This window comes from Rutidosis leptorrhynchoides, chromosome 2, assembly GCF_046630445.1.
Source record: "Rutidosis leptorrhynchoides isolate AG116_Rl617_1_P2 chromosome 2, CSIRO_AGI_Rlap_v1, whole genome shotgun sequence".
Classification (NCBI taxonomy): Eukaryota; Viridiplantae; Streptophyta; class Magnoliopsida; order Asterales; family Asteraceae; genus Rutidosis; species Rutidosis leptorrhynchoides.
Genome location: NC_092334.1, coordinates 486,422,268 through 486,494,356, shown reverse-complemented (window position 1 = coordinate 486,494,356; position 72,089 = coordinate 486,422,268). Strand labels below are relative to the sequence as shown.

At 32.7% G+C, this 72,089-nt stretch overlaps 2 protein-coding genes across 2 annotated transcripts; both read left to right on the top strand.

The window, feature by feature from the left end:
* Positions 1-60,215: 60,215 nt before the first annotated feature.
* Positions 60,216-63,796, top strand: LOC139892662 (V-type proton ATPase subunit c''2). The gene is made up of 4 exons (XM_071875777.1): positions 60,216-60,417; positions 60,529-60,606; positions 63,160-63,330; positions 63,458-63,796. The coding sequence occupies exons 1-4, from the start codon at positions 60,287-60,289 to the stop codon at positions 63,624-63,626; spliced, it is 549 nt and encodes a 182-aa protein (XP_071731878.1). The 5' UTR covers positions 60,216-60,286; the 3' UTR covers positions 63,627-63,796.
* A 550-nt stretch (positions 63,797-64,346) lies between these two features.
* Positions 64,347-69,450, top strand: LOC139892661 (uncharacterized). The gene is made up of 8 exons (XM_071875776.1): positions 64,347-64,442; positions 64,731-64,852; positions 65,238-65,373; positions 65,543-65,624; positions 68,382-68,557; positions 68,642-68,779; positions 68,876-69,015; positions 69,102-69,450. The coding sequence occupies exons 2-8, from the start codon at positions 64,735-64,737 to the stop codon at positions 69,332-69,334; spliced, it is 1,023 nt and encodes a 340-aa protein (XP_071731877.1). The 5' UTR covers positions 64,347-64,442; positions 64,731-64,734; the 3' UTR covers positions 69,335-69,450.
* The last annotated feature ends 2,639 nt before the right edge of the window (positions 69,451-72,089 follow it).

Sequence of the window (72,089 nt, the reverse complement as noted above, 5' to 3'; positions counted from 1 at the left end):
TCATTACTGCATATAGAGTGTCTATGGTGATTCCAAATAATATATATAGATGCGTCGATATGATATGTCAAAACAATGTATACGTGTCCCGATATTTAAAGTGCGTAAAATAATTACAGAAATTAAATGACGATAAATATAAGTGCGATAATTAAATTGCGATAAATAAACTGCAATAAGTAAAATGTAATCAGTTAGCTAGGAACAGTTAGCTGGAACAGTTAGCGTGGATTCTTAACAAAATTTTTCATAGTTAATTTGTTTGTTTCTAATAGATTTTATTTTGTCATATGTTTTCTTCTTATGCCACTTGTTGGATTCTGGGAAGTCAAAATCCAAATATGAAATTGAATAAAAATGGTTATTCTGCGGTGAACGGATACGTATATCAGTGGTTGTAAGTAGGATAGTAAATGACTGTTGAATCAGCTTCGACGAATGTACAATGTAACTTATTAAGATGAAATCTAATTTATTCCTCGGGTATTACCTACCCGTTAAAAAAAAAATTTCACCATTAATATTTTGTACAAAAGAACTTTTAATTACAATATTTATGAAAACATATATACTTATATATTTTCTTCAGATGAAATCATGAATTTAATGAGTTAATATGATATTAATCTCATTTGCTTTTCGGTTTGAGCTAGAATAAGAAATCTCTAAAACTTTTTGAAACCACATATTCTTCGCAGAATATCAATGAAGTTATGGATCAATACTTCATCGTTCATTATTGTTGGTACTCCTTGGTATCTATGGTGCGTATGATGTTGATATTTGTGGGATAGATTATGATGTCGAGACGTGTGATGCGGATGTTGTTTGTTAGTGGTGATGATGGTATTATTGATGTTATTGATGGTGGTGCTGATTATGCTGCTGGTGCTGCTGCTGGTGTTTGCAACCTTCGCACCATGTTCTCCAAAGCCGTCACGCGAGCGCGAAGTTCGTTAACTTCTGCTAGTACACCGGGATGATTGGCGGTTGGAGCGAGCGAATGAACAAGATTTGTAATATGGGATAGTATATAATCATGACGAGATACTCTAGAAATGAGAGAGAAAATGATGTTTCGAATAGGTTCGCCGGTAAATGCTTCAGTTTCATCGCCAAGAGGGCAATTTGGTGGATGGAATGGATCACCTTCTTCTTGTCTCCAGTGATTTAGTATATTACGAACCCATCCCCAATTCATCCAGAATAAATGATGGAAAATTGGTTGATCCATTCCGGTGACGCTGCTTTCGGAGCCCGAATGAAAATCCATATCGGCATAACTGTCGGAATCAGAAGAATTCGAACTAGATGCGGAATACATCTTGTATAATGGGGAAAATGAATTTTTGGTATGGAATAGATTATTGGAGTTAGATTTGGTACTCTTCAATACATAATTTACATATGTATATATAATACCAAAATCCCGTAAATTACGGAGAATCTTTGAAAAGATATCAGTCAAAGTTCGCAATAACAGATATGCTAAGATAAGAATTCGCCTACACACTATCAATGCAGTTAAACGTGTCTAGACTTATGAATGATAAGCAGGTAATTTCCTAAGGATGATAAGCAGATGATTTCCGACTAGAAATGATAAGCAAAACTTTTGACATGTAGACACGGTCGAAGTCCAGACTCATTAATGCATCCTAACAACTACTAGTTAGACACACTAATGCAAGACCTGGTTCGCTACAACCACCGCTCTGATACCAACTGAAACGACCCGTCCTAATCCACCTGGACGAAGTCATCAACATTTGGTTCCATTGCGATGATCGGCTCCAAGTAATGTCCTTATATTGAGCAAATGCACAGCGAAAGACTTAATTCGTACCTGAGAATAAACATGCTTTAAAGTGTCAACCAAAAGGTTGGTGAGTTCATAGGTTTATCATAACAATCATTTCAATATGTTAATAGACCACAAGATTTCATAATCATAAACATAATACACCCGCAAGTGTATGTAAAGCATTCTAAGTGGTTGAGCACTTGGTAACCATACTTAACATTTAATCAACGTCGGATATTCCCTTTATTATGAAATCTTACTACACCGTACCATGTGTAGTCACCAAAATGAAGTACTGTGCAACCGTTGAATACTGGTCGTCCAGTCCGGTTGGGGTTGTCAGGCCCGATAGATCTATCAACAGGATTCGCGTTTACAATACCCATGTAAATAGTAGTTACCAAGCTACAGGGAAATATGCCAGTGGTACAACTCAACGTAGAATATATTTTTAAGTACTTGTGTCTATTTTGTAAACATTTATAAAAGCAGCGCATGTATTCTCAGCCCAAAAATATATATTGCAAAAGCAATTAAAAAGGGAGCAAATGAAACTCACTTTTGCCTTGAAGGTATTTAATTCGACTTGGTCTCCGATAGATATCACGAACCTAACCATATATATAATATATCAACATATTTTCTTTTTAAGTAATCGTTACATATATATATATATACTTTTAATACTTTTAATATTTTTTTAGTCCGTAGTTAGCAGTCCGATGTTAGTGGTCCACAATTAGTTGCTTAAATAAAATAAATAAAGACCCCATCGTATTCGTATTGATAAGAATTAATCTCGACCCGTGGTACCATGTTGTCAAATGACGTGTTGCGTACATAAAGTACCGTGTTGTCAAATGACGTGTTGCGTACAATCATGAGGTCTTATGATTAATCTTCTCGTGTTGTTTACGGGTGGTCCTGAAATATATAAAATCAAATCATAAGTAATTATATATAAAATATCATATTAATTAGAAAAGATATGATTAATTTACTTTTTCTCCAAATATTTTCGTAGCTAAACTAGCTTCGGATACCCAATCTTGTTTTAGTTGTAGTTTCTTCATTACAACTCCGTTTTTGTTGGTTCAACTTGCCACTTCCTTGGATCGAGTCAAATTTTAAGAATATGAACTGAAAATACCTTAGTTTATATTCGAAATCATAGGTTATAGGTCAAACTTTGGTGAAACTTATGAAAGTGATCATTTTCCATCATAAAAACAACATTTAATGATCATTTTTCTAAAAATAGTTACACTTTGAGTTAAACCATGAAATTTTTATGTGTTAACATATTCATAAGAAATATCATTTTTCCAGAACATGAACTTCCAATTCAAAGTTCAAGATGTTTTTTAATTATCCAACCCAAAACAGCCCCCGGTTGCACTCCGACGACGTAGATTCAGTTTTTAAGATGTTCTTTGTAAAACCAAGTTATATCCTGTTAGGTTAGCATATCATTATGATATATTACAAGTCTTGAAGTGTTTTAAAAGTCAAGTTAAAAGGATCTATTTAGTTTGCGAACAAGTTTGAAATCATTCAAACTATGTTCTTGTTGTTAAAATTTTATACCACAAAATAAGATAGCTATATGAATATGAATTGAATAAGATTATGAACAAGGTTACTACCTCAAGTTACTTGAACAAAGTTACTGTAAAAGATAAGAAATAATCTTGGAATCAAAGAGTGGTGGAGTTAGATCAAAAGGTTGGAAGTAAACTTCTTCAAATGGGTGGTTATTTTGATATGTTCTTGAAAGAGTTTTCTTATGATGTTTAAGGCTTGTAATTGAAGCTAAATGATGGAGAAAATGCTTGGAGATGATCAAGTATGAAGTTAGGAGTATTTTGATAGAGAAATGAGGGTGTAGGTATGAGAAAATGGAGTGAAGAAATGGTGTTCATTTATAAAAACGTTTTTAGTTTATAAAGAAAGAAAAGGATTTCTAATTTTGTTTTCTTACTAATAATTCATACTACTTGAAAAATCCTAGTTATCTCATATCTAGGGCAGTAATAATGTTGATTAGGATGTTGATTTGATGTGTATATGCCAATAGTAAATACGTATAGAAGCTGGGTATGATACGGGTACATATACCCTAGATATACGTATAGAAATCTCGAGGAAACGGAACGAGAATTCAAATATAGCTATCTTTTGTGAATATACTTATATTGTTTTATGTATTTAAGTCCTTCAAAAGTGATTAAATACATTATATATACGATACATGTATAAGCATTATAGATTATAAGTATATATATCAAAGAATGTTACGTATAGTTATCGTTTTGAAAACTTAAGTTAGTAGTTTCAAAATATACTTATAACTCATTGTCATTAGTACACAATGAGATGTTAAACTATCCTTAGATCATGTTAAATATATATAAATACATATATATACACAAACGTATAATTATCGTATGTTATATAGTCCGTGATATCATCGGTCATATTGGACGGTCAAACGTTGTGTAAGACTCTTTTCAAAAATACAAGTCTCAACAATTTGGATTGCTTATCATGTTGGTATGGTTTAATTTATGTAAATATTAATCTCATAAGTATAATTTGGTCAGAAAATTGTGGGTCATTACAATTTTTGCTTATTATTGCTAGTGAATGACTAAATTTACTTACTAAAACGGCCTGTAATCAGATATAGTAAGTGGGCAGAAATTGGTACGAATAAAGTTTTGCTCTCGCACCTCCAATACGCGGACGACGTCATATTCATGGATGAATGTGGTAGAAGAAATATAAAAATGTGCTAAAATTACTTGAAAGCTTTGAACTCGAGTCGGGTCTTAAAATTAATATGTCAAAAAGTACTATTTATGGTATTGGTGTAAATGTACAGGAAGTTGAAACAGTGGCTACCTCAGTGGGGTGTATGGTCGGATCGTTACCTATTTCATATCTTGGGATCCTGGTGGGTTTGAAAATGAATAAAATAAATGACTGGAAACCGGTAATTGATAAGTTCCATACTAGATTCGCGGAGTGGAAGTCTAGGACATTGTCATTCGAGGGTAGATTAACTCTCGTCAAATCGGTTCTCTCGAGCTTACCGTCGTACTACTTCTCTCTTTTTCGAGCTCCTAAAGGTGTCATCAATCTCCTCGAGGATTTGCGTCGTAAGTTTTTTTGGCGGGTCGGATGACAACTCTAAAATGGCTTGGTTTGATGGGATGATATTCTTGTCCCATATGAATCGGGCGGGTTAAATATTGGTTCGTTGAAAGAAAAATTTTTTTAGCTTTAACTAGTAAATGGTGGTGGCACTTTCGGGTCGAAAATGGGGCTCTTTGAGTAAATATTATCAAAAGTATTTATGGCTGGAGGTGGAGGAGGTGTTGGGTGTCAACTCGAGTCATAATTATAGTTTTGTTTGGTCATCGATAATGCAGTTAGATAGTGATCTTTCTAATTATGGCGTGACTCTTAACTCACCTTGTTTTGGGAGGATTTTTGGCATGGCGAAATTCGACTTAGAAATCGATTTCTAAGATTATATCAACTCAAAACTTTCAAGAATGCGCGCGTTTGTGACAGGGTAAAAAACAGTAACTAATGTACATTTTTTACATGGCAATGGTATCGAAGTCCATATGGTAGAACTGCTTCTGAATGCTTACTGCTAAAATCGAATCTTACAAATATTTTTGTTGGTAATGAGTCGGGTGATAGGTGGTCTTGGACACTAAACGGTTGTGTTACTTTCAAAACTAGTATAATGTCTTTTACAATTGATGATAAACTTCTACACAATTCATTCCAACCGCTCGAAAATGTTCGTCATAAAATAGCTCATAAAGAATTGAACTTTTAGCTTGGAGAGTTCTTCGTAGAAGGATTCCTACCCATGTCGAGTTAGATAAAAAAAAGGTATCGATCTCGCCTCGGTGAGGTGTCCTATGTGTGATGACCCGCTCGAGATGGTTGATGATTCAATCATCTTTTGTAAATTTGCAATGGATGTTTGGGTTCGTGTGTTTAATTGGTGGGGTCTTGGGAACATTTGCACCTTTACCATCGATGAAATCTTCAGAATTCATTCCCCACTTGCTAAGATAAAAGGAAAGATCGTTGACATGTCGTTAAGTGGGTTAGCGGATACTTAATTTGGAAGAATCAAAACCAGTTGTATTCTGTAATATAGTTTCCCCTAGCCCCAACGTGCTCAATGAAATTCAATCTAAAAGCTTCGAGTGGATCACCAGAAGATCAAAAAAGTTAAAGTTCGATTCGCATCAGTGGTATACTGATGTGCGTAGGGGTGTATACAAAATAGTTATATTTTTACAAGGAAATACTATTAAATATGATACAATTTTACACAAGTTATTTATTTATTTATAGAGTGGATATACCTAAACCTTGCTACAACACTTATAGGCAGTGTACCTAATCGTATAGTAGTGTAGTTTTTAGTAAGTTCGGTTCGTTCCACAGGGAGACTTAAACTATTTCAACGCTATATTAGTTTTAATTGTAAAAATACAAATATATTTATATAAGTAATATAATTAGTATAAAAGGGAGTTTTTACCGTTTAATGACCGGTTTGTCGATCTTAAAACTTTAGTCGCAGTTAAAACCTAATGTAAAATATTAAAAATAATTATAACTTAATTTAAAGCGTAAAGTAAATAACGATAATGAAATTGCGATAAATAAAAGTGCGATAAAATAAAATTGCGATAATTAAAAGTACGATAAATAAAATGACAATAAATTAAAGTGAGATAATTAAAATGAAATGTCCCGTTCTTATTGATTAAAAACGTTCCATATTAATTGATTTCGTTGCGAGGTTTTGACCTCTATATGAGACGTTTTTCAAAGACTGCATTCATTTTTAAACAAACCATAACCTTTATTTCATCAATAAAGGTTTAAAAAAAACTTTACGTAGATTATCAAATAATGATAATCTAAAATATCCTGTTTACACACGACCATTACATAATGGTTTACAATACAAATATGTTACAACAAAATAAGTTTCTTGAATGCAGTTTTTACACAATATCATACAAGCATGGACTCCAAATCTTGTCCTTATTTAAGTATGCGACAGCGGAAGTTCTTAATAATCACCTGAGAATAAACATGCTTAAAACGTCAACAAAAATGTTGGTGAGTTATAGGTTTAACCTATATATATCAAATCGTAACAATAGACCACAAGATTTCATATTTCAATACACATCCCATACATAGAGATAAAAATCATTCATATGGTGAACACCTGGTAACCGACAATAACAAGATGCATATATAAGAATATCCCCATCATTCCGGGACACCCTTCGGATATGATATAAATTTCGAAGTACTAAAGCATCCGGTACTTTGGATGGGGTTTGTTAGGCCCAATAGATCTATCTTTAGGATTCGCGTCAATTAGGGTGTCTGTTCCCTAATTCTTAGATTACCAGACTTAATAAAAAGGGGCATATTCGATTTCGATAATTCAACCATAGAATGTAGTTTCACGTACTTGTGTCTATTTTGTAAATCATTTATAAAACCTGCATGTATTCTCATCCCAAAAATATTAGATTTTAAAAGTGGGACTATAACTCACTTTCACAGATTTTTACTTCGTCGGGAAGTAAGACTTGGCCACTGGTTGATTCACGAACCTATAACAATATATACATATATATCAAAGTATGTTCAAAATATATTTACAACACTTTTAATATATTTTGATGTTTTAAGTTTATTAAGTCAGCTGTCCTCGTTAGTAACCTACAACTAGTTGTCCACAGTTAGATGTACAGAAATAAATCGATAAATATTATCTTGAATCAATCCACGACCCAGTGTATACGTATCTCAGTATTGATCACAACTCAAACTATATATATTTTGGAATCAACCTCAACCCTGTATAGCTAACTCCAACATTCACATATAGAGTGTCTATGGTTGTTCCGAAATATATATAGATGTGTCGACATGATAGGTCGAAACATTGTATACGTGTCTATGGTATCTCAAGATTACATAATATATAATACAAGTTGATTAAGTTATGGTTGGAATAGATTTGTTACCAATTTTCACGTAGCTAAAATGAGAAAAATTATCCAATCTTGTTTTACCCATAACTTCTTCATTTTAAATCCGTTTTGAGTGAATCAAATTGCTATGGTTTCATATTGAACTCTATTTTATGAATCTAAACAAAAAAAGTATAGGTTTCTAGTCGGAAAAATAAGTTACAAGTCGTTTTTGTAAAGGTAGTCATTTCAGTCGAAAGAACGACGTCTAGATGACCATTTTAGAAAACATACTTCCACTTTGAGTTTAACCATAATTTTTGGATATAGTTTCATGTTCATAATAAAAATCATTTTCTCAGAATAACAACTTTTAAATCAAAGTTTATCATAGTTTTTAATTAACTAACCCAAAACAGCCCGCGGTGTTACTACGACGGCGTAAATCCGGTTTTACGATGTTTTTCGTGTTTCCAGGTTTTAAATCATTAAGTTAGCATATCATATAGATATAGAACATGTGTTTAGTTGATTTTAAAAGTCAAGTTAGAAGGATTAACTTTTGTTTGCGAACAAGTTTAGAATTAACTAAACTATGTTCCAGTGATTACGAGTTTAAACCTTCGAATAAGATAGCTTTATATGTATGAATCGAATGATGTTATGAACATCATTACTACCTTAAGTTCCTTGGATGAACCTACTGGAAAAGAGAAAAATGGATCTAGCTTCAATGGATCCTTGGATGGCTCAAAGTTCTTGAAGCAAAATCATGACACGAAAACAAGTTCAAGTAAGATCATCACTTGAAATAAGATTGTTATAGTTATAGAAATTGAACCAAAGTTTGAATATGATTATTACCTTGTATTAGAATGATAACCTACTGTAAGAAACAAAGATTTCTTGAGGTTGGATGATCACCTTACAAGATTGGAAGTGAGCTAGCAAACTTGAAAGTATTCTTGATTTTATGAAACTAGAACTTTTGGAATTTATGAAGAACACTTAGAACTTGAAGATAGAACTTGAGAGAGTTCAATTAGATGAAGAAAATTGAAGAATGAAAGTGTTTGTAGGTGTTTTTGGTCGTTGGTGTATGGATTAGATATAAAGGATATGTAATTTTGTTTTCATGTAAATAAGTCATGAATGATTACTCATATTTTTGTAATCTTATGAGATATTTCATGCTAGTTGCCAAATGATGGTTCCCACATATGTTAGGTGACTCACATGGGCTGCTAAGAGCTGATCATTGGAGTGTATATACCAATAGTACATACATCTAAAAGCTGTGTATTGTACGAGTACGAATACGGGTGCATACGAGTAGAATTGTTGATGAAACTGAACGAGAATGTAATTGTAAGCATTTTTGTTAAGTAGAAGTATTTTGATAAGTGTATTGAAGTCTTTCAAAAGTGTATAAATACATATTAAAACACTACATGTATATACATTTTAACTGAGTCGTTAAGTCATCGTTAGTCGTTACATGTAAGTGTTGTTTTGAAACCTTTAGGTTAACGATCTTGTTAAATGTTGTTAACCCAATGTTTATAATATCAAAAGAGATTTTAAATTATTATATTATCATGATATTATGATGTACGAATATCTCTTAATATGATATATATACATTAAATGTCGTTACAACGATAAACGTTACATATATGTCTCGTTTCAAAATCATTAAGTTAGTAGTCTTGTTTTTACATATGTAGTTCATTGTTAATATAATTAATGATATGTTTACTTATCATAATATCATGTTAACTATATATATAACCATATATATGTCATCATATAGTTTTTTTACAAGTTTTAACGTTCGTGAATCACCGGTCAACTTGGGTGGTCAATTGTCTATATGAAACCTATTTCAATTAATCAAGTCTTAACAAGTTTGATTGTTTAACATGTTGGAAACATTTAATCATGTAAATATCAATCTCAATTAATATATATAAACATGGAAAAGTTCGGGTCACTACAGTACCTACCCGTTAAATAAATTTCGTCCCGAAATTTTAAGCTGTTGAAGGTGTTGACGAATCTTCTGGAAATAGATGCGGGTATTTCTTTTTCATCTGATCTTCACGCTCCCAGGTGAACTCGGGTCCTCTACGAGCATTCCATCGAACCTTAACAATTGGTATCTTGTTTTGCTTAAGTCTTTTAACCTCACGATCCATTATTTCGACGGGTTCTTCGATGAATTGGAGTTTTTCGTTGATTTGGATTTCATCTAACGGAATAGTGAGATCTTCTTTAGCAAAACATTTCTTCAAATTCGAGACGTGGAAAGTGTTATGTACAGCCGCGAGTTGTTGAGGTAACTCAAGTCGGTAAGCTACTGGTCCGACACGATCAATAATCTTGAATGGTCCAATATACCTTGGATTTAATTTCCCTCGTTTACCAAATCGAACAACGCCTTTCCAAGGTGAAACTTTAAGCATGACCATCTCTCCAATTTCAAATTCTATATCTTTTCTTTTAATGTCAGCGTAGCTCTTTTGTCGACTTTGGGCGGTTTTCAACCGTTGTTGAATTTGGATGATCTTCTCGGTAGTTTCTTGTATAATCTCCGGACCCGTAATCTGTCTATCCCCCACCTCACTCCAACAAATCGGAGACCTGCACTTTCTACCATAAAGTGCTTCGAACGGCGCCATCTCAATGCTTGAATGGTAGCTGTTGTTGTAGGAAAATTCTGCTAACGGTAGATGTCGATCCCAACTGTTTCCGAAATCAATAACACATGCTCGTAGCATGTCTTCAAGCGTTTGTATCGTCCTTTCGCTCTGCCCATCAGTTTGTGGATGATAGGCAGTACTCATGTCTAGACGAGTTCCTAATGCTTGCTGTAATGTCTGCCAGAATCTTGAAATAAATCTGCCATCCCTATCAGAGATAATAGAGATTGGTATTCCATGTCTGGAGACGACTTCCTTCAAATACAGTCGTGCTAACTTCTCCATCTTGTCATCTTCTCTTATTGGTAGGAAGTGTGCTGATTTGGTGAGACGATCAACTATTACCCAAATAGTATCAAAACCACTTGCAGTCCTTGGCAATTTAGTGATGAAATCCATGGTAATGTTTTCCCATTTCCATTCCGGGATTTCGGGTTGTTGAAGTAGACCTGATGGTTTCTGATGCTCAGCTTTGACCTTAGAACACGTCAAACATTCTCCTACGTATTTAGCAACATCGGCTTTCATACCCGGCCACCAAAAATGTTTCTTGAGATCCTTGTACATCTTCCCCGTTCCAGGATGTATTGAGTATCTGGTTTTATGAGCTTCTCTAAGTACCATTTCTCTCATATCTCCAAATTTTGGTACCCAAATCCTTTCAGCCCTATACCGGGTTCCGTCTTCCCGAATATTAAGATGCTTCTCCGATCCTTTGGGTATTTCATCCTTTAAATTTCCCTCTTTTAAAACTCCTTGTTGCGCCTCCTTTATTTGAGTAGTAATGTTATTATGAATCATTATATTCATAGATTTTACTCGAATGGGTTCTCTATCCTTCCTGCTCAAGGCATCGGCTACCACATTTGCCTTCCCCGGGTGGTAACGAATATCAAAATCGTAATCATTCAATAATTCAATCCACCTACGCTGCCTCATATTCAGTTGTTTCTGATTAAATATGTGTTGAAGACTTTTGTGGTCGGTATATATAATACTTTTGACCCCATATAAGTAGTGCCTCCAAGTCTTTAATGCAAAAACAACCGCGCCTAATTCCAAATCATGCGTCGTATAATTTTGTTCGTGAATCTTCAATTGTCTAGACGCATAAGCAATCACCTTCGTTCGTTGCATTAATACACAACCGAGACCTTGCTTTGATGCGTCACAATAAATCACAAAATCATCATTCCCTTCAGGCAATGACAATATAGGTGCCGTAGTTAGCTTTTTCTTCAATAACTGAAACGCTTTCTCTTGTTCATCATTCCATTCAAATTTCTTCCCTTTATGCGTTAATGCAGTCAAGGGTTTTGCTATTCTGGAAAAGTCTTGGATGAACCTTCTGTAGTAACCAGCTAGTCCTAAAAACTGGCGTATGTGTTTCGGAGTTTTCGGGGTTTCCCACTTTTCAACAGTTTCTATCTTTGCCGGATCCACCTTAATACCTTCTTTGTTCACTATGTGACCGAGGAATTGAACTTCTTCCAACCAAAATGCACACTTTGAAAACTTAGCGTACAATTCTTCCTTCCTCAATACTTCTAACACCTTTCTCAAATGTTCACCGTGTTCCTGGTCATTCTTTGAGTAAATAAGTATGTCATCAATGAAAACAATGACAAACTTGTCAAGGTATGGTCCACACACTCGGTTCATAAGGTCCATGAACACAGCTGGTGCATTAGTTAAACCAAACGGCATGACCATAAACTCGTAATGACCGTAACGTGTTCTGAAAGCAGTCTTTGGAATATCATCTTCTTTCACCCGCATTTGATGATACCCGGAACGTAAGTCAATCTTTGAATAAACAGACGAGCCTTGTAGTTGATCAAATAAGTCGTCGATTCTCGGTAGTGGGTAGCGGTTCTTGATGGTAAGTTTGTTCAACTCTCGGTAGTCGATACACAACCTGAATGTACCATCTTTCTTCTTGACAAACAAAACAGGAGCTCCCCACGGTGATGTGCTTGGTCGAATGAAACCACGCTCTAAAAGTTCTTGTAATTGGCTTTGCAGTTCTTTCATCTCGCTGGGTGCGAGTCTGTAAGGAGCACGAGCTATTGGTGCAGCTCCTGGTACAAGATCTATTTGAAATTCAACGGATCGATGTGGGGGTAATCCCGGTAATTCTTTCGGAAATACATCGGGAAATTCTTTTGCAATGGGAACATCATTGATGCTCTTTTCTTCAGTTTGTACTTTCTCGACGTGTGCTAGAACAGCATAGCAACCTTTTCTTATTAGTTTTTGTGCCTTCAAATTACTAATAAGATGTAGCTTCGTGTTGCCCTTTTCTCCGTACACCATTAAGGGTTTTCCTTTTTCTCGTATAATGCGAATTGCATTTTTGTAACAAACGATCTCCGCTTTCACTTCTTTCAACCAGTCCATACCGATTATCACATCAAAACTCCCTAACTCTACTGGTATCAAATCAATCTTAAATGTTTCGCTAACCAGTTTAATTTCTCGATTCCGACATATATTATCTGCTGAAATTAATTTACCATTTGCTAATTCGAGTAAAAATTTACTATCCAAAGGCGTCAATGGACAACTTAATTTAGCACAAAAATCTCTACTCATATAGCTTCTATCCGCACCCGAATCAAATAAAACGTAAGCAGATTTATTGTCAATAAGAAACGTACCCGTAACAAGCTCCGGGTCTTCCTGTGCCTCTACCGCATTAATATTGAAAACTCTTCCACGGCCTTGTCCATTCGTGTTCTCCTGGTTCGGGCAATTTCTAATAATGTGGCCTGGTTTTCCACATTTATAACAAACTACATTGGCATAACTTGCTCCGACACTACTTGCTCCGCCATTACTCGTTCCGACACCATTTGTTCCTTTTGTTCTATTAACCCCTGGTCCGTAGACCTCACACTTCGCCGCGCTATGACCATTTCGTTTACACTTGTTGCAAAATTTGGTGCAGAACCCCGAGTGATTCTTTTCACACCTTTGGCATAGTTGCTTCTGATTGTTGTTGTTGTTGCGGTTATTATTGTTGTTGGGATGATTGTTGTAGTTGCTGTTGTTGTTGTTGTTGTTGTTGTTGTTGTTGTTGGGCCGTTTGTTGTAGTTGCGATTGATGTTGCGATTGTTGGGATAATTGTTGCGATTATTGTTGTAATTGCTGTTGTTGTTGTATTGGTGATTCTTATCACCGTTTTCCTCCCACTTTCTTTTGACTTGCTTCACATTGGCCTCTTCAGCAGTCTGTTCTTTAATTCTTTCTTCAATCTGGTTCACTAGTTTGTGAGCCATTCGACATGCCTGTTGTATGGAGGCGGGCTCGTGTGAACTTATATCTTCTTGGATTCTTTCCGGTAATCCTTTCACAAACGCGTCGATCTTCTCTTCCTCATCTTCGAATGCTCCCGGACACAATAGGCACAATTCTGTGAATCGTCTTTCGTACGTGGTAATATCAAATCCTTGGGTTCGTAACCCTCTAAGTTCTGTCTTGAGCTTATTGACCTCGGTTCTGGGACGGTACTTCTCGTTCATCAAGTGCTTGAATGCTGACCACGGTAGTGCGTACGCATCATCTTGTCCCACTTGCTCTAGATAGGTATTCCACCATGTTAACGCAGAACCTGTGAAGGTATGCGTAGCGTACTTCACTTTGTCCTCTTCAGTACACTTACTTATGGCAAACACCGATTCAACCTTCTCGGTCCACCGTTTCAATCCGATCGGTCCTTCGGTTCCATCAAATTCCAAAGGTTTGCAGGCAGTGAATTCTTTGTAGGTGCATCCTACACGATTTCCTGTACTGCTAGATCCAAGGTTATTGTTGGTATGTAGCGCAGCCTGTACTGCGGCTATGTTTGAAGCTAGAAAAGTACGGAATTCCTCTTCATTCATATTCACGGTGTGTCGAGTAGTCGGTGCCATTTCCTTCAAAATAGTTAAATGGAACAAGTTAATCATACAGAATATTAAGAGTAGTTAATAGTATTTCGTAGCATAATATGAACTCATTTATAAAAGCTTTTTCTTCATATTAGCGTTTTATAAGTTTAAATTCGGGTAGTACCTACCCGTTAAGTTCATACTTAGTAGCTAATATACAATTCAACTACTACAATTCTATATGAAAAACTGATTATAATAATATTTCGCGTTCAAACTTTTATACAATATTTTACAAACTTACAATACCTCTTATTTTACATAAAGCATGAAATATAGCACACAATAACTTTGATACAAGATAGTTGTGAAGACAATTCTAGCTAGTACACAAGTCGTTCAGCAAAGGCAATAAAGACACGTAATTCATACGTCCAGAAACAAGTCATGCATTCTGGTTTTACTAGGACTACTTCCCATCCTTGGTCTTGTGCAACATAACCGTTATGGCCGTTGATAAGACAGCGTGTTGTAACGTCATCAAAGGGACGAGGGTTACGTAATGTCCAACAGTCCCGTAATAATCTAAAAACCTCATTTCTTACCCCAATTACCGACTCCGTCACTTGTGGAAACGTTTTGTTTAATAGTTGTAGCCCGATGTTCTTGTTCTCACTTTGGTGAGAAGCGAACATTACTAATCCGTAAGCATAACATGCTTCTTTATGTTGCATGTTAGCCGCTTTTTCTAAATCACGAAGTCCAATATTCGGATATATTGAGTCAAAATAATTTCTTAACCCATTGCGTAAAATAGCATTTGGGTTCCCCGCAATATATGCGTCAAAGTAAACACATCGTAACTTATGGGTTTCCCAATGTGATATCCCCCATCTTTCAAACGAAAGTCTCTTATAAACCAAGACATTCTTGGAACGTTCTTCGAATGTCTTACAAACTGATCTCGCCTTAAATAGTTGTGCCGAAGAATTCTGGCCGACTCTAGACAAGATTTCATCAATCATGTCTCCGGGTAGGTCTCTTAAAATATTGGGTTGTCTATCCATTTTGTGTTTTTAAACTGTAAAATAGACAAGAGTTAGATTCATAAAAAAATACTTATTAATACAAGCAATTTTTACATATATCATAAAGCATAAGAACACTATATTACATATATTACACCACACGAATACAACTATCTTATTCCGACTCGCTCGTTTCTTCTTCTTCGGTTTTGGTTCATTTTGCCAAGTTTCTAGGGATATATGATGTTCCCCTAATACGAGCCGTCGTTGTCCACATTGGTTTAGAAAAACCTGGTGGTTTAGAGGTTCCCGGGTCATTGTTACAACTTAAGGACTTCGGGGGTTGACGATACATATAAAGTTCATCGGGGTTGGAATTAGATTTCTCTATTTTTATGCCCTTTCCCTTATTATTTTCTTTTGCCTTTTTAAATTCAGTTGGGGTAATTTCTATAACATCATCGGAATTCTCGTCGGAATCCGATTCATCGGAGAATTGGTAATCCTCCCAATATTTTGCTTCCTTGGCGGAAACACCATTGACCATAATTAACTTTGGTCGGTTGGTTGAGGATTTTCTTTTACTTAACCGTTTTATTATTTCCCCCACCGGTTCTATTTCTTCATCCGGTTCCGATTCTTCTTCCGGTTCCGATTCTTCTTCCGGTTCCGACTCTTCTTCCGGTTCCTCTTCGGGAACTTGTGAATCAGCCCACAAATCATTCCAATTTACATTTGACTCTTCATTATTATTAGGTGAGTCAATGGGACTTGTTCTAGAGGTAGACATCTATCACATAATATCAAACACGTTAAGAGATTAATATATCACATAATATTCATATGTTAAAAATATATAGTTTCCAACAAAAATGTTAAGCAATCATTTTTAAAGAAACACGGTCGAAGTCCAGACTCACTAATGCATCCTAACAAACTCGATAAGACACACTAATGCAAATTTTCTGGTTCTCTAAGACCAACGCTCGGATACCAACTGAAATGTCCCGTTCTTATTGATTAAAAACGTTCCATATTAATTGATTTCGTTGCGAGGTTTTGACCTCTATATGAGACGTTTTTCAAAGACTGCATTCATTTTTAAACAAACCATAACCTTTATTTCATCAATAAAGGTTTAAAAAAAACTTTACGTAGATTATCAAATAATGATAATCTAAAATATCCTGTTTACACACGACCATTACATAATGGTTTACAATACAAATATGTTACAACAAAATAAGTTTCTTGAATGCAGTTTTTACACAATATCATACAAGCATGGACTCCAAATCTTGTCCTTATTTAAGTATGCGACAGCGGAAGTTCTTAATAATCACCTGAGAATAAACATGCTTAAAACGTCAACAAAAATGTTGGTGAGTTATAGGTTTAACCTATATATATCAAATCGTAACAATAGACCACAAGATTTCATATTTCAATACACATCCCATACATAGAGATAAAAATCATTCATATGGTGAACACCTGGTAACCGACAATAACAAGATGCATATATAAGAATATCCCCATCATTCCGGGACACCCTTCGGATATGATATAAATTTCGAAGTACTAAAGCATCCGGTACTTTGGATGGGGTTTGTTAGGCCCAATAGATCTATCTTTAGGATTCGCGTCAATTAGGGTGTCTGTTCCCTAATTCTTAGATTACCAGACTTAATAAAAAGGGGCATATTCGATTTCGATAATTCAACCATAGAATGTAGTTTCACGTACTTGTGTCTATTTTGTAAATCATTTATAAAACCTGCATGTATTCTCATCCCAAAAATATTAGATTTTAAAAGTGGGACTATAACTCACTTTCACAGATTTTTACTTCGTCGGGAAGTAAGACTTGGCCACTGGTTGATTCACGAACCTATAACAATATATACATATATATCAAAGTATGTTCAAAATATATTTACAACACTTTTAATATATTTTGATGTTTTAAGTTTATTAAGTCAGCTGTCCTCGTTAGTAACCTACAACTAGTTGTCCACAGTTAGATGTACAGAAATAAATCGATAAATATTATCTTGAATCAATCCACGACCCAGTGTATACGTATCTCAGTATTGATCACAACTCAAACTATATATATTTTGGAATCAACCTCAACCCTGTATAGCTAACTCCAACATTCACATATAGAGTGTCTATGGTTGTTCCGAAATATATATAGATGTGTCGACATGATAGGTCGAAACATTGTATACGTGTCTATGGTATCTCAAGATTACATAATATATAATACAAGTTGATTAAGTTATGGTTGGAATAGATTTGTTACCAATTTTCACGTAGCTAAAATGAGAAAAATTATCCAATCTTGTTTTACCCATAACTTCTTCATTTTAAATCCGTTTTGAGTGAATCAAATTGCTATGGTTTCATATTGAACTCTATTTTATGAATCTAAACAAAAAAAGTATAGGTTTCTAGTCGGAAAAATAAGTTACAAGTCGTTTTTGTAAAGGTAGTCATTTCAGTCGAAAGAACGACGTCTAGATGACCATTTTAGAAAACATACTTCCACTTTGAGTTTAACCATAATTTTTGGATATAGTTTCATGTTCATAATAAAAATCATTTTCTCAGAATAACAACTTTTAAATCAAAGTTTATCATAGTTTTTAATTAACTAACCCAAAACAGCCCGCGGTGTTACTACGACGGCGTAAATCCGGTTTTACGATGTTTTTCGTGTTTCCAGGTTTTAAATCATTAAGTTAGCATATCATATAGATATAGAACATGTGTTTAGTTGATTTTAAAAGTCAAGTTAGAAGGATTAACTTTTGTTTGCGAACAAGTTTAGAATTAACTAAACTATGTTCCAGTGATTACGAGTTTAAACCTTCGAATAAGATAGCTTTATATGTATGAATCGAATGATGTTATGAACATCATTACTACCTTAAGTTCCTTGGATGAACCTACTGGAAAAGAGAAAAATGGATCTAGCTTCAATGGATCCTTGGATGGCTCAAAGTTCTTGAAGCAAAATCATGACACGAAAACAAGTTCAAGTAAGATCATCACTTGAAATAAGATTGTTATAGTTATAGAAATTGAACCAAAGTTTGAATATGATTATTACCTTGTATTAGAATGATAACCTACTGTAAGAAACAAAGATTTCTTGAGGTTGGATGATCACCTTACAAGATTGGAAGTGAGCTAGCAAACTTGAAAGTATTCTTGATTTTATGAAACTAGAACTTTTGGAATTTATGAAGAACACTTAGAACTTGAAGATAGAACTTGAGAGAGTTCAATTAGATGAAGAAAATTGAAGAATGAAAGTGTTTGTAGGTGTTTTTGGTCGTTGGTGTATGGATTAGATATAAAGGATATGTAATTTTGTTTTCATGTAAATAAGTCATGAATGATTACTCATATTTTTGTAATCTTATGAGATATTTCATGCTAGTTGCCAAATGATGGTTCCCACATGTGTTAGGTGACTCACATGGGCTGCTAAGAGCTGATCATTGGAGTGTATATACCAATAGTACATACATCTAAAAGCTGTGTATTGTACGAGTACGAATACGGGTGCATACGAGTAGAATTGTTGATGAAACTGAACGAGAATGTAATTGTAAGCATTTTTGTTAAGTAGAAGTATTTTGATAAGTGTATTGAAGTCTTTCAAAAGTGTATAAATACATATTAAAACACTACATGTATATACATTTTAACTGAGTCGTTAAGTCATCGTTAGTCGTTACATGTAAGTGTTGTTTTGAAACCTTTAGGTTAACGATCTTGTTAAATGTTGTTAACCCAATGTTTATAATATCAAAAGAGATTTTAAATTATTATATTATCATGATATTATGATGTACGAATATCTCTTAATATGATATATATACATTAAATGTCGTTACAACGATAAACGTTACATATATGTCTCGTTTCAAAATCATTAAGTTAGTAGTCTTGTTTTTACATATGTAGTTCATTGTTAATATAATTAATGATATGTTTACTTATCATAATATCATGTTAACTATATATATAACCATATATATGTCATCATATAGTTTTTTTACAAGTTTTAACGTTCGTGAATCACCGGTCAACTTGGGTGGTCAATTGTCTATATGAAACCTATTTCAATTAATCAAGTCTTAACAAGTTTGATTGTTTAACATGTTGGAAACATTTAATCATGTAAATATCAATCTCAATTAATATATATAAACATGGAAAAGTTCGGGTCACTACATAAAAGTGCAATTAAATATGAAATATATAAATTATGCTTATTTAAACTTCCGTAATCATGATGTTTGACGTGTTGATTTTAGTTTTATTACCATGGGTTAATTGTCCTTTGTCCTGGATTATTTAATATGTCCGTCTGGTTTTTGTCCATAACAGTCCATCAGTCATAAATATAAAGTGCGAGTGTCCTCGTCAAATTATCCTTATATCCGAAGTCAAATATTCCAACTAATTGGGGACTTAAACTGTAACAAGGTCTTAATACTTTGTTTAATAATTACATCAGGATATCGACTGCGTGTAACCCAAGGTTTTAATACTTTGTTAACAATTACGCCAAGTGTCCTTGTACATAATTCACCCCTGTTTTAATAAGTCTATTAACTATTAATCCATTCCCGTGTCCGGTTAAATGAACGATTATTCGTACATATAAATATCCCGCCCATCGTGTCCGATCGAGTGTATATGGTTATTTATAGGTACGTCCAATTATAAATCTTTATATTAAATTAACAAACTATCATTTAGTTAAATAAATATAAAGTCCATTAATAGCCCATAGTCTAATTTCCACAAGTGTCGTTCTTTTGTCCAAACCCCAATTATGGTACAAAGTCCAATTACCCAATCTTTAATATTTTAGCCCAACATCATGATTACTTCGATTTAAATAAGCATAATAATAACTTAGCTACGAGACATTAATGAAAATAATATAAACATAACTTACAGTGGGTATTAATAGCGTAGTGTTACACGGACAGAGTTCCGACTTACAAAACCTTAAAACATTCGACTAACCCAACCTTATTATTATCACTAACTTAAAATTAAAATTACAAATTGAGATTACGACTTGGATTGATAATTGATACATATATTATGTATATAGAGTAAAAAATAGAAAAATGTGTAAAAAATTCGATCAGAATGCGCGACTTTTATAGCCCCACAATTCACTGTAGACCTCCGCGAGTGCGGATATTTTGTTCACAAAAGTTCCGCGAGTGCGGAGGTATGGAATACAGCTCATCTCTTGATTTAAACGTGGGTTGCTGTATTTTTTAATATATATATATAATATATATATAATTTATATAATTATATATATATATTATATTATATTCTTGTGCATAGTTGACTTGTAATTTTTGGTTCGTTGCGTCGCGCACTGAAAGTTGGTTCATGTCTCGGTTCCGGATTTTCGAACGTCCTAGCTGAAAGGACCCGTTCATATACATTATAAACGATTCACAATAGTTGATTACATTGCGAGGTATTTGACCTCTATATGATACATTTTACAAACATTGCATTCGTTTTTAAAAGACAATCTTTCTTTACATCGAAAATTGACAGGCATGTATACCATTTCATAATATCCACTATCCAACTATAAATTGATTTAATAATAATCTTTGATGAACTCAATGACTCGAATGCAACGTTCTTCGAAATATGCTATGAAAGACTCCAAGTAATATCTTTAAAATGAGCAAATGCACAGCGGAAGATTTCTTTAACACCTGAGAATAAACATGCTTTAAAGTGTCAACCAAAAGGTTGGTGAGTTCATTAGTTTATCATAATCATTTATTTCCATCATTTTAATAGACCACAAGAATTTCATTTCCAGTTCTCATAAATATACGTCCCATGCATAGAGACAAAAATAATCATTCATATGGTGAACACTTGGTAACCGACATTAACAATATGCATATAAGAATATCCCCTATCATTCCGGGATCCTCCTTCGGACATGATATAAATTTCGAAGTACTAAAGCATCCGGTACTTTGGATGGGGTTTGTTAGGCCCAATAGATCTATCTTTAGGATTCGCGTCAATTAGGGTGTCTGTTCCCTAATTCTTAGATTACCAGACTTTAATAAAAAGGGGCATATTCGATTTTGATAATTCAACCATAGAATGTAGTTTCAATTACTTGTGTCTATTTCGTCAAACATTTATAAAAGCGCATGTATTCTCAGTCCCAAAAATATAAAGGGTAAAAAGGCAAATGAAACTCACCATACTGTATTTCGTAGTAAAAGTACATATAACGTCATTGAACAAGTGCAAGGTTGGCCTCGGATTCACGAACCTAAATTAATTATATATATTTATGTGTTGGTCAATATTTGTCTAACAAATTAGGTCAAGTCATAGTGTACCACAATCCTAATGCTCGAGACTAATATGCAAAAGTCAACAAAAGTAAATTTGACTCAAAATAATTTCCAAAAATCTATACATGATTAATATATAGTTTAAATATCGTTGTTTTATATTTTTAAATATTTTTTAAAAGATTTATTAGAGTAAATAATATAATTTATTTATTAATAAATAAAATTTTATATTAAATTTATATAATAAAATATACTTTTATATATATTAAGTAATAAAATTTATAGGGTTCATTTAATATCATAAAGATAATATGATAGGTATTATTAAAGTAAGTTATTACACATAGTAAAATATGTTTGTATCACATATTTATTTGATAAAATAATATCTATAATGATAGTAAGTAAAAGTTGTATTATTTTGTAATAATAATTATTATTATAAACATTTCAATATTTATAATTACTAAGATGACATTAGATAAAACGATAATTCTAATTATGATAACTTTAATATTTACGATAATTTTTAATATTATTTTTAAAATAATAATTCTATTTAAAATAATATTAATAATGATATTTTATAGTAACAATGACATTTCTATTAAAATGATAATTTTTGTTAAAATGATAGTTTTAATACTAACGATACTTTTAATAATAATAGCAATGATAAAAATAATAAGAACGATAATTTTATCTAAATCAATATCTTATAATATTTTAATTTCATCATGATACTCTTACCCATTATTTCCTAATCGTTTCATTTAATAGCTTTTAATCGTCTTTTATATCGTGTTTATAATATGATAATAATAGTAATCAAAATAATTAGGTGTTACAAATATTTGTTTTAATTACACTAATATTAATAATGATAGTTACTATAACATTATTAATGATAATACTAATAATTATCTTAATGATAATATAGTAATAATAATAATAACAATAATAATAACCATTTTTAAATAATGATATATATATTAATAATGATAATAATAATAATAATAATAATAATAATAATAATAATAATAATAATACCAATAATAATAATAATAATAACTGGATAATAATAATAATACTAATTATAACTTTAACGATAATAACGATAGTAATAATAAAAAAATAACAATTTTTAATGATAAATCCCTTTTATTGATAAAGATAATAAGAATGATAATAATAAGATAAAACTAGAACGACGATAAAAACGACGATAATAATAATCATTTTTAATAAAAATATCAAAAATTCAATTGATTATAACTTCTAATCCGTTCATCGAAACCATTCGATATCTAAAGGAAAAGTTCTTAATTTTTCGCTACCTTTCCAAGGACATGCATATCTTATACCTTATCTCAACCGCAAGTGTAACTAATTCAACATTCAACCTAACCTGTCTAAGGGCAATATCAAAAGTACAAGCATGCATAATCCTAAATACTCGAGCACTAGTCAGGGATACACTATTAGTATGTAAAAGTTAAATTATGAGTACTCACGTATCAATATTGAGATTCAATATTGCAGGAAAGGTACGTAGATGCAACGGAAATGATAAACACTATATTGACCTCACGAGCATACCCATGAACCATACTCAATCACCTCCATAGCTATAACCCATAATTTCCTTAATCCTATCCCACTCGAAAAACAATTTCGAAATCACTCGGACAGCACTCCGTCGTAATATTTTATGTATACTAATAATATCTTGAAATAATACGGAGTAAATATATATATGTAAATCGATTGAGAGAGTTTAGAGAAAAATATTTTCAAGTTTCTATGAAATAATGAAACCTATTGAATTCTATTTATAATAGATTTTTGAATTATTAAAGTGAATTATTAAAGTATGAATTATTAAAGTGAATTATTAAAGTATGAATTATTAAAGTGAATTATTAAAGTATGAATTATTAAAGTGAATTATTAAAGTATGAATTATTAAAGTGAATTATTAAAGTATGAATTATTAAAGTGAATTATTAAAGTTAAAGTAAAGTAAAAATAAAGTAAAGGTAAAGTTTAAGTATAGTAAAAGTATAAAACTATGTATGTATAATACTCGTATAAATATATATAATATTAATTTAAATCGTTATATATATAAAATAAAATATAAATATCGTTATCTTTATCATACTAGTTAAGTAATGAGTTGTCAAAAGTGGTTCTAGATATTTATAAAAGTTATATACGTTTTAATAATAAAGTTCTTTTTAAACTGAAAACATTTTTGTACGTTTGAAACTAAATAGATCAATCGAGTCTTTATGAGATTCAATCTTCCACTATCCTTTGTATAGTTCTCAATGATTGACAATTTGTTCTTATTTATAAATCACTTTACTATTTTCCGAATATTGTTAAAATGGAAAGATTTCTCAAATCAACGTGGGCCTTTCAACAGAGACTTGTAATCATAATTCAATATATCTGATAATTCAATCATTTGATCTTATCTTCTAATTCCATTGATAAACATTTTGAAACAGATACAATCATATAAAGTATTTAATTTAATATTTTGTTTACGTTTCAAGTTATAATATATATACACATATACATATATAATCATATTCGTTTAATGGTTCGTGAATCGTTAGAACTTGGTCGAGGTTGAATGAATGTATGAACATAGTTTAAAATTCTTGAAATTTAACTTAACAAATATTGCTTATCGTGTCGGAAACATATAAAGATTAAAGTTTAAATTTGGTTGGAAATTTCCGGGTTGTCACAGTACCTACCCGTTAAAGAAATTTCGTCCCGAAATTTGAGTGGAAAGGTCGTGAATGATAATAAGTATGTTTTCATGATGCATACGGGCTAAAAATTAGAGTTTTATCATCAGCGAATAATTTAGATAAACAATCCATTTATATGAAGAGTACGAATGAAGCTAACATAGAAGAGTGAAATGAGTAAGTGTAGATTCATCTTATCATTTGACGTAGATATGATTGATTCCCAGATTTCAAGGGATTTGAAGAAAATCTTCTTAATAAGATTTGACTCTCCGGTAATCAAGGGAATTAGGATCCGCTTTAAATGCGATCGTCCATTTTAATTGTTCTGTCGGAGATTTTCTTATAAATTCACCTCCTTCGTTTCCTTACAACTCACACCTTCTGTTGATGCATTTTATGCAAGTCCCTAGACATCTACCCACGTCCATTGCAGGTACAACAGTTTACAGGCCACCATAATTGCTCGTTATTATCCTATCCGTGTTTGTATATGGTTACAGGAACTGCAGGAACGAGATTTAGATGTTTGACTATGTTAGACTTAGTTAGACGTACGAGTGAAGCCTCACTAGTACGGCTGACAGGCTCATACGTACGGTTGATGCTGAGCTAAGTCACAATTACAACCTAAATGAGAAGACACGAGTGAGTGATCACCAGTACGGCTGATGAAGCCAACTCGTACGTGTGATGAATGAATCGTATGGGTGAGTCAACATCAGGGGTATATAAAGTCTTATGTTCTTCATTTTAGGCTAAGCCTCTCATTTGTTACACACACTCAGATCTAGTAAGCTCCTCCAATTTTCTCTTAGTCCAAATCACCCAGGTGGTGAATAATAGCTCTAGGTGTTGATCTAATCACACTTGATTTAGTTGTGGTTTGACTAAATTAATAAAAAAAAAAAATTAACCTATTCACTAGAGGGTTTGATTCACTTATTCCGCCATTGTGTGAGTTAAATCTTTTGATTTCTAAGTTCCTAGTCATGTTTCATTACCTTCTATTCTTTCCCCCTCAACTCATATTTTAAAGTATTCATCAATATGCTCCATCCAGTTCTGATTCTCAATATACTTCTAACTTTCATATCGGTCATTCTTCTTTTTCATCTACCGCCGGAAGAATCTATTTACTTCTACTATACTCTTGGGTTTATAGTGTTTCTAGTTCTCCCGTGTCTTTATATTGCTATATGCATCGATATATATGGTTTATAATTTCTGGTTTATCGTTGGGCTTTATATGTTCCCTTATATTTCAAATTCTCTGCTTCTGTCTTCTATAATCATTATCATTAACAGTTAATGCTCTCTTTTATTTGCTGCAATTTATACCCCAATTTTTATTTCGGAGTTTTGTCCTTTTGTTTCTTCTTCTTGCGATTAAACACCGCTTGTAATGGTCCAGAATTCACAGATATGAATTTCAGAATGAACATTGTTAATGTTCTAGGAAGGAAATTGTGATGGCACGATCTTGACTTGTCAAATTAATAGAATACCTTGGAAAAGGCCGAATCATCAAGAAATATTTTCTTGATATTTTAGAGGTTAAATAGAATACAAGAGTCGTATAACATGGCACATGATGATATTATGATCTGTGAATCATCACGTTCCATTTAGAAACTCAGCATGACTTACTGTAATATAATCATGTTGATCAAGTGTCATTATATTATACTAATTCATGCTTCAGTTTCCAACACTACTTCAAAATATTCCTATTTTAAACTTGAATGTTTCAGAATTTAGAAACTAAAATAGTTTCTTTTATGATGTAATACAGATAGTGCGAAGAGGTAAATGATTTCAAATAAGAAAAATTAAGAAAATATCTTCAGAAATATGGAGGATATTTATAATGAAAGATATGATGATATTTTAGAATTTCTAATATCAGAGGATGATGAAGAATATTGTCCGCAGGGGTTTAGAGTCAGGAGCAAGGTATTCGTTAATGACTTCAGCAGGTACTGAATCATTTAGATCCTTTGAAACCAGGTTCAGTCTTTGTAATTTGTCCAAAGCCTCCTTCCTACTTTGCTCAATCCGTTTTCCAGTTCCAAAACTTCTCTTTTTCTGCGCTTTGCCAGCACACTTCATCATTATCATTCAGCTTTTACCGTTTAAAGTCGTTTTTAGTTTTTGCTGCTTCATCAGCATTTTTTCCATTTTCGGAGAACCAATTCTTAGTTCGGAGTGTTTTTCAGAAACTTTACATTCAAATTAAGTCCAGAAGATAGACGTTATATATACACATATAACTGTTGGCGTAGACATGCTGCGAGATTTCAAAATACTGATTGCTAATTCCCAATGATTCGTATGGCAATTCTCATTACAAGATGCGAATGAGTAAATGATGGGGTTTCAATAAATAATTATAATGACTTTTTGGAGAGGCTAAAGTCAAAGGGTAATGAAGTTGTTGGTGCATCTACTAATAATGTGGTGGAATGTAAAAGGTTCTCTGGTAACGATGGTGTATATCTCAAGGTTATAATAAGGTTAGTCTGACTGAAAAGTCGAAGTTTACTTGCTGGAGCTGTGATAAAACTGGCTACTTTGAATAGGAGTCGCAAAGTTATTTTTGCTAATAAATGCCAAAGAATCTGACGCGGATACGTTGTTTAAACTTTTACTTTGGTTTCAAGAGTTTTTCGGGTACATAACTGTGGGTAACATGTGGTTGGATCATCATCTCGATTGCTCATCATTTGAAGTGTCTTCAGAAATTTTCGAAGGGTTTGAACACAGATTGTAATCGTTAACATACATTTGATGTTCTAACACAGTTTTGAAGTTAAAATATAGCTTGTGAAAGATGTAAGGATCTAAGAGTGATGATTTTGGTCATATCTCGAGTTGAATTTTGAGATTTCAAAATCAGAATATGTAATTAAATTTTGAATGAGTATGGTTGTTTTGATTTCTATAAAAGAATGTATATTGTTGTGAAAGTAGGGAGTATAATGGATAATTTGCTGAATCAGATTCGAAGAATGTAATATATTATTTGTGAATTTATATATCTCTCGGGTATTACCTACCCGTTAAAAAAAAAATTCACAATTAATATTTTGTACAAAAGAATTTTATTACAGTCTTTATGAAAATATATATATATGTATATTTTCTTCAGATGTAACATAGATTTAATGAGTTAATATTAAATTAAACTCATTTGATTTACGGTTGAAACTAGAATTTAATAATCCCTAAAGTCTTTAAAAAGTACATAACTTTTACGCAGTATTTCTTTAATGACATTGAAATTATGAATCAATACTTCGTTATTTGTTGATGGATGATGTTCGGTTCGTAGAATTCTTGTGAATTTCGCAAAGTACGAATGATGTTATCTGAAAAGTTCCGGGTACATCGATGATGAATGTCTAAAATCAAATATATACTTGATTTATTATGAATTGGAATTTGTTGAATTGCGACAGAGATTGTAGTTAACGCTGGTTAAGTTGCGGCCGAAGGACGTACATTATTGCATATTTGTAATATGAATTAACCGAGTAGTTAAGATTCACACACAATAGTTTAGCACGGAAAGATTTATTTCAATATATATATATATATATATATATATATATATATATATATACATATAATTTCTTGAGAGGGAATGAGTTAATTCTTCATAACTCGTTGATACAATATACACGTTATTGATTCGTAATGATGTCCACAGTGATTCTTGAACTGACGGAGTTTGTGATGTTATCGGTGTTGTTGATTCGGATGTTGACTGTGCTGACGATGCTGGTAACTCTGACGGTACTGCTGATGCTGTTGGTAAAGCAAGTTTAGCTTGTTAATCACACACCATTTTTGTCAGGGTTTCTACTCTTCCTTCTATCATTTTTGGTTCGCTTAACTGATTTATGGTTAGGGCTAGATTAGATAATCTCTAAGACTTTAGAGATTACATAATCGTCGCAGAATGTTTCTCCAATGAAGTTATGAATTAATACTTCGTCAGTTATTGTTGTTGGTACTCCTTGGTATCTATGGTGCGTATGACGTTGATGCTCGTGGGATAGATTGTGAAGTTGAGGTTTACGACGCGGTTGTGGTTGGAGGTGGTAATGGTACTGTTGGCGTTGATGATGGTGGTACTGGTTATGCTGCTGATGCTGCTGCTGGTGTTTGTAATCTCTGCACCATATTCTCCAAAGCCACTACCCGAGCGCGAAGCTCGTTGACTTCTTCTATTACACCGGGGTGATTGTCGGTTCGGACGAGCGGATAAATAAAATCTAAAATTTGATGTAATATATAATCGTGACGCGATACTCTGGAAATAAGCGAGAACATGGTGTTTCGGACAGGTTCGCCGGTAAGTGCTTCAGGTTCTTCGTCAAGAGGGCAATGTGGTGGATGGAAGGGATCACCTTCTTCTTGTCTCCAATGATTGAGGAGGCTACGAACCCATCCCCAATTCATCCAGAATAGGTGATGACTGATTGGTTGATCTATTCCGGTCACACTGCTTTCGGAGCTTGAATGGGATTCCATTTCGGAATCTGAGTGACTTGAACTGATGACGAATTCCATTTTGTATGATTGGATAAAGGATTTTTTTTTTTTTTTGATATGAAATGATTTTGACTAACGGATGGTATTCTAATTACATAGAATATATATATATATATATATATATATATATATATATATATATATATATATATATATATATATATATATATATATATATATATATATATATATATATATATATATATATATATATATATATATATATATATATATATAGATCAAAAGATTTCGTAGATTACGGAGGACTTTGCGGGATATGTTAGGCAAAGTTTAAAGTAACAGATACGATAAGATATGATTTAGCAGATATGCTAAGATATGAATTTTTGTCTATACACTATTCATGCAATCAATGCAGCAAGACGTGTCTTAGACTAAAAATGATAAGCAGGTAATTTCCTGAGGATGATAAGTAGTTAATTTTCGACACAAAATGATAAGCAAAACTTTTGACATGCAGACACGGTCGAAGTCCAGACTCACTAATGCATCCTATCGACTTATCAGTTAGACACACTAATGCAGACCTGGTTCGCTAAGACCACCGCTCGGATACCAACTGAAAGGACCCGTTCATATACATTATAAACGATTCACAATAGTTGATTACATTGCGAGGTATTTGACCTCTATATGATACATTTTACAAACATTGCATTCGTTTTTAAAAGACAATCTTTCTTTACATCGAAAATTGACAGGCATGCATACCATTTCATAATATCCACTATCCAACTATAAATTGATTTAATAATAATCTTTGATGAACTCAATGACTCGAATGCAACGTTCTTCGAAATATGCTATGAAAGACTCCAAGTAATATCTTTAAAATGAGCAAATGCACAGCGGAAGATTTCTTTAACACCTGAGAATAAACATGCTTTAAAGTGTCAACCAAAAGGTTGGTGAGTTCATTAGTTTATCATAATCATTTATTTCCATCATTTTAATAGACCACAAGAATTTCATTTCCAGTTCTCATAAATATACGTCCCATGCATAGAGACAAAAATAATCATTCATATGGTGAACACTTGGTAACCAACATTAACAATATGCATATAAGAATATCCCCTATCATTCCGGGATCCTCCTTCGGACATGATATAAATTTCGAAGTACTAAAGCATCCGGTACTTTGGATGGGGTTTGTTAGGCCCAATAGATCTATCTTTAGGATTCGCGTCAATTAGGGTGTCTGTTCCCTAATTCTTAGATTACCAGACTTTAATAGAAAGGGGCATATTCGATTTCGATAATTCAACCATAGAATGTAGTTTCAATTACTTGTGTCTATTTCGTCAAACATTTATAAAAGCGCATGTATTCTCAGTCCCAAAAATATAAAGGGTAAAAAGGCAAATGAAACTCACCATACTGTATTTCGTAGTAAAAATACATATAACGTCATTGAACAAGTGCAAGGTTGGCCTCGGATTCACGAACCTAAATTAATTATATATATTTATGTGTTGGTCAATATTTGTCTAACAAATTAGGTCAAGTCATAGTGTACCACAATCCTAATGCTCGAGACTAATATGCAAAAGTCAACAAAAGTAAATTTGACTCAAAATAATTTCCAAAAATCTATACATGATTAATATATAGTTTAAATATCGTTGTTTTATATTTTTAAATATTTTTTAAAAGATTTATTAGAGTAAATAATATAATTTATTTATTAATAAATAAAATTTTATATTAAATTTATATAATAAAATATACTTTTATATATATTAAGTAATAAAATTTATAGGGTTCATTTAATATCATAAAGATAATATGATAGGTATTATTAAAGTAAGTTATTACACGTAGTAAAATATGTTTGTATCACATATTTATTTGATAAAATAATATCTATAATGATAGTAAGTAAAAGTTGTATTATTTTGTAATAATAATTATTATTATAAAAATATCAATATTTATAATTACTAAGATGACATTAGATAAAACGATAATTCTAATTATGATAACTTTAATATTTACGATAATTTTTAATATTATCTTTAAAATAATAATTCTATTTAAAATAATATTAATAATGATATTTTATAGTAACAATGACATTTCTATTAAAATGATAATTTTTGTTAAAATGATAGTTTTAATACTAACGATACTTTTAATAATAATAGCAATGATAAAAATAATAAGAACGATAATTTTATCTAAATCAATATCTTATAATATTTTAATTTCATCATGATACTCTTACCCATTATTTCCTAATCGTTTCGTTTAATAGCTTTTAATCGTCTTTTATATCGTGTTCATAATATGATAATAATAGTAATCAAAATAATTAGGTATTACAAATATTTGTTTTAATTACACTAATATTAATAATGATAGTTACTATAACATTATTAACGATAATACTAATAATTATCTTAATGATAATATAGTAATAATAATAATAACAATAATAATAACCATTTTTAAATAATGATATATATATTAATAATGATAATAATAATAATAATAATAATACCAATAATAATAATAATAATAATTGGATAATAATAATAATACTAATTATAACTTTAACGATAATAACGATAGTAATAATAAAAAAATAACAATTTTTAATGATAAATCCCTTTTAGATAAAGATAATAAGAATGATAATAATAAGATAAAACTAGAACGACGATAAAAACGACGATAATAATAATCATTTTTAATAAAAATATCAAAAATTCAATTGATTATAACTTCTAATCCGTTCATCGAAACCATTCGATATCTAAAGGAAAAGTTCTTAATTTTTTGCTACCTTTCCAAGGACATGCATATCTTATACCTTATCTCAACCGCAAGTGTAACTAATTCAACATTCAACCTAACCTGTCTAATGGCAATATCAAAAGTACAAGCATGCATAATCCTAAATACTCGAGCACTAGTCAGGGATACACTATTAGTATGTAAAAGTTAAATTATGAGTACTCACGTATCAATATTGAGATTCAATATTGCAGGAAAGGTACGTAGATGCAACGAAAATGATAAACACTATATTGACCTCACGAGCATACCCATGAACCATACTCAATCACCTCCATAGCTATAACCCATAATTTCCTTAATCCTATCCCACTCGAAAAACAATTTCGAAATCACTCGGACAGCACTCCGTCGTAATATTTTATGTATACTAATAATATCTTGAAATAATACGGAGTAAATATATATATGTAAATCGATTGAGAGAGTTTAGAGAAAAATATTTTCAAGTTTCTATGAAATAATGAAACCTATTGAATTCTATTTATAATAGATTTTTGAATTATTAAAGTGAATTATTAAAGTATGAATTATTAAAGTGAATTATTAAAGTATGAATTATTAAAGTGAATTATTAAAGTATGAATTATTAAAGTGAATTATTAAAGTATGAATTATTAAAGTGAATTATTAAAGTATGAATTATTAAAGTGAATTATTAAAGTATGAATTATTAAAGTGAATTATTAAAGTGAAAGTAAAGTAAAAAAAGTAAAGGTAAAGTTTAAGTATAGTAAAAGTATAAAACTATGTATGTATAATACTCGTATAAATATATATAATATTAATTTAAATCGTTATATATATAAAATAAAATATAAATATCGTTATCTTTATCATACTAGTTAAGTAATGAGTTGTCAAAAGTGGTTCTAGATATTTATAAAAGTTATATACGTTTTAATAATAAAGTTCTTTTTAAACTGAAAACGTTTTTGTACGTTTGAAACTAAATAGATCAATCGAGTCTTTATGAGATTCAATCTTCCACTATCCTTTGTATAGTTTTCAATGATTGACAATTTGTTCTTATTTATAAATCACTTTACCATTTTCCGAATATTGTTAAAATGGAAAGATTTCTCAAATCAACGTGGGCCTTTCAACAGAGACTTGTAATCATAATTCAATATATCTGATAATTCAATCATTTGATCTTATCTTCTAATTTCATTGATAAACATTTTGAAACAGATACAATCATATAAAGTATTTAATTTAATATTTTGTTTACGTTTCAAGTTATAATATATATACACATATACATACCCATACACCACTCATGTGGTATTGGGTTTTGTTGTTGTTGTATATACATATATAATCATATTCGTTTAATGGTTCGTGAATCATTAGAACTTGGTCGAGGTTGAATGAATGTATGAACATAGTTTAAAATTCTTGAAATTTAACTTAACAAATATTGCTTATCGTGTCGGAAACATATAAAGATTAAAGTTTAAATTTGGTTGGAAATTTCCGGGTTGTCACACTAGCGTACTATTTAATATCTTGTACTTTGCAATTTGCGTCTTGTACTCTTGTAATTTTGAGACGTTTCTCATCAATAATTTGAACCACTTTGATTGTACTTTGTACTTTTTAGCTTTTTGGTCATTTGCGTCTTCAAATCGTCGAATCTGTCTTTTGTCTTCACCTTTTATTATTTAAACGAATATCACTTGTAAATAGAACAACCTCAACTAAAATCTTGTCTTTCTTGAGAGATAATGCTATGAAATATATGTTCGTTTTTAGCATTATCAAATATTCCCGCACTTGAGCGTTGCTTGTCCTCAAGCAATATAGTCTTGAAATAAAAATACTAGAATCACTTTTTTATTCTTCACACTTTGTACATCAGTGATTTTGATTTGGTGGTATGAACAATGGTAGTAGCGATGTGGTTTACAGTCCCACATGACTTATGAAAATTTAGATCCTTAAGGAAATTGGATCTTTATGAAAACATTTGATCTTTTGAAAATTCAATCTAGCTTTTACCCTAGATAAGTTTTCCGAAATAACCCTTCACCGGTGTTGCAAAATATTTTTGTGGGTTTGGTGGGTTTTAGATTTGAAAATTTTAGCTCAAAACTTACGGTTTTGTGTCACCCACTTGCTAACCTTGTATTGGGAAAGTAACACGTCCAGTATACTTACTCCGTATACCCCCTTTCGGTAAACTACCGTCCTGTTGTAAAGGAAAGCATTGAATAAGCAACTGTTAAGGCAATGTCCCCTGACATGCTTTTAATTATGGTCTATAACGTGTCGGATGCAATTACTATCCTTTGTAGGAGCAATAGTAAAGCTCACCCTATAGTTTTTCGGTCTGGCACAAAGTCCTGTCTTTGACCATGCTATGCAACCACCGTTCTTACGGTTGATACCCAATTTGGTTCAGGTGACCTAATGAATTCCAGGTGAATTCCTAGGATTTTACGTTCAATGGTAATGAACGCATTAAAAATGGGTTTTCAGAAAACAAATCGGTTTGTAATTTTGATCAAAATATTTTCTCGTTCAAGCTCGAGTTAGATATCATCGAATTCTATGAGTTTGAATTCTCAATCTTTAAGAGTCAATCTCAAGGATTGAGTAATATCAGTCTTAAAAGCTGATTTTTGATCTTTTAAGGAGATTATCCTTTCTAGAGGTCTGATTCATTAGTCTTATCAAGCTAATTTGCACGGCGTCCTCCCCATTTTACGAGACAGATCTTCTTATGGTTAGGATAAGTCTGACCACTTGGCGACCCTGTTTGATGCTGAGGTCCGTGGATTTTCTGCTGATTTTAGTGATGACTTTTCTAGATTTTTCGTCAACCTACAGCTGGTCTGGACGACAACTTCCTGACCTAAATCAAGAAGTGCGTTTCTTTTTCGGAAGACTTTACTTCCTTTTAATGATGGATTTGATTCATCGTGTAGATCCATCTTTCTTTCAAATATATTACAGTTTTCTGGGTAAAATGGTTAATTTTGTCCAAAACAAAAGTATCTTTGTACAAAATATGTGATATGTGATATATGTTTTAAAGAACTTGGTAAAATTTTTCCCACACTCGGCTTTTATTTTTCTTTTTTTGCCTTTTTATTGTCCTCTATTCCATTTTAAATGAATTCTAACATTTTGGGTTGTTTCTCAATTTATGTTCTTTCCGAGGTAACAATAATTTCGGTGTTGACACCTAGTTTTATCGTTCATAAATATGTATAAACATGATTTGGAATTCATTTATTTGAAAATTTTGAATTTTTTTACTAGAATTGGGTAGTCAGTATATAAGACTAGGGCTGTTCTTTATTATCAGAGAGCACTAGATTCTAATACAACTACTGCGTTACTAGTATTTTTAATGGTAACCAAGTGTATAAGTCTAAAAATTTTAAAAATCCGAAAGAATTTAACCCCTTCCCACACTTAAGATCTTGCAATGCCCTCATTTGCAAGAAATCAGTACAATTTAAATTATTGAGGGTGATTAGCGTAGAAAAATGATTAAATTTTACCAAAGTTTCCAAACGTATTGGCGTTTGTTTGTTGAATGATAAATGGTGCACATCATTTGTTCATTCCTGCAGTTGTTATTTCAAATATTTTGCATCTTGTCATCAAAATTTGTTGCTTTTGCTGAACTTAATGCCATTCTTTGAAAATGCGCTGTTTTACCCTATGTTGTACATGAGATAAACTACAAACATATATATACATATTTTTGATGTTGGGCATATCACCCCACATTCATAAATTATTAAAAATTTAATAAGAAAAGTTTGAAAATTATAAAAACTATTAAAGTATCAAAAGAAATATTAAAAGTATAAAATTACAAGTTACCAAAAAAAAAATAAACAAAAAAAAAAAATCAGGGTTGATAAGGATTGTGCCAGTAGGGATTCCATTCATAGCTGTATGTACTGTAGAATGCTTGAGCTGGGTCATATGTAGGGTATGGTGGTCGGGTCTGTATAGTCCAGGGAGGAAATACGGGCATTGGAGTCGCAATGTAAGCTGCATTTATGTGTGCACGATGACTTATGATTTGGTTTTGATGATACTGCCAATCTTGAAATGCTCGTTTTCTAGCCATTTCATACTCATGATGAGCCATAAAAAGTTGCATTTCTGTCATCTCATTCCCCCCTCCCGCGTTACCTTGCTGCTGATCTCTTTCGACCTGTGGATGTGAGCCATCATATGGTGCTGCAGCGTTATGTTTTTTCTTTAAAACCTTAGCACCATGATATACTTTCAAACCAATTGTATCATAGGGTTCCGGTGCTGCAATTATTAATCCCCCCGACTTCTATCGACACCGAGATACTCAGCAATTAAAGTAACAAAGATACCACCTCCGATTATACCATTAGGCCGTATACTCTTAACTATAGCTGATAAATAATAACCCACACAATAAGGTATACTCACAGCGCTCTGTGGGTCTCGAATACACATGAGATAAAATAAATCATTCTCATTTACTTTCTCTTTGTTCTTACCTCGCTGTGTAATTGAGTTTGCTAAGAACCTATGGATTACTCTTAGCTCAGCTCTATCAATATCAGTATAAGAGTTATTCCCCCCACGAAATCGGTTATGCCTAGTCATTCTACTCCATACACCATTCATATCAAAATTCTCATCAACCCTCCTACCCTCAACTATCAACCTTTGACAATCAGCAGATGCTAGTTCCTCAGGCGTATATATACACAAAGCCTGAGCCATGTGTAGTAGAGACATATGGCGCATCACACCTCTTAATAAAAATCTAATAAAACTACGATCGGTTAAGGTAGATACCCGATCATTTATTTCAATACTACATAATAACTCCACACACCATTCTCTATATACACGCCTACGTATATTAAACAAAAGTTCCCAATCAGTAAAAGTAGAATTACCATACTTTTGTATAAGTAATTCTCTGATTGGACCGGCCAATCCAACTGTTTCTAACGGTTCCCAATCTATGACTCTAGGTAATTCAACAACATTAGACTGAAGGGTGTGCAGGTTCCTCTGGTATTTTGGAAAATCTATCCAATGTCGATCAAACCTTAAATTATGATGTAAATCTGCCAATTCTATATTTGAATATGGAATGTATTGATGTGGTAGATCTTGTCTATATAGGTCGTTAATCTCCTGTTCTTCTGCATTCTCATGAGGAGCATTCTGAGCCTGAGATGCGGATGAAGATTTACCCCTTTCAGTCTGCAAAACACATTAAACACAATTTTTGTGCATCCAAATATGCATTAGTGTTAGCAAAATCATAAACCAAAACAATCATAATGACATGTTTAATCCATATTAAACTTTATACACATTTTCATAATATTAACAATTCTACACTTTTACAAATGAACATATATGAGAATGTATACAATGTTCTTTAGTTTTTATCTCAAATAACATGTCAAAATAATCATTACTAGCAATTAAACAAGTTCCAAATGACATTCATATCAATTAAATTGAGTTCATGCATTTTTGACTCAAAAAGTCCACTTTAATTCTTGAAAATCATGTTTAGGATCAAAGTTTTGATCATTTAGCAACCTAAACATGTTACACTACTCAATTTACTATAAACTAACAACAAAATTCGGTCATAACCAGTTTATATCAAAAAGCCCCAATTTTGCCCAAGAACACAAACCCTAGATTACTCAAAATTTGAAGTTTAAGACTTCTAATCATGTTAAATAACATCAATCTAGGTTATACAAGCATAATATACAATCAATTTAAGCACAATTACACTAGAAATCATCAAAATCAAATTAGGAATATTTTTGTTCAAGAACACTAATAATTCGAATTAAAGAGTGTTTAGGTGTAGAAATTACCGATTTTCTTGAAAAACTTCTTGGCAGCATCCTTCTCAACATGATTTTAGCAAAAAATTTGATGTTTATCGGTGAAAAATCGCGATTTTAGGAGTGATTTTGTGGGGTTTTTCGCAGAAAAAATGAGATGGGGTGTGTGGAAACTGGCCTGTTCGACCAGTTTATCTGGTCTGGGATTCCAGACCTCCGCGAGTGAGAATGTGGAACCCACAGAGTACCGCGAGTGCGGTTTTTTTTTAAACTTTAATAATAAAATAATTTATGGAGTAATTTAAAATTTTGTTTTCCTTTTTATTTAGGACGAGGTTGTTTCGGTACGTTGACCTAGTCCATCTCTTGACAAAATTTTAAAATTTTGTCATTTTAAAGCGTTGTTTTAAAAGCAAAGCTTTTTGGGTTTTTTTTATTGTTTTTGGTATAATTTAATTCAATAAGATTAAAAATAATGATAATAAAAGTTCTCGTCCCTCCCTTGGGTAGAGCAATTTCGGTTCAACGACCTAGTTTTCAACTTACGACGAATTTTAAAAATCATATTTTTAACTTAACGAAATAAAGTATATTTTTGTTTTTAAATTCACACCAAACTTAAATTTAAAATGCATAAAATTAAAAATTCATATTATTAAAATTCACATCAAACTTTTATTATATTTTTGTTTTTAAAAACATAAAAACTTATATAAAAAATATTAAATTTTCAAATATTTACAAACTTAAATATATTGATTTTAAAAAGTTTACAATATTAGTTTAATATTTATTAATTTTAAAAATATGGTAAAAATTAAAAAAAAAATCTTTTTAGTTTTTTTTATCCCACTTTAATTAATCAAATATTATCAAAAATATACGCCCCTCTTTTCGGTAAAGTAATTTCGGCTATATTACCTAGTTTTACTCTTGACGAATTTTTGAAATATTTTTGGGTTGATTGATTAAAGATGTTTATACCTTAAGAATAAACGGTAAACTTCGCAGTGATGTAATAAATGTTTGTATGATATCAATAATTTCGGTTGAAAAACCTAATTTTATTGAGTATCAATTTAATACTTTATAGCGAACAATTTAGCGTTTATTATCAAAAGGTTAAAAGTAATAAAACAAAAATAAAAACTGTACATACTTACCTGTGAGATAGAATTCTCAGTGACCTGCTTTAGCCCACTCATAAGATAGTCGGACTAATTGATTTTCCATAGCTACGTAGGCGTAACCTTGAGCATTCAACGATTTTTCTTCTAAACATATGAACGGTCCATCTCTGCATAAAGTAACGAATTCGGTATTGGAATATGTCTGATTCGTCGAGCATTTTCCTTCGTGTGACCATTTTCCGCATTTGTGACATCTTTCAAGGTATCGTGCTCTTCTTTTTGCTGCTGATTTTGATTTTCCTTTACCAAATTGTAACTTATTATTTTCGTTCCTGAATTCTTTTCTTACTCCGTCCAATTTGGCTCTTATTACTGATACCAGGTCACTCGGGAGTGTGTCATTATTACGTTTAGTGATCAAAGCGTGTAGCATTAGACCATGGTTTAGTTCACAGGAAGTCTTCATCTCGTAAAACCTAAAAAAATAAAAATTCAGAATGGGGGGAGAAGACTAGTTCTTTTGGGTCTGCTAGGGAAAGACCATTCAGATTCCATTCTCGGAAACTACACGAAAACAGAACATCTAACTCTAACAGAAATACATATTATCCTTAAAAAGACTTGACTCCCCACATTTAGTTAGCTGTGGTGTCGAAATTGTGATTAACTTCATCTTCAACTTCCATTGGATTATCTATGTAATGTTTAACTCTGTGACCATTAACTTTAAATTCAATCCCATTTGAATTTATTAATTCTACCGTTCCGTACGGGAAAACTCTTTTGACTATGAATGGTCCAGACCATCTTGATTTCAATTTTCTAGGAAATAGCTTGAATCGTGAATTGAAAAGAAGAACTCTGTCTCCTTCTTTAAATTCTTTTGAACTTCTGATTCTTTTATCATGCCATTTCTTCGTTCTTTCTTTATAGATTAATCAATTTTCGTATGCTTCATGTCTTAATTCTTCTAATTCTTTTAGTTGACTTAATCGTAGATGTCCGGCTTCATGTAAATCAAGATTACATGTCTTCAAAGCCCAAAATGCTTTGTGTTCAATTTCTACTGGAAGATGACATGCTTTTTCGTAAACGAGTCTGAAAGGTGTGGTTCCAATTAGAGTTTTGTAGGCTGTTCTAAAAGCCCAGAGTGCATCCTCCAATTTCATGGACCATTCCTTCGGATTTGATCCTACAGTTTTCTCTAGAATACGTTTTAAAGCTCGATTGGTATTTTCAACTTATCCACTTGTTTGTGGATGATAAGCAGTGGAGATTTTATGAGTTACTCCATATCTTTTGAGAACTTTCTCAAGTTGATTATTACAAAAATGAGTACCCCGATCACTTATTAAAGCTTTCGGTGTTCCAAACCTAGCAAAAAGACGTTTTAAAAAATTGACTACAACTCGTGCATCGTTAGCTGGGAGAGCTTGTGCTTCCGCCCATTTAGATACATAATCAATGGCAACGAGAATGTAGAGATTGTTATGAGATTTTGGAAATGGACCTATAAAGTCAATACCCCAAATGTCAAATACTTCACATACTTGAATGACATTTTGTGGCATTTCATCACGTTGACTTATTTTTCCGGCCCTTTGACAAGCATCACAGGATTTGCAAAGAAGGTGTGCGTTTTTGAAAATTGTAGGACAATAGAATCCAGCATCGTAAACTTTTCTTGCTGTGAGTTGAGGCCCATAATGCCCTCCTGTTGGTTGATGTGGTAGCGGAGGGGTACGTGATAGTACTATATTTTACTACGAAATACGTTACAAATTACACAAGTTTTAATTATTTATTTACAAAATGGATATACCTAAACCTTGCTACAACACTATAGGCAGTGTACCTAATCGTAGAGTAGTATAGTTTTTAGTAAGTCCGGTTCGTTCCACAGGGAGCGGGCTTATTGCACACTATATTTTTAAACAACTATATTTGTACAAAATATATATAATTATATATAATAATATATAAAAGGGGGTTTACCGTTTAATGACCGGTTTGTCGATTTATATTTTAAGCGAAGCGTATAGTAAATGATGATATTTAAATAACAATAATTAAAATGAAAATAAACAAAAGTACGAGGAAATATGAAATAAAATATATTATGCTTATTTAAACTTCCGTAATCATGATGTTTGACGTGTTGATTTTTAGTTTATTCCCATGGGTTAATTGTCCTTTGTCCTGGATTATTTACTATGTCCGTCTGGTTTTTGTCCATAACAGTCCATCAGTCATAAATATAAAGTGCGAGTGTCCTCGACAAATTATTCTTATACCCGAAGTTAAATATTCCAACTAATTGGGGATTCGAATTGTAACAAGGTTTTAATACTTTGTTTAATGAATACACCAGGTTATCGACTGCGTGTAAACCAAGGTTTTACTATTTTGTTAACAATTACACCAATTACCCTTGAATGTAATTTCACCCCTGTTTTAATTATTCTAGTGGCTATTAATCCATTCCCGTGTCCGGTTAAATGAACGATTATTCGTACATATAAATACCCCGCCCATCGTGTCCGATTGAGTGTATATGGTAATTTATAGGGATGCCCAATTGTAAATCTTTATATTAACATTAACAAACTATCATTTAGTTAAACAAATATAAAGCCCATTAATAGCCCATAGTCTAATTTCCACAAGTGTCGTTCTTTTGTCCAAACCCCAATTATGGTACAAAACCCAATTACCCCGTCTTTAATATTTAGTCCAACATCATGATTACTTTGGCTCAAATAAGCATAATAATAACTTAAGTACGAGACATTAATTTAAAAAGGAGAACATAGCTTACATTGATTATTTATCGCGTAGTGGTACACGGACAGAGCTCCGACTTTAAAAACCCGTAAAAATAACTTTTACATAACCCAAACTAATCTAATATAACACTAATCTATACTATATATACATATATATTTATTTATATTATATTAGGGAGTATTATTATTATTATTATTATTATTATTATATATTTTACATGCAGAACTCGAGAGCTTTTATAGCCAGAACTGAAATTCACTGCTCCGCGAGTTGCGGCCATTTTGGCCTTCCAGCTCCGCAAGTCGCGGAGGTTCCAAAACCAGCCCACAAGTTCAAGATTCAAGATCGCGGAGGTAATTGGGTTTTGTACCATAATTGGGGTTTGGACAAAAGAACGACACTTGTGGAAATTAGACTATGGGCTATTAATGGGCTTTATATTTGTTTAACTAAATGATAGTTTGTTAATGTTAATATAAAGATTTACAATTGGGCGTCCCTATAAATTACCATATACACTCAATCGGACACGATGGGCGGGGTATTTATATGTACGAATAATCGTTCATTTAACCGGACACGGGAATGGATTAATAGCCACTAGAATAATTAAAACAGGGGTGAAATTACATTCAAGGGTAATTGGTGTAATTGTTAACAAAATAGTAAAACCTTGGTTTACACGCAGTCGATAACCTGGTGTATTCATTAAACAAAGTATTAAAACCTTGTTACAATTCGAATCCCCAATTAGTTGGAATATTTAACTTCGGGTATAAGAATAATTTGTCGAGGACACTCGCACTTTATATTTATGACTGATGGACTGTTATGGACAAAAACCAGACGGACATAGTAAATAATCCAGGACAAAGGACAATTAACCCATGGGAATAAACTAAAAATCAACACGTCAAACATCATGATTACGGAAGTTTAAATAAGCATAATATATTTTATTTCATATTTCCTCGTACTTTTGTTTATTTTCATTTTAATTATTGTTATTTATTTTATTGTTATTTAAATATCATCATTTACTATACGCTTCGCTTAAAATATAAATCGACAAACCGGTCATTAAACGGTAAACCCCCTTTTATATATTATTATATATAATTATATATATTTTGTACAAATATAGTTGTTTAAAAATATAGTGTGCAATAAGCCCGCTCCCTGTGGAACGAACCGGACTTACTAAAAACTATACTACTCTACGATTAGGTACACTGCCTATAGTGTTGTAGCAAGGTTTAGGTATATCCATTTTGTAAATAAATAATTAAAACTTGTGTAATTTGTAACGTATTTCGTAGTAAAATATAGTACTATCACGTACCCCTCCGCTACCACATCAAGTTTTTGGCGCCGCTGCCGGGGATTTTTATTTAAATATATATAATATATAAATAATTTTTATAATTATTTATATATTATATTATATTTATATACATAGTAGACTCGTAATTTTTTTTCCGTTGCGTCGAGCGTTGAGAGTTGGTTCATGTACCGGTTCCGGATTTTCGAACGTCCTTGCGTACGCTGAGATATTTTGTACTTTGCGTTTCGTAACTTGTACTCTTGTCATTTTTAGACGTTCCTTATCAATAAATTGAACCTTTTTAATTGTATCTTGTACTTTTGAGCTTTTTGGACCTTTGCGTCTTCAATTCGTTGTTTTCGCCTTTTGTCTTCGCACTTATTTAATATAAATGAATATTACATGAAAATGGAACAATTGCAACTGAAATCCTTACATATCGGAGGGATATTGATACTAAATATATGTTCATTTGGAGCACTATCATTGGTCATGTGTGACAATGGTTTAAGATTTGACTAGCTTCTTCTCCGAATACACATCGGCGTATTATTCCATCGGGACAACTTTTAAACAAATGTGGATCTTCCCAGAAATAGTGTTTTATATCACTAAAGAATTTCTTTCGTTTTTGGTACGACAATCCTTTTTCAAGGAATCCACATACTAAGTAGTTTGCATAGTCTGCAAACCATGGAATTTCATTATAATCTATCTTCAATAGATATTCATCAGGAAAGTTGTCTTGTATGGCCGATTCATTCAGAACTTCTAATTCAGGATTTTCAAGTTGAGAAAGATGATCAGCGGCGAGATTTTCTGCTCCCTTTTTATCTCGGATTTCAATATCGAACTCCTGTAAGAGTAAGATCCAACGGGTTAATCTTGGTTTAGCATCTTGTTTCGAAAATAGGTATCTAAGAGCAGAATGGTCGGTATAGACCACCGTTTTAGCTAGAACGAGATATGAACGAAATTTGTCGAAAGCAAAGACAATAGCAAGGAGTTCTTTTTCAGTAGTTGTGTAATTCGTTTGTGCTCCTTGTAACGTCTTACTAGCATAATATATAGGTTGAAATCGTTTTTCAATCCTTTGACTTAAAATGACTCCCATTGTAAAATCACTTGCATCGCACATTAGTTTAAACGGTAGATTCCAATTTGGAGTTATCATGATCGGTGCATTAGTGAGTTTCTCTTTAAGAATATTAAAAGATTTGATGCATTCATCTGAAAAGATGAATGGAGCATCCTTTTCTAGGAGTTTATTCATAGGAGTGGCAATTTTAGAAAAATCTTTTATGAAACGTCGGTAAAAACCGGCATGCCCTAGAAAACTCCTAACTCCTCTAACATTGGTGGGATGTGGAAGTTTAGCAATTACATCTACTTTAGCTCTATCCACTTCAATTCCTTCCTTTGAAATTTTATGACAAAGAACGATGCCTTCTTTAACCATGAAATGACATTTCTCCCAATTAAGAACTAGATTTGATTATTCGCATCTAATAAGCATTCGTTCAAGATAAACTAGACATGTTTCAAATGTATCATCGAAGACTGAAAAATCATCCATGAAAACTTCCATGCATTCTTCTATCATGTCGTGAAAAATCGCCATCATGCACCTTTGAAAGGTTGCAGGGGCGTTGCAAAGTCCAAATGGCATGCGTTTGTACGCAAAAGTACCATAAGGGCACGTGAATGTGGTTTTCTCTTGATCTTCGGGTGCTATTGAAATTTGAAAATATCCGAAAAAACCGTCAAGAAAACAATAGTAACTGTTTCTAGCTAATCTTTCCAACATTTGATCAATACAAACACGCCATCCTGTTACAGTCCTAGTAGGAATAAGCTCATTTTTTTCATTCGTGATGACATTCATGCCACCCTTCTTAGGTACGCATTGAACTGGGCTTACCCATGGACTATCAGAAATTGGATAAATTAAACCTGCATCTAGCAGTTTAATTATTTCTTTCTTAACAACATCTTGCATATTTTGATTTAGTCTTCGTTGGTGTTGCACATAGGTTTTATGACCTTCTTCCATAAGGATTTTATGTGTGCAATACGAAGGACTTATGCCTTTAATGTCATGAATCTTCCATGCAATAGCTGGTTTATGAGCTTTTAACACAGAAATTAGTTGAGATTTTTCATTTTCAGTAAGAGAAGACGATATTATTACAGGTAATTCAGATTCACCATGTAAATAAGCATATTACAAATGGTTTGGAAGCAGCTTTAACTCTAATGTCAGTGGTTCTTCTATCGATGATTTGTATCGATATCTGTCTTCTTCTTTTAGCATTTGAATTTTTTCTGTTGTTGTTTCATATCCATTAGCCATGAGTGTAGCTAACATTTCAGTTTCATCAATTGGTTCAGTTCCTTCTCCTAAAGAACATTCTCCCGTTCCTTGTAATTCTAGAAATTCTTCTAACAATTCTGCATGTGAATCTATAGTTTGAATATAATAACATGTATCATCTGCAGATTGCGGTTGTTGCATTGCTCGATTAACTGAAAAGGTAACACTCTCGTCATCTATGTAATGTTTAACTATGTGACCATTAACCTTAAATTCAACCCCATTTGAATTTATTAATTCTACTGTTCTGTATGGGAAAACTCTTTTGACTATGAATGGTCCAGACCATCTTGATTTCAATTTTCCAGGAAATAGCTTTAATCGTGAATTGAAAAGAAGGACTCTGTCTCTTTCCTTAAATTCTTTTGAACTTCTGATTCTTTTATCATACCATTTCTTCGTTCTTTCCTTATAGATTAACGAATTTTCGTATGCTTCATTTCTTAATTCATCTAATTCGTTTAATTGACTTAACCGTAGACGTCCGGCTTCATGTAAATCGAGATTACATGTCTTCAAAGCCCAAAATGCTTTGTGCTCAATTTCTACTGGAAGATGACATGCTTTTCTGTAAATGAGTCTGAAAGGTGTGGTGCCAATTGGAGTTTTGTAGGCTGTTCTAAAAGCCCAGAGTGCATCCTCCAATTTCATGGACCATTCCTTCGGATTTGATCCTACGGTTTTCTCTAGAATACGTTTTAAAGGTCGGTTGGTATTTTTAACTTGTCCACTTGTTTGTGGATGGTAAGCGGTTGAGATTTTATGAGTTACTCCATATCTTTTGAGAACTTTCTCAAGTTGATTATTACAAAAATGAGTACCCCGATCACTTATTAAGGCTTTCGGTGTTCTGAACCTAGCAAAAAGACATTTTAAGAAGTTGACTACAACTCGTGCATCGTTAGTTGGGAGAGCTTGTGTTTTCGCCCATTTAGATACATAATCAATGGCAACGAGAATGTAGAGATTATTATGAGATTTTGGAAATGGACCCATAAAGTCAATACCCCAAACGTCAAATATTTCACATACTTGAATGACATTTTGTGGCATTTCATCACGTTGACTTATTTTTCCGGCCCTTTGACAAGCATCACAGGATTTACAGAGAAGGTGTGTGTCTTTGAAAATTGTAGGCTAACAGAATCCAGCATCGTAGACTTTTCTTGCTGTAAGTTGAGGCCCATAATGCCCTCCTATTGGTCCTGTGTGATAATGGTTTAAGATTTGACTAGCTTCATCTCCGAATACGCATCGGCGTATTATTCCATCGGGACAACTTTTAAACAAATGTTGATCTTCCCAAAAATAGTGTTTTATATCACTAAAGAATTTCTTTCGTTTTTGGTACGACAACCCTTTTTCAAGGAATCCACATACTAAATAGTTTGCATAGTCTGCAAACCATGGAATTTCACTATAATCTATCTTCAATAGATATTCATCAGGAAAGTTATCTTGTATGGCCGATTCATTTAGAAATTCTAATTCGGGATTTTCAAGACGAGAAAGATGATCAGGGGCGAGATTCTCTGCTCCCTTTTTATATCGGATCTCAATATCGAACTCTTGTAAGAGTAAGATCCAACGGATTAATCGTGGTTTGGCATCTTGTTTCGAAAATAGGTATCTAAGAGCAGAATGGTCGGTATAGACCACCGTTTTAGCTAGAACGAGATATGAACGAAATTTGTCAAAAGCAAAGACAATAGCAAGGAGTTCTTTTTCAGTAGTTGTGTAATTCGTTTGTGCTCCTTGTAACGTCTTACTAGCGTAATAAATAGGTTGAAATTATTTTTCAATCATTTGTCCTAAAACGGCTCCCATTGCAAAATCACTTGCATCCCACATGAGTTCAAATGGTAGATTCCAATTTGGAGTTATCATGATCGGCGCATTAGTGAGTTTTTCTTTAAGAATATTAAAATATTTGATGCATTCATCCGAAAAGATGAATGGAGCATCCTTTTCTAGGAGTTTATTCATAGGAGTGGCAATTTTAGAAAAATCTTTTATGAAACGTCGGTAAAAACCGGCATGCCCTAGAAAACTCCTAACTCCTCTAACATTTGTGGGATGTGGAAGTTTAGCAATTACATCTACTTTAGCTCTATCCACTTCAATTCCTTCCTTTGAAATTTTATGACCAAAAACGATGCCTTCTTTAACCATGAAATGACATTTCTCCCAATTAAGTACTAGATTTGATTGTTCGCATCTAATAAGCATTCATTCAAGATTAACTAGACATGATTCAAAAGTATCACCGAATACTGAAAAGTCATCCATGAAAACTTCCATGCATTCTTCTATCATGTCATGAAAAATTGCCATCATGCACCTTTGAAAGGTTGCAGGAGCGTTGCAAAGTTCAAATGGCATGCGTTTGTAAGCAAAAGTACCATAAGGGCACGTGAACGTGGTTTTTTCTTGGTCCTCGGGTGCGATTGGAATTTGAAAATATCCGGAGAAACCGTCAAGAAAACAATAGTAACTATTCCCGGCTAATCTTTCCAACATTTGATCAATGAAAGGTAAGGGAAAGTGATCTTTTCTGGTGGCGTCATTTAATTTTCTATAATCAATACAAACACGCCATCCTGTTACAGTCCTAGTAGGAATAAGCTCATTTTTTTCATTTGTGATGACAGTCAAGCCACTCTTCTTCGGTACGCATTGAACTGGGCTTACCCATGGACTATCAAAAATTAGATAAATTAAACCTGCATTTAGCAGTTTAATAATTTCTTTCTTAACAACATCTTGCATATTAGGATTTAGTCTTCGTTGGCGTTGCACATACGTTTTATGACCTTCTTCCATAAGGATTTTATGTGTGCAATACGAAGGACTTATACCTTTAATGTCATGAATTTTCCATGCAATAGCTGGTTTATGAGCTTTTAGCACAGAAATGAGTTGAGATTTTTCATTTTCAGTAAGAGAAGATGATATTATTACAGGTAATTCTGATTCACCATGTAAATAAGCGTATTCCAAATGATTTGGAAGTGGCTTTAACTCTAATGTCGGTGGTTCTTCTATTGATGATTTATATCGATATCTGTCTTTCTCTTTTAACATTCGAAGTTCTTCTGTTGTTGGTTCATAATTATTAGCCATGAGTGCGGCTAACATTTCAGCTTCATTAATTGGTTCAGTTCCTTCTCTTAAAGAACATTCTCCCGTTCCTTGTAATTCTGGAAATTCTTCTAACAATTCTGCATGTGAACTATAGTTTGAATATAATAACATGTATCATCTGCAGATTGCGGTTGTTGCATGGCTCTATCAACAGAAAAGGTAACACTCTCGTCCTATATACTTAGGGTCAGTTTCTTACCGAACACGTCTATTATTGCTTTGGCCGTGTTTAAGAATGGTCTTCCTAATATGAGAGGAATTCGAGAATCTTCTTCCATATCCAGAATAACAAAATCTACTGGAAATACTAAAGTACCAACTTTAACTAGCATGTTTTTCATTATCCCTCTAGGATATTTTACTGATCGATCAGCTAGTTGTATACTTATTCGTGTTGGTTTCAATTCTCCAAGGTCTAGTTTAGCGTATAGTGAATACGACATTAAATTTATACTAGCACCTAAGTCTGCCAATGCTTCTATTGAACTTAGACTACCCAAAAAATATGGAATTGTGAAACTTCCTGGTTCTGATAATTTTTCTGGTATCTTATTCAACTGCACTGCAGAACAATTAGCATTCATAGTAACAGCCGAGAGTTCTTCCATTTTCTTTCTATTCGTGATTAGATCTTTCAAGAATTTAGCATATCTAGGCATTCCTGAAATCACATCAATGAAAGGAAGATTGACATTTATTTGTTTAAACATATCCAAGAATTTAGATTGCTCGGCTTCAAGTCTCTCTTTTCTCATTTTACTCGGGTAAGGAAGCGGTGGTTGGTATGGTTTAACATAAGGTTTAGCCTTAACTGTGTTATCTTCATTATCCTTTTCAACTACCGGTTCTGTTTCCTTTTCTTGATCAGATTGTGGTTCTAGTGGAGTAGGAATGGAATCATCAGAAATTACAGGTATTTCAGGTGGTTTAAGTGTAATACCACTTCTCGTGGTAATGGCTTTAGCTGTTTCATTCCGGGGGTTAGCATTTGTATCACTAGGTAAACTTCCCAGTTTTCTTTCACCTATCAATCTTGCTAGGTTACTTACTTCTTGTTCCAAATTTTGGATAGAAGCTTGTTGATTTCTAAATGCTTGAGCATTTTGTTCATTCGTTTGTTTCTGAGATGTGAAAAATTGAGTTTGAGAATCAACTAGCTTTGACATCATATCTTCAAAATTTGGCTTTTTATCATCAGTTTGTGGTGGTTTATTTTGAAAAATAGGTCTTTGCTGATTGTAAGTATTATTGGATACTTGTTGATTGCTAGGACCTTGTTGGTTGTTGTATGGAACATTTCGGTTATAATTCTGATTTTGATTGTAGATTGGTCTTGGCAGTTGATAATTATTCTGATAATTATTTCCAGGCCTTTGGTTCATGTATGAAACATTCTCTCTTTGTTCCATTGTTAGTTCAATACTGAGACAATCTTTTGTCAAATGTGGTCCTCCACACTGCTCACAACTAATTCTTATTGAGTGAATATCTTTAGTCATCTTTTCCATTCGTCTCTCGACAGCATATATCTTTGCGGAAATGGAATCTAAGTCATGGCTAGAATCGGCTCTAGCTGCTTTAGATGATCTAACGATATCTTTTTCTTGGTGCCACTCATGTGAGTGAGAAGCAGTGTTATCAATAATTTTGTAAGCATCAGTTGCGGTTTTCTTCATAATGGAACCACCAGCTGCTATATCGATGTCTTTCCTTGTAGTGATGTCGCATCCTTGGTAGAATATCTGTACTATTTGACAGGTGTCTAAACCATGTTGCGGACATCCTCTCAATAACTTTTCAAATCTTGTCCACGCCTCATACAGAGTTTCGTTTGGCTTTTGTGTGAACGTAACAATTTCTCCTTAAAGTCTTACGGCTTTAGATGCCGAAAAGAATTGTTTAAGAAATTTTTCAACTAAAACGTCCTATGTATCAATCGCCCCTTCAGGTAACGATTCTAACCAATCTTTGGCTTCTCCCTTTAAAGTCCAGGGAAATAACATGAGATATATCTGTTCATCCTCCACTTCTCTTATTTTGAATAAAGTACAGATTCTATTAAAAGTACGAAGATGTTCATTTGGATCTTCCTTCGGTGCACCACTAAATTGGCATTGATTAGTTACCATGTGTAGGATTTGTCCTTTGATTTCATAATCTGGCGCATTAATGTCAGGTTGAGTAATTGCGTGACCTTGGCCAGTGCGTTTAGCTCTCATTCGGTCTTCTATACTTGGAGGTTCCAGATTCTCCATGATTGAATTTGTTGAATCTGAATCACTATAGGATTCTGATTTAATGGTTGGTTCCTCGACAATCTCCGTTTGAATGATTGGTGGTTCCGGAGGAAAGATTAATGGTTCAGGATCTCTAAATTGTCCCTGAATATTCTCCGGATTCTCAATTGTGAGGTCGGGTTCAAAAAATGGATTATCAGAAATTTGAATTGGAATACTTGGTCGACTGGATGACGATTCTAAAGAAAAATCAACGGCGACAATATTTGCTAGATGTCTTGATCGAGTTACAGGTGGTGAACGTTTTGCTCGGTGCATTCACTGAATATCCTATTAGTTATAAAAATAAAAATTATATAAGTTATCAAATTAATAGGCCTTTCTGATTTTGCCCACGTTTTGAATAGCCAATAGATGTAGCAGGGAGCCAGAACTCGCCACTAACAAATCCAACTATTACTACGAACCAGAAAATTTTGGATGCCTATCAATTTAACCGCTTAAAATAATTTTTCGTTGAAATTTAAAGAAATTTTAGAGAAGAAATAGAAAATTATATGTCCTAAAATCTAGAGCGGCGAAAAATAAGAAAGAAACAGAACGCGTCGAAAAACGTCGAAAAATAAAAGGTAGAAAGATAATAAAAAGAACGTAGCGCGTCGAAACTTAAAAAGGAACTAAAAACTAAGAATTAAAAGTTGCGTTTAAAAATATTAAAGCTTAAAAGGAATACTATATCCAAAACGGCAATAACTTAAAAAGTACTAAAATATAAAAATGGCGTCGCAAAATTCTAAAGCACCTAAATCTTAGTCTAAAGAAAAGGCACTTAAGGGATTTTACGGCAAAGCCTAAAAATCTAGAAATAAAAATAACTATGGCAAAAACTATGACTTAAAACTAAATACGAGCGAAAAATAAATATTACGCTAAAACAAATAAAAAGTTGCAAAATATAAAAATAAACTTAAAGTTGTAAAAAGTACAATTTTTATAAAAATATTATTTTTAAATTAATATTTTATAAAAGTATTAATTTTATAAGTAATAAAACTAATTAAAACCTAAAAATACAAATTTAATTAACTAAAACTAATTAATATTTTAATTAAATCCTAATTAATAATAATAATAAATTAAACAACCCTAATTTCGTAATTAATGCTGCAGTATTTGACCTGTCAGAAACCTCCGCGAGTGCGGATGCCAACTGGCAAAAAGTACCGCGAGTGCGGATACCTCAGGTTCAGATCAGACGCAGTTCGAATTTTGCAGGCTCAGTTTGTTTTACTAAATTTTTTTTTTTACTTTTTATTTTAATTTTCTGTTTTATAAAATATTTATATAAAATAAATAAAAACTTATAATTTGAAAAATAGAAATAGAATTAATTTATAATTTTATATATTTTAAACAAATTCTTAAAAATATATAGACATTTTTTTTATATTTTTGTATTTTTAATATTTAAAACGTATTTTTACAAAAATAAACTAAAACTTAATATTTTTTTTTTATATATAGCATTGCGCTTTCGGCGTTTAATTCTCCCCGGCAGCGGCGCCAAAAATACTTGATGTGCGTAGGGGTGTATACAAAATAGTTATATTTTTACAAGGAAATACTATTAAATATGATACAATTTTACACAAGTTATTTATTTATTTATAGAGTGGATGTACCTAAACCTTGCTACAACACTTATAGGCAGTGTACTTAATCGTACAGTAGTGTAGTTTTTAGTAAGTCCGGTTCGTTCCACAGGGAGACTTAAACTAGTTCAACGCTATAATAGTTTTAATTGTAAAAATACAAATATATTTATATAAGTAATATAATTATTATAAAAGGGAGTTTTTACCGTTTAATGACCGGTTTGTCGATCTTAAAACTTTAGTCGCAGTTAAAACCTAATGTAAAATATTAAAAATAATTATAACTTAATTTAAAGCGTAAAGTAAATAACGACAATGAAATTGCGATAAATAAAAGTGCGATAAAATAAAATTGCGATAATTAAAATGTACGATAAATAAAATGACAATAAATTAAAGTGCGATAATTAAAAGTGCAATTAAATATGAAATATATAAATTATGCTTATTTAAACTTCCGTAATCATGATGTTTGACGTGTTGATTTTAGTTTTTTTACCATGGGTTAATTGTCCTTTGTCCTGGATTATTTAATATGTCAGTCTGGTTTTTGTCCATAACAGTCCATCAGTCATAAATATAATGTGCGAGTGTCCTCGTCAAATTATCCTTATATCCGAAGTCAAATATTCCAACTAATTGGGGACTTAAACTGTAACAAGGTCTTAATACTTTGTTTAATAATTACATCAGGATATCGACTGCGTGTAACCCAAGGTTTTAATACTTTGTTAACAATTACGCCAAGTGTCCTTGTACATAATTCACCCCTATTTTAATAAGTCTATTAACTATTAATCCATTCCCGTGTCCGGTTAAATGAACGATTATTCGTACATATAAATATCCCGCCAATCGTGTCCGATCGAGTGTATATGGTTATTTATAGGTACGTCCAATTGTAAATCTTTATATTAAATTAACAAACTATCATTTAGTTAAACAAATATAAAGCCCATTAATAGCCCATAGTCTAATTTCCACAAGTGTCGTTCTTTTGTTCAAACCCCAATTATGGTACAAAGTCCAATTACCCAATCTTTAATATTTTAGCCCAACATCATGATTACTTCGATTTAAATAAGCATAATAATAACTTAGCTACGAGACATTAATGAAAATAATATAAACATAACTTACAGTGGGTATTAATAGCGTAGTGGTACACGGACAGAGTTCCGACTTACAAAACCTTAAAACATTCGACTAACCCAACCTTATTATTATCACTAACTTAAAATTAAAATTACAAATTGAGATTACGACTTGGATTGATAATTGATACATATATTATGTATATAGAGTAAAAAATAGAAAAAGGTGTAAAAAATTCAATCAGAATGCGCGACTTTTATAGCACACAATTCACTGTAGACCTCCGCGAGTGCGGATATTTTGTTCACAAAAGTTCCGCGAATGTGGAGGTATGGAATACAGCTCATCTCTTGATTTAAACGCGGGCTGCTGTATTTTTTAATATATATATATATATATATATATATATATATATATATATATATATATATATATATATATATATATATATATATATATATATATAATATATATATAATTATATATATATATTATATTATATTCTTGTGCATAGTTGACTTGTAATTTTTGGTCCGTTGCGTCGCGCACTGAAAGTTGGTTCATGTATCGGTTCTGGATTTTCGAACGTCTTTGCGTACTATTTAATATCTTGTACTTTGCGTTTTGCGTCTTGTACTCTTGTAATTTTGAGACGTTTCTCATCAATAATTTGAACCACTTTGATTGTACTTTGTACTTTTTAGCTTTTTGGTCGTTCGCGTCTTCAAATCGTCGAATCTGTCTTTTGTCTTCACCTTTTATTATTTAAACGAATATCACTTGTAAATAGAACAACCTCAACTAAAAGCTTGTCTTTCTTGAGAGATAATGCTATGAAATATATGTTCGTTTTTAGCATTATCATATACTTGTCCAAGTTCTTGCGATTATGTGGCTCCTGCTCGTGAGTCGTGATGGTATTGGTTGATCGATTGGCTCATAGTTTCTCGTTTGTCGTGTTCCAATTTTGTTCCATGTATATAATTGTTTATATCACAAGTCGTATAGTTTTTACTTGTGATGCATTTTGAGCAGTTTTGACACCTTCCTTGGTGTCTCGTTTGTACAGTTTTTAAATAATGCAATATATGATTGGCTTTTATAAAAAATGAGCTATTGTTAAAAAAAAATATTAAGATTATTATTGTTATATATATGATTTACTTGTAGAAAACTCTATAGTGTTATAATTTATCAAACTTTAGATTTATTATATTCGTTTGTTTCAATAATCTATATCTATAAGTCTATAACCTAGTTAATTTAAAATGTCACGTATAAACTTACTTTGGTTATAAAAATAAAGCTGACAAGTATCTTACATATAGTAAATTATAAAATTCTTTAGAAGACAACAAAGTATAATATATTATTTGTTGAAAAGCCAAAATAATGATAAATAACACAATGATTCATAAAATAACTGATTTTGATTAAGACACGAACGAGTGGATGTGGATGTTACCAACTTGCCGTGAGCCCGTGAAGATGGATTCATTCAATGAACTTACCATAATCTATTTATATTTTTTATACATTATATATATATATATTTTTTTTGAAAGGCAAGTTTGTATTATAAATATGAAAAAACCCGATACAGACTAGCAAGAAGCTAGACAAGACACGAGACTGCACACAAACGCACAGATAAGACTCACAGAACAGGAAAAAACACGAACACTAAGAAGGAAACACAATCACGAAGACACTAAATAGACACACTGCGACTAGAAACTAGAATCTATGTATCCGAATCAGAGGACGCGCAGGAGGAGCAACATGAGCAACAACCAACTTCATCATCGTCCTCCACCGAATCATTCATCACATTCCCGATAATATATCTTTCGTGCCACCGAAATTTATCCCGACGTCGGTTACGTTTCATATATCTCCTTCCCCAAACGTGTTTAATGAAATGACTTTTAATCAGTGGATGGACATTTCTCTCCTTAACACGAAAACGAGCAACCGCGGTAGATGTTAAAATAGAGGGCACGTCCTGCATATCAACACAATCCTCATTTAATAAGTTAGGATCGTCCCTATTACATGTTTCAGAAAAACTGCCCAACCCATTCGATAAAATAGAATAGTCTGGCCCAGTAGTTGTTTTTTGCTCAGGCCCAAATTCATTTTGAATTTTCATTGGGACTTCCGCATCCCTTTTTTCACGCGTGTAATTAATTTCCTCGACACTTGGGCGGGCGGCATTGGAAATCACATCGGGATCCCTCGGCGATTGAGCTTCACCTTCCTCCTGACCATCACCGGAATTGATCTCCGGCGTGGAGATCGCAGCCGGAGAGTCAACGAATGGAGCCGATGATTCATACTTTTCTCCCGGAATAATCTCTCCATCTTCAACAACGTCATTCACATCGCCATCTTCAATATCGTCTGCCCCAACTGTTGTTTCACTCGATTCGACACCAGCAATATCATTATTACCTTCAAAACAGGTTTCATTATTCCTGCCCTCACTTGGTAATTCATTATCCCCCACGCTGGTATCATTTGCATTTTTCGATTTGGGTGAGAGTTTACTGGATATGCCATGACTATAATTCAACTCATCTTCATCATCATCAACAACCCGAATCTTATTAACTTCAACCAAAGACCAAGAAACCCGATCTTTGCTAAAGCTAAACACTAGATTGTGGTTGCTTACCGATTCAGGGAGGTTAAAATCGAAGTGCTTATCCCCGACCCTTATCTCAATTCGATTAGACTCAGGAAGCTTACGTTCCATGTATTCATGTTTAGAATGTGCAAGAGAATCTGCGAAGCTTTGGCCTACCCATTCCATAGGTTTAGGCGGACCAGTGTTCCATGGAGCAGGAGGAAAATCCTCAGCATTCAAATTGTTCTCACAATCTTTATTCGATGAACGATTGGCTCCATTCCTCTCCACCGCCTTGTAAGCACGAATCCACTTCCCATTAACTTGTATGGTGTTTAACACCTTTGTGAAAGAATCAATATCGTTAATGTCCTCAAATCGAACATATCCGAAACGTTGGCCACTCGACAATCTCTTTCTTGCAAAATACATGTCTTTAAGAACTCCATAATTCTCGAAAACACTCCGGCAATCAACTCGAGACGATTTCTCCGAAAAGTTGAAAATTTAAAACGATGTTACTCGATTATCACCCGACTTTGAAAACGAGAAGTCATTTGACTTCGACATAATATATCATCATATCATATAATATTTATAATTTATATTTTATATATTATATTATATTATATATTATATTAAGAAAAATTATTGCGAGCATGTTGTTTATATAAGAGATTCGCGTCTGTCGTTCGCGGGTGTGATCCCTATACAAACTCAATAACAACTTATAATTAGTTCCTATAATTTACAAAATTAATTTAAATCACTATCATCAACGTCGTTATACAATAATACTTTAACAAACTAACGCGTTATGTATTACGCTAGTATTTAGCAATCTCATCTAAAACCATGAGTGCTTTATCTTATTAGTAAAAATTCAAATTATCTTCTTCATCAATTTTACGTGTCATTTTATATCATAATCAGCTATATGGTTAGATAGTGTCGTATAATTTCAACTTCGTTTATATTTTATTCATATACGTTCATTCAAAAATATATTCAATCTGGTATTAATATATGTTTAAGTCTCGCGAATGCTCGAGTTATAATAATAATTTTTTGATAATACATATGATATTTTGATAATATAATAATAATAATAATATTTTTTTAAAGGCAAACGCACGCCCCAACACAATTTTTTGTACACGGATATATACATATTGTCTTCCTGGGGATTTAAACCATGCCCTCAAGGTCCGGGGCCCCTTGATACTGACAGACAAATGACCTTTGGATATTATAATAATATATTATATTATAATATAATATATTGATAAAAATATAAGGAAAATTCAAACATAACTTCAAATGTTATATTTATAATATGTAGCTTGTTAATAACCAACTTTAATAACTACTATTGAACTACTCAAGAACTTTTCATCTTTCTTAAAAAGTTTCTCCCTAAATTTTTCAAAACCTACACCCCGCTTGTTTTTCTCCCGCCACTGGCTTCTAACCGGTAGTTCGGTTTCTTTCGCCCTTGAAGCCTTTTTTCATTTTTGTGTTCTCCCCGTCATCCACTATCATCTTAGGCGCTTGTTTGAATATCCCGGTTACTGCTTTCTCCTTCTGCCATCGTGTACGGACGCGTGAGGAAGGTGGTTCCTCCACATTACTATGTGCTTCGGCTGTGGTCAAGTCGAAATAATGGTTATTATCTTCAACTGTGGTTTTTTATTCTCTGTCATTATTCCGATGACTTCTAGTAATTGATTTTAAGCTTTCCGGTTGTGCTATCTTCTCTTTTTCTCCTCTTTCTTCCATCTTATATGTTGATTATATATATATATATATATATATATATATATATATATATATATATATATATATATATATATATATATATATATATATATATATATATATATATATAATAGGCAATACATGGGCTATTTTGTTTATATTTGAATCAATTACATGAACTTTCGATACTTAATTATGATGAAATTGATTTTAGGTATTTGGTAGAAAAGATGATGTTTTGAAGCTAAAAGGATGATTGTTGAATAAGGTTGACATTTTGGTTCGCGAGCTTCCACTGTTCTAGTCATATCTCACTCATACGGACATGGACTGAGGTGAAGTCAAAGCCCAGACGTCCGTAATTCAGAGCTCTACAACTTTCATTTTTGGATTTTGCTGAGATTCAATGAACAAAGCACCACTTTGGAGAGAAAGAGCCGCGTTTTGATGGTTGAACAGAAGATTTCAGACTTTAGAGAAAGTGCCTATTTGAGGGAAAGTCACTTTGGCGGTCCGTCTGACATGGCATCTGTGCGAAAATCCTATTTAAACAACTTTTCAACCCTAATTCATAATGTTCTAACCCTAGCCGCTTGGGGTCGACTTGGAGGCGATTTTGGGCTTTTTGGGAGCTTTGGAAGGCAATAATTGCCACTATTCTAACATCTTTAATTTGGTTGATTTTTGTAATTTTCATTATGAATTATTGTTTTATGATTGTTTCCATTGCTTTGAACATGATCGTTGATTAGATGTAATATGTTTTATCTAGGCTACATACTAAGGATGTTGAATTGATTTATATTTTTGGTTTCTAATTGTGTAGGTCATAATTTAATGTCTAGATGGATGAATGATTTTTGCTTTAATCTTATTTATTTGATTTAACTGGTTACTATGTTGAGATGATCAAATCGACACCTTGAGGCTTTAAATATAGTGATTTTCAATTGCTTAGGTTAGTACTAGGGACTGTGTGTTCACTACTCTAGCAAAGAGGACCAGTTAGATTGAATAAAGAGATTAAGCAGGGTGAATTGTGTGCAATGACCAATCAACATAATTAGTGGAGACTGCAACCGTACGACGCCATGTTCTAGATCATTAAGTTAGTTGATAAAAATTTTCAATTGCAAAGAAATTGTCTTTTCTAATAGTTGTGCCTACTTGTACAACAGTATATGTGGTATATTACTAGGATTGCATATGAAATCTGTGAGGAGTCTGTGAAATCACGCATGATGAAGTATTAACCTATATTTTTTTACTTCCAACATCTGAAGTGAATAATGTCTAAATAAGCATATTTGTATGATTGTGTTAGTTCTTGATATATAATTGCTTGCTTATTATTTTAAGTCTTTTTGTTGTTAAAAGGTTATTCTTGAACCTTTGCTAAATAATTAAAGTGAAAAATTGACATAACATTTGCTCGGCTCAAGGTTTAAGCCTAAATTATTATCCTATATAGTAATAGTAATAGTAACAGTAATAACAAGTGTGGGTTCTCTACTCCCATTGGCCCACAACACTATACATAATTTTTTTTTCTCACTACAATCATCCCCAACAAAGTTTTTTTATTTAGGCTCACTACTATCATCCTCAACAAAACGAGTTTTCCCATTTCTACTTAAGTGAGAAGTGCGCGTCACCATCATTCTTGTTATACTTTCATAACCTATAGCTTTCACATGTCTATCATATATTCCTATCCATAAAGTGTATACAGGGTACAAACTAGGGATGACAAAAAAACCAGTATTCGATTGGGAAATTCGATACTTTTGAGTTGAGTTCGGACCGGGTAAATGGGTATAGGGCTGGGTATGAGGATGATTTTAATTTTTTCGCGGGTTCGAGTCCGGGAACATTTTTAGACACATACTCAATTACCCGGCCTGTATACTTAAAAAAAGATATGAATCCATATACCTGGTCCGCAAACCCTATTACTCGACCCACGTACTCGATTATCGACCCCTATACCCGATAAATGACTCAAATACCCGTGAGAAAACCTGTTTACCTGATTCTGTTCGTCAGTAAATGGCGACTCAAATATTTGTGGAGAAATCCGTTTACCGCTAGTTAGTAATTAAATGGGAACCCAGTGGGTCCTGGGCTGGGTTTGGGTAGGAATTTTTAATCGGGTTCGGGATTACCTAAAATCGCCCAATCTCGACCAGATGACATATATGGTCCAAACTTGTATGACCCGACCCGTTTGTTTCGAAATACCGATACATAACTAACCCGATATTTTTTTCGTCGTGTGTGAGTGATTCTGTGTTTCTCTCTCATAAGAAAACTCCATTGTGTTCTGAATCTGAAAAGATGTCCGGAACTGCGATAATTGTAGGAGCATCAAGCTCATGGGCTCATGCATTAGTTAAAATCTCACCGTACACATTTTCTGCAATCGGTATCGCCATTTCCATCGGTGTTTCGGTCCTCGGTGCTGCTTGGTTCGCACCTATTTTAACTTATGTTCTTCTGTATTTGTTATTTTAGGGTTCTATGCAATCAATCAATTGTAGGTAGATTTGTTCTTAATTCTGCTCTTTTATTGCTTACAGGGGAATTTATATAACTGGTAGTAGTTTAATTGGAGCTGCCATTAAAGCCCCAAGGATTACCTCCAAAAATCTCATCAGGTTCCCTTTTTTTTTTTTATATTATTATTATTATTATTTTTTATTCTGTCCTAGGGTTTAATTATAATATTGTTTATATATGTTGTAGGAATACTTTGAAACTGTTCTTATATATCTATATCTATCAATAATTATAGTTCTGAGAAATTAGACATACAAGTTTAAATCAAAGAGTAAAATACTAATATGTATAACAATATAACTCGTGCTGTTAAAAAAAAACAACAACAATATAACTCGCTTCATGATATAAATTCAATAACAGATATATCAGCAGTTTTGGTGTTTTACGCAACTGAATTATGATCCATGGTTGACTGATTCTTATGCGAACTTGATGTGTTTTCGATTGGTCTGATGACTGATATGAAGTGCATTCTTTTCATATTGATAGTAACATCTATATCTATCTATACTTTCTATTAAATTCCTAAAATGATGATGTCATCTAACTCTAATTTAACTCGTCATTTAACACATGTCATCTTCACAATAATCATGGTGATGTCATTAATATTTTAATAACTTAAATAAATAAATAAAATAATTTAGAAAATGATTATTACCATAATTAAAAAAGAAGCTTCTAATTTATCATTTTTTCTTGAGATATTAAAATTTAATTTTAAAATGAGACTTACACTCCATAAGCTTAAAAAAATCTGCCAATTTTGTTTTAAAATAAGCAAAAAGAGAAAATTTTAAACCCTTGTGATGATCTCATTAAAATAATTAATTGTATTTAATAAAAAAATTAACATGTTAATTGTATAATATATGAAGCATAATGTACAACTTTATGATAAAACACCCCATTACCATATGTATAATATTTGAGGCATTATGTACAACCTTATGATAAAACACATGCATGACCATATCTATAAACTTTAAAAGAAATAGTACAATCTTATACAAAATACCCCATAATAATTATAATAACTATTATTATATTATTATTATTATTCAAATGTGAGTTCTCTTTACGGGATTAATTATGTTATATATGTATACGAAATACATGTTTTAATAAAAGATGTAGTGTATGCTTTTATGACAAGAAAAATAGTAATTATGATAAAAATTGAAAGATTGTGGTGAGAGAATAAATATAGTTTATTTATTCTGATCAAGTTAAGTACGTCAATATGTTTGTAAAAATAATGACAACTTTCTTATCAGAATCCGTGATTTCATTTGTCATTAAACTAAATGACTTTAGCATTTATGTTCATTTAGTACCTAAAACATATCATATTAAACTGTTTTGTTTAGATAAACCCGTAGTTCCACGGGTCATTTCACTAGTATGTTCCTAAAGTTCTACTGTTCTAGTATATACGATTTTATAGTCGAGTAAAGAAACATCAAACTAATTTATTAAATACAAACGTTGAAGTGATGGTGAACACACCTGCTAAGATCCCTACGTTCATCACTGCTTGCCTTTAATCGACCGACAACAGTGAAGACAAATGCTTCGTTCAGTCTCTGCTGTCTTTATAGTTACATTTATGGTAATGAGTTTTGAAATTACTTCTCCAGATAATTGAGGTTAAGAAGAATTTTATTGATTGAAATTTGTGATATCCACTACAAATGCAAAGTCAGCTACTTATTACATTGTGCTAACTAATTATCTAACAAACTAAACTATAAGATCTTGACATCTGGACATGATTAACAAACTTTTAATAGCATTCTAATTAGCATGTGCCTATTCCTCTTCTTGCTTCCAGCCAAATGATAATCTCTTGTCTACTTTGTAGTTGGACCACCAAAATGCACTCCTTTGGAAAGTCTGTCCACGACCACACATATCATAGACTCATAGTGTAACCATATGAATTAGGCAACCTAGTTATTAAATCCATGCTAAGATCTTCCCATACCTTGTCTGGTATATTTAATGGTTGTAATAAGACATAAGGTGCTGCATTCAGTGTCTTAACTTGTTTGCTTAATTAACTAGTTTATGTTCATCCATCTAGTAGCAAGGGTTGCTAATGTCAAGCTTGTAGTAACTAGGATTAAATTTCACTTTGGGTCCACTTGGATGTATTAAATTTGTAACACATGAGAATTGTGATTCAATGGAGCCTTAGTACCTAAGAATTACTACTCCCTAAACTTTAAATTCCTTTCTGTTAGAATGTTTTTTTTGTGATTTATTTAAAAAATAATAGTTTCACTTTTATGTAACTTTGACACTTAAGTGTACATGTTAGAATTGACAATATGCTATGCAAGTTGACAGGTCTTGTCTAAGCTTTACTTATTCATCTTTCAAAAGGGAATTTCAGAGGAAAAAAGTCACCCATGATTATATAATTCCATAAAGTACAAACAAGTAGATACACATGTTAGCATGCTTACATCTTAACTCCCTAATTATCAATTACAGTGTGTTTGGTCATGCAAAATCAGGTGTTGTGTGGAATTACGTCTGTAGAGTATCTCACCAGTAATCGAGTAACATTCGTTAACATATACTCCGTGTATGGCAATTATTAATTTTTAAATACGTTAGTGATCTGTATTATACAATTTCAGTGTAATTTTCTGTGAGGCTGTCGCTATTTATGGAGTCATTGTGGCGATCATTCTTCAAACAAAGCTGGAGAGTGTCCCATCATCACAAATATATGCACCTGAATCCCTCAGAGCAGGATACGCAATATTCGCCTCAGGCATAATTGTGGGCTTTGCAAACCTTGTTTGTGGGTATGTTCCTTTACCTATCTACTCTTTATTTGAGCGACTGCTTACTGAAATTTCTGCAGTTTTCAACCTAATTAATCTCATGTTTATAATTATTGTTTTTCGTGATATATAATCTTCTGGATCACAGTTTATGTGTTGGAATCATTGGAAGCAGTTGTGCTTTATCGGATGCCCAAAACTCGTCGCTCTTTGTAAAGATCCTTGTAATTGAAATTTTCGGAAGTGCACTTGGACTGTTTGGAGTAATTGTGGGGATAATAATGTCTGCTCAAGCAACATGGCCTACTAAGGTGTGAGATCTTGTATGCATAATTATTCATTATTTTTTGTTGTTACGGCTTATAATTCTCCCATGTTGATTTGTTTTTTCTTTGTTCATCTTTAAAATACTTTTGTGATACTTATGTAGTTGAAAGATATCCGCTCTAATAATAAATAAGTGTTTGATCACGAGCATTTCAAAACATTTTGAATGTCAAGCTCCGATGAGCATTTGTCCAAGCTATCAAGAAGCTTGCTTTGTTTCTAGTTTGTCTATAACACTTGACATTGCGATCCATCTAAAACACAATTTTTTTTCCTTCTAAAAAACAATAATAATATATAACCGATTAGGGAGATCATAAAAAAGGAAACCCCAAAGAAACATACAAACGATAAAACTACCGAACTCAACTAATCAAAAAACCTAAACGAGCTCACAACTAAAACACGGAAAGTAATCAAGCAATACAATACATCACTAGTACTAGTAACGCTACCACAAAGGGCTACCGCGCTTAATAACAACGACCTAAACTCTAAAAGAGAGAAGACAATCTAAACCACACGGAAAGATTGAAAACCATCTAACACACGACAAAAATAAAACCTTGGAGCAAACACTAAGACTATGAATGCTCTAATAACCTTTATGATGAGGGCTTCTTTTGTAAATAGATTAAAGTTATAATAAAGGGCATCTATCCGAATATTCCACGATCTCAAGGGACCATAATGTAAACATCAAGAAACAAGAGGGATCACCAACAAGCAAGAAATCACAAACCATCGTCGATCCGACCTATAAAACTCAAGAAGATGCATCAATGGCTGCCTTGCGCCTGAGCCCTGTACGCAGTAGTCTATATCTATATCTATATCTATATCTATATATATTAATAAATAATAATTTTATAATTTCTATTTTTTTGATTAATTCTCTTAGTTCACACATACACAACATACATCCCGCCCATCTGTTGTTCTTTCTCAAATCTCAATTAGGGTTATCCGTTGATATACAGTATATCGATATTTGTTAAATTAATCATTTGAGGCAATTGTGCTCGATTTTTGGGGGTCAATGTCACGATCAGTTTTTTAGGGTTTTTTGTGTGATTCGATTTTATAATTTTTAGGATTATGGATAAGAAGAAGGTCTCTGTTCCTCTTGTTTGCCATGGGCATTCTCGTCCAGTTGTTGATTTGTTTTATAGCCCCATCACTCCAGATGGTTTTTTTCTCATCAGTGCCAGCAAAGGTATATCTATACCCTATATATATATATCTATATCTGTATATACATATATTGTGCATCATTAGTTAATATAGTGTTGTTTAACTGAAATATGTGCACTTGTATTATGTTAAAAGAATTTGAATGTACTATACTATTTGAATGTACTTGGATTGGGCCGGGTTTCCTCCTGGCAGCATTTGGGTGCGGGTTATGCAACTGCGGGAGCTGAACGCGTGGGTGGTTAAGTCCCCCTGGGTGATCCCGTATTGCTGTTCAAAAAAAAAAGAAATTTGAAGTCTTGAAATGTAGGAGTATATGAATATGTAGTTATAAGTTTAAGTTGGGGTATTATGTAATTCTGGTAATTGAAGTACCGTAACTTACATTTAGAAATATGGTAATTTAGATTCAACACCAATGCTTAGAAATGGAGAAACTGGAGATTGGATAGGAACATTTGAGGGACATAAAGGTGCAGTTTGGAGTTGCTGTTTAGATACGAAAGCGTTACGTGCTGCTTCGGCTTCTGCTGATTTCACAGCGTACGTGGTCATTTTTTTTTAACTTCGTTCATACAATGTTATAGTTTTTGTTTGTTAGGGAAGTTCTTTTTTTGTTGATATCATCTTATACTTAAGTGATATGGACAAGTTCTTTTTTTTTTTTTTTGCGATTGTCATTATGTTAAATGCTTTAATGACCATTGAACAGGAAATTGTGGGATGCGTTAACTGGGGATGTACTGCACTCATTTGACCATAAACATATTGTCCGAGCATGTTCATTTTCTGAGGCAGGTTCATCTTTCTTTATATACAACCGGTTATGCCTTCTATCTTTTAGTTTTGACTGTTCTAAAATAAGAAGGAAATAATCGCAAAGTTAATTATGCCAATTAAGGTAAGAGAATTTGCTGGGGAGGGAGTATATCTGTACGGAAGATATATCACATGTTTAGCAGGTTAATTTATCTGATAAACATTGAATGGTTCGGCCAAAAAATGAATTCTAAACGTTTCTGCAGTTAATTCTGTTTGATTAGCATACAATCTCTTTACGCATATCCAAGGACATTGCCTTCATTCATTATCTTGACATATGACCTTGCTTGTCCAAAAGAATTTTTCATACTTGAATGTATAAGAAAGATTCAAAAAAATCAGTTAGGATGTTGTGCATGTTCTGTAAAATAGTTGTAGGTTGTAGCTATTAGCTAGAGCTGTTCTCGTAGCTTTTATTTGTACAAAAGTGTTTGGTATAGTTAACAAAGGACATAATTAGAAACTTCAATTATTATAACTAAAAACATTATTATAGAAAGAAAAAAAACGTAGCATCATTTAGTAAACATAGAAAAATTCTCATTATTATTATTTATTATATACAGTATTATATTAAAAGGTAAATAAAACATAAGTATGTTTCAAAATATGTCATTTATCAAAAAGTTACTCCGCATATAACAATCATGTTGATGTTGATATTCATTAGCTATAACAATACTTATACTTACATAAAAATATACTTGTATATATATTTATTATATACGCAAAGACACCAAAACCAACGAAATTATATATATATTTGTAATAGTTATATATATTTGGTAGACCAGTAGCAACTTCAAATTATAGTCTTTAGCTTTATTATTATAGAGCTACTAACTCATCATTAGTATAATTTTTTAAATGACAAAATTGCACCCTCGGTCCATGATGTTTGTATCAAATAGCATGGATAACCTTTATCTATTTTTTTGGCGCCGTTGACCTTCAACTTTCGAATTTTGGCATGGATGACCTTCAGCCTAACTTTCGTTAAAATTTTGGCGTCAAGTTTTCTCACGTGCTAGGCACATGAGGGTAAATTAGTCTAGTCCAATTTTACATCTTTAAATAAGCTTATACCAACTAGACGCGTTTAATACAAATATAAGGTAACTTACACAATTGTTAACAATTTAAAAAAAAAAAAAAGCAAACTAGCGATTTACAAAGGGGAAGCAGTCAATAAAAGCTGCTATATTGAGAATCAAACTCAATTTCTATCTCGTTTTTGGCTTTCAGTACAGCCCAGATTTGTACTTCATTTTATTCTCAGTACAACTGTTCGATGGCCCCCAATTCTCTCCCGTAACCCTAACTTCGCCGGCAACAAATACTAATAATTTAGGGTTCCAGTGGCGTAACCGGCACGTCGTAAAGTGTAGGGAAGGCCTAGAACGTCGGCGCCGACGATTGCGATGAAAACGTTTGCAGAAGTCTTGAATTGGGAAGAAAGATGAGCCGATTTTGATGAATTGAGAAGTGGGAGATTTAATACATGAGATGATGATGATGAACTTGCTTCTGATTTCTTATTATTTTCTTCAAATTCCATGATAATAATTGTTTATTAGGAGCTTGATTGAAATGTAGTATCTTCAATTTTAAAAGATCTAAATTTAGCACTTTATCTTTTAAGATCTGTAGATATATGTGTATATCAAACGTGTCTAGTTGGTGTTGGTATAAAGTTGTAATTTAAAAATAATTTAATATTAATATTAATTAATATTAATTTATTAATATCTGTGTAAGTTACCTTATATCATTTGTATCAAACACAGAAGTATCAAACGCTTCTAGTTGGTATAAAGTTAATTAAAGATGCATACTTGGACTAGACTAATTTACCCTCATGTGCCTAGCACGTGAGGAAACTTAACGCCAAGAATTTAACGAGAGTTAGGCTGAAGGTCATCTATGTCAAAATTCGAAAGTTGAAGGTCAACGGTGCCAAAAAAATAGATAAAGGTTATCCATGCTATTCGATACAAACATCATGGACCAACGGCGCAATTTTGTCTTTTTAAATCTATTACACTAGACCAATCAAGAGACAGAAGGAACCATATGGGTAAAGGGAAATGAATGTAAAGTTGGCTGCACCGTGCATGAAGCCAGTGCTTAAAAATTTATTTAGCATGCGTTTTTAAGTAAATGTCTAGATCAAAAGCTCCCATTCAGTTCAAACGCTTCTAATGTTAGAGTTTAGATTTAGAGCTTTTTGTTCTAGACAAAAAGATTACAACTCTTCTCCCAAACAACATCTCTATTTTGTAGGAAGTTTAATTTATTACTATTTAATAAGAAAGTCCGAATATTTTGACCAGTTAAAGGTGAAAAACTAGGTTGCTTCTTCGGCAAAACTGGGATAAAGTTGATCCAAATTCCCAATTCAAGATAAATTCATGAAGAAGTTATTTAGGATCTATTCCAGCGTTTAGAAATTGGTTAATCAGTAAAGATACATGTACTTGGTGCCCCTTAGAGACCCAAGCCCTAGTGGCCCCGCAAAATGGTGATTTAAAATAGAATCTACATCTTGAAACCAAACTAGTTTGGAGCAGCGTTACGACATTAAAACCAACCATCAAAAAGCATAACGATGCATAGATCAAGCACAACCAGACACTCGTTGAAAATATGATTTTCTTACTTGTGAATCAATTTGTTGAAATATATTTTTAACACAATGCTTAAAGAATAGAAATAAAATTATTTTGCAGGATACAACTCGTCTGCTGACTGGTGGTTTTGAGAAGATACTTCGCATATTTGATTTAAGCCGACCCGATGCACCTCCCGTTGAAGTTGACCATTCTCCAGGTTCTGTCAGGACTGTTGCATGGCTGCACAGTGACCAGACAATATTGAGTTCCTGCTCTGATTCTGGAGGTGTAAGGTACGTAATTACCAATTTTAGCTCCTTGATTTGTGTAAATTGGAAATAACATAATATATAATATACGTGACTATATATTGGCAGGTTATGGGACGTTAGGAATGGGAAGATGGTCCATACTCTTGAAACAAAATCACCTGTGACCAGTGCTGAAGTCAGCAAGGATGGTCGTTATATAACCACTGCTGATGGATCTTCTGTCAAGTTCTGGGATGCAAACCAGTACGTTTTTAAATAAGATCATTCAGACATTGAACATAACTTCATATTTTATTCTACATATACTGTAAATAATGTTTTGTTGTTTTTGCTTTATAGTTTTGGATTGGTGAAAAGTTATGAACTCTCCTGCAATGTGGAATCAGCTTCATTGGAACCAAAGTTTGGTGATAAGTTTATTGCTGGAGGTGAAGACATGTGGATTCGTCTATTTGATTTCAACACTGGCGAAGAAATTGGTTCGTATTTTGTTATTTTAATATAATTATATTCCCATATCACGAATAAGGAGATGACAAATTCAATTCTGTGACAATCGGTGCAGGTTGCAACAAGGGACACCATGGTCCAGTCCATTGTGTGAGGTTCTCACCAGGAGGTGAATCATATGCATCTGGGTCCGAAGATGGAACCATAAGAATATGGCAGACAGGGCCTTTGAATCCAAAGGAGAAAGAAAGCTCTGTTCCAAATGGGCCAACCAAGGATGTGAAGCCTATAACAACAGCTGATGAAATTGGTACAAAATTGGAAGATTTGAAAGTTGGCAGGGAGTAGTAGGGGTTGGGTGGTGGGTGGTTGTTAGCTAGAAAACATACATATATGTTTGTTCATCTTGTGTGTGGCTAAGTTGTAAGTCTATGCTATCTTTGCTTCGGCTTTTGAAATAAATAGAAACTGCTTGTGAAATTTGACTTTGCTTGCTATGAATTAATTTTTTCTGTTACTAATTTAGTATGCAAGTCACATTGAAGTGTAAAGTACACAGTTCCGTCGAAGGTATTAGAGGTATTGCTGGAAGCATTCTCTTTACCTATACGTAAGGGTATAATTGTCTTCATTTTCCTTCGATCATATCCCGTCGAGGACAGGTTTGAATAGTGGTGTTGTATTTTAATATGTAAAGTACTATACTTACACTTGATATCTACCTCTAAAATCTTCCTTTATACTTGGATTAACCTTCAATCTTAAGAAATTTTGCATGTTATGTGTAATAATTTCCACCACCAACAACACTATCCAATTCTTGAGAGGTATTGAGAGGTAAGAAAAAAGCAAGTAGTTACGTTTTTTTTTTTTCAAAAGAAAAAAGCAATCGATGTCAACCGATCATGTCAACTTCTTTATTTTCATTTCTATATTCCTTACTTGTAACGACCCGTCAAAATCGCTATTGACGCGGCACGTTAATCATTGATTTCACAGTGAAGTTTTGACCTCTATATGATACGTTTTGATAAAATATTGCATTCATTAAAATAAGTGACTTTCTAAACATAGAAAGTTATAAACATGTGGGCGAGTGCTTAGGTATAAGCAAAACCCCGAAATACATAAGTCTTTAATTTACAGGTTGACATCACAGTCCAATTATTTATTACACAACGCAGTTTTATTTTGAATGCAATAAACTTTGTACAAAGCATGAGAGACTCCATGCAGGCAACAAGCACATCACAGCGGAAGCATTCTAAGGACCTGAGAATAAAACATGCTAAAAAGTCAACACGAATGTTGGTGAGTTATAGGTTTAATTGCTCGAGTCATAAACATATATAAAGATAGACCACAAGATTTCATCAAAAATTTATCAATAGATTCTACGTAACAGAGCACCCTGGTAACTAAACTTAACGCTATAGTGATAATTACCCCATTCGTTTTAATACACGCAAACCAACGTGTCTTAAACTCAAATAACATACGTCCGTTAAAAGGCTAGTGCTCTAGCTCGGACGGGGATGTCAAGCCCTATGGATCCATATACAATTATTCGCGCCCACCAGTCCATATCCTATGTACTGGCAGCTACTAGTTACCAAAGCTAAGGGATTTTCGGTTTAACTCAGTGTAGAATTTAGTATGTACTTGTGTCTTATCGCGTTTAAAATAAATTGCATATATTCTCAGCCCAAAAATATTTAAAGTATTTAAAAAGGGAGACTATAAACTCACAGTTCAATATTGAGACTCAATATTGTAGGCAAATTGCGTAGACGTAATGATGGTAGACGACTGTATGGTTGGCCTTGGATTCAAGAACAATACCCCGAACAATACCCAATATTTCCTTAGCTTAAAGTGGTTTAAAACCCGAATTAAAACACCCTCGAATATACTTTATTATTATTAAACTTAAATTTAAAATTATAATTATAATTTAAATATAAATTTTTATTACTGAAGAAAAAATATGTGATAATTCGTCGAGCAAAACAGGCGTATTTATATTACTTTTCCGTTTACTGTAGCTCATGCGATCGCATGAGTTTTCAGTGTTTTTGCCATGCGATCGCATGGCCGCCTTTTCTGTTTTTGTTTGCTAGTTCGTCGACATCAAATAGTGTTACTGTAGCAAATAGTGTTTTACTGTAGCAAATAATCTGCTCAATCGGATGCTCCCTTGTCCATTTGGTGTTATGAACAGGTGAGCTGGTTGTAGAACACACAGCATCTTGATCATCAGCTGGTTCAGATGAGTGAGCAGCAACAGAAGGTTGCTGATCAATATCAGTAGAATCAGTACCAGCTTGTGATCTCTCAGAACCAGCAGACCTAGGCTCATAGTGTTTTACAACAACAAATAGTGTTTTACTGTAGCAAATAGTATTTACTGTAGCAAATAGTGTTTACTGTAGCAAAGTCGTTTTCACTGTAGCACTGTAGCAAAGTCGTTTTCACTGTAGCAATGTAGCAAAATACGGTTTCACTGTAGCAAATAGTGTTTTACTGTAGCAAATAGTGTTTACTGTAGCAAATCACTGTAGCAAAGTCGTTTTCACTGTAGGAAAGTCGTTTTTACTTGTACATATATATATACATACATATAATTGTTCATGAATCGTCGAGAGTAATCAAAGGTAATTGTATATATGAAACAGTTCTAAAATTTTGAGACTCAATCTAACAGACTTTGTTTAGCGTGTTAAAATAATAAATCGTATAGAGAATTGGTTTAAATAAGTCAAAAATTTTCGGGTCATCACAGTACCTCCCCCTTAAAGAAAATTTCGTCCCGAAATTTTGAGTAGTACCTGTTTCATGAGCGATATCAGTGAACAAATGTGGATACTTTTGCTTCATCTGATCTTCACGTTCCCAAGTAAACTCGGGTCCTCGTCTTGCGTTCCAACGAACCCTAACTATCGGTATTTTGCTTTGTTTTAATTGTTTGACCTCACGGTCCATGATTTCAACAGGTTCTTCGATAAAATGGAGTTTATCATTGATTCGTATTTCGTCAAGAGGAATTACGACATCCTCTTCAGCTAAACATTTCTTCAAATTTGACACGTGAAATGTGTTGTGA

What these genes read in the sequence shown, in the direction of transcription:
- LOC139892662 (XM_071875777.1), top strand. Translation starts at nt 60,287, where the DNA reads ATGTCCGGAACTGCGATAATTGTAGGAGCATCAAGCTCATGGGCTCAT. An exon ending in ACCTCCAAAAATCTCATCAG is followed by an intron (nt 60,607 to 63,159) that starts GTTCCCTTTTTT and finishes ATACAATTTCAG; the next exon opens with TGTAATTTTCTGTGAGGCTG. An exon ending in TTTGCAAACCTTGTTTGTGG is followed by an intron (nt 63,331 to 63,457) that starts GTATGTTCCTTT and finishes TCTGGATCACAG; the next exon opens with TTTATGTGTTGGAATCATTG.
- LOC139892661 (XM_071875776.1), top strand. Translation starts at nt 64,735, where the DNA reads ATGGATAAGAAGAAGGTCTCTGTTCCTCTTGTTTGCCATGGGCATTCT. An exon ending in TCTCATCAGTGCCAGCAAAG is followed by an intron (nt 64,853 to 65,237) that starts GTATATCTATAC and finishes ATGGTAATTTAG; the next exon opens with ATTCAACACCAATGCTTAGA. An exon ending in CAACACTGGCGAAGAAATTG is followed by an intron (nt 69,016 to 69,101) that starts GTTCGTATTTTG and finishes CAATCGGTGCAG; the next exon opens with GTTGCAACAAGGGACACCAT.